This window comes from Anopheles marshallii, chromosome X (assembly GCF_943734725.1).
Source record: "Anopheles marshallii chromosome X, idAnoMarsDA_429_01, whole genome shotgun sequence".
NCBI classification, from domain to species: domain Eukaryota; kingdom Metazoa; phylum Arthropoda; class Insecta; order Diptera; family Culicidae; genus Anopheles; species Anopheles marshallii.
Genome location: NC_071325.1, coordinates 334,555 through 388,667, shown reverse-complemented (window position 1 = coordinate 388,667; position 54,113 = coordinate 334,555). Strand labels below are relative to the sequence as shown.

The following is a 54,113-nucleotide window of genomic DNA, read 5'->3' as shown; positions in this document are numbered from 1 at the left end:
GATCACCCAGAAAAGCTGCTCAGTTTTCCAGTGGAAAATGAGGTTTTCATCAAGCACTAGTGTTCTTAACATTCACAAACAACCGACACCAATTGTCCCGGACACGATCGGCACACACCGTATGATTGGATTTCGCTTTCGTTTCAATTACGAATCGAAGAAAAAGGAACTGGACAAGCGAATAAATAAGAAAAATACAACAAAATATTTAACGCGAAACAAAAAATTCCAAAAGGCGAAACAAACCGCATAAAGTAAATACAACTTTCCCCCGCGCGTTATTTGCTATCACATATTCTCTACTCTTTTATTTATTTCCTTCCGTCTCTCGCTCTCTCTCTCTCTCTCTCTCTCTCTCTCTCTCTCTCCTTCCTTTCTGTCCTTTTCTTTTTCTCTTCCCGTTTTCGTCTTTTCCCATTACTTATCTATCGATCGTTCGCATCCCCCTGTTGCAGAAGCGTCTTAAATCGAAAGCGATTCGAAGAAAGTTGCAGTCGTTCAACCACGAACCGTAAATCTTCACAAGCTCCAGCTCCTGCCCTGCACATCTATAGCCGTTGTCATTCCTCCTGTATTGTCACTCCACAAATCACCTTCCCTCCCAATGCAATCCCTTCATCATATCAATAGATCTTGCGAACGTTCGACCGGGTTCGACGCCTTGTCTAGTTGGTTGCGAATTCCTTTCCCGCAGGTGATTTGATTCGTTTCGGTCAAGCTGGGTGGATTCGACATCATCATAATATGCTATAATACCGAAATGCTGTTCCGAATGCATCAGGTATCTTAGCACCGATATCACTAACAAATAAAATGCTTTAATCGAACTCCATAAAAAAACTGTCACAAAGTTGACAATTTTGAAGTAATACCAAGTGAGTGGTGTGCTGTAACAGTTCCCAGGTTCGTTCATACGTTGAAAATGAAAGTAGGCTTTTTTTGTTATTATTAAAAGAAACATGCATGTGTATATGTGCTTTTTTTGGCATCCCTTCTTCTCCATCTTTTTACATAAAACCAAAACCTTCCGTTCGCAACCGTTCCTTCCCGAGGTGGACAGAGGAGGTCACACTTGCCTGAATGTTTGGGTCGCTTGGGGCCCCTAAGATACGGTGGATAAAGGCAATCCGCGTACAACAACAACGAGAGAGAGAAAAAAACGCGTTAACCGGTTATCGCAATCGTGCTGCGGTCAACCGTCACCAGCGTACAGTCCGACGTCTTTTACGTAAATAGCACTGCAGACTCCGTCTTTGTAATAAAATGGAAAGGAATTAAATAATAATACCTCCAGCACGCACTCACTCTCGGACGGGTGCGAAAAAGAGATGGAGGGAGGCCCAATTTACCTGTTAGGATTTTTTTTACTTTCCTTTAGTTTTACCACATCGTGAGCTGACAAAAAAAAGGTTCATGATCTCTGACTGCGACACAGAACAGGTGAAACGATACGCTCGATTCCCAAATCTGATGGAGACTAGAACGAAACACATCCACAGATTCGTGATCAAGCTATTAGTTAATCCGACATGTCACAACAAGAGACACTACTGGTGCTACTACTACTAGTGAAGTCGGCATCGGTCTAGCTATTTGAAGACATTCTTGTTATCCCGGAGCAATTTAATACAACCATGAGATCATTGCGCCAGATGATAATTTTAGCAAGGAATTAGTCAAATCTCAAAAGATTCATGTATCCTCCAAGATTCATAAATCCCCAAGATTCTAGAATCCTCGAAGATCAACCAAATTGTAGCAAAATGTTGTTAAGGATCTGACGAATCTTTTATCTTTATGTCTTATTTCTTTAAGAACTTCAACTCTTCTCTCAATAATTTTGAGAAATAATTAACAGTTAAGTAACTCTTCAGATAATTTACGGTGTCTGTCCCCAAAAACGCCAAATATTTGTTATTGTTGTAGACAAGTCTGCTTGTAAATAACTGAGGTTCCTATATAAAGTAAAACTTCTTCAGGAAACTTTTACACATTATGACCACAGGTAATAAAGATGTGTATACTTAATTTCTATTTCCTTGGAATCAACTAAAGAGTTATTGGTAGTCTAACATTATAGTGTCCAGACAAACCCAGCTATTACTAAGAAAAATCTTAGTGACGTTTGTACCTGAAGCACCTCTTTAATGTCATGTGTGGAGTTGTCTAATCTCCAATAACATCAACAAGTTAGTATAGCTAACAAGTATTTATTGAGCTGCTTTCTCGTGAGTACGAAATGTCTTGAAGATTCTTGCTTAAGAGAGGTCTGCTAGAAATATTCAGATACTTTCAAATATAAACGATACGAATAGTAAGACAGTCGAACCTCAAATTCTTAACCATCCTACGGACACAACAAACATTTCCGAACCACTTTGCCACACCACATCAAAACCTGCCAGGTGCGCGTAGGTCGCTTGGACTTACTCCACAGCGCATTCAGAGCAACTTGGAAGCTATTGGTAAGGCATTTGGGGCGTAGTGTTGCGTAGACATAGGCACGCACCGGTACCGATTTCACCCAAGTTGCCTAAGATAGACCTAGCAGGCACGATCGCAGATAAACAAACGATTTTAATGGCGGAAGGGGTATATATAGTCAAAATGCGAGATATGAAACTAATTGAACTCAAAAGGGCGAGTTATAAAAAGCTACAGTCCAACTCGTAACACTTACCACGAGCTATGTGCGTGTGTGGTTATGTTTGGCACATTCCTAAGTGAAACTAATCACGGCACGTGTGGCAATTAATCGGACTCTCACAATCAACCACCTCGCACAAACCTATTGCACCTTCCATCTTGGCGTAATATTCTGGCAAGTGGCCACAAATCGATTTCTCCTCTCTTTCGCCTTTCGTGCGCCATTCTTACTCCAACGTATGGTGCGCTCCCTCCAATTGACCTTCTTCGCCCGAAGAGGGGGGAGATGCCGCCTGCAAGGCACGTAGCGTTGGCGTACTTAGAAGTGAAATCCGTCGCTGCGCTGTAGACTTTGTGGGCCAGGTTTACTAATCTGTCTGGTTTTGTGCGTTGCGATATAGGTTTTCCATTTCCAAAGGGGCACAGGGTTCCTTCCCGCCCCCTTCCACCCCGGGTGGGTGTTTTATAAAAAGCAAACGAAGAAAATAATAACAAAACAGTAACGCCAAATCGACCAGAACGCAACCATGAATGGTGATGAACTGGTGGTATGCACCGATGCACTTAGCTTTTCAAGGGTTGGGCACTTTCACGTGGGGATAGCGCGACAGGGACGATGCATTGTTGCTCACAAAAAAGGGCCACCCACAAAAAAACAACATACTGAAGGGCGGGTTTTCCCTTGCACGCACACACACATACGCACCGGATGGGAATCGGGTGGAATGACACATTTCAGTCGAAACCACCTCAAATGACACACTCGAGGCCGAGATGTCGAAAGATGACTTTTGGGGTGAGGGTGCTACCGTTTTCTATCATTTCCACTTTCCAACCGCTGCCTGCTGTACGGTGGATGTGCTTGCACACAACCGGTGGTATGGAATGAGGTGAAGTGATTTGTTTTTCTCCCTTTCCCTTTTTGTTTGTTGCGGGCGTCCCAATTCCGGTGCGGCACGGGAAAACAAAATAACAACAAATCCACCAGCGGCGGCGTGATTTTGGTAGTGGCAAAACCTCCCCGGTAAAAAAACCTCAAATAAACGGAACGAAAAGTCGTAGCTTTCCCAACTTTCCTTTACGTTGCTGCGTTAATTTTTGGATTTTTATATATCGATTCTTCATCCCTCTCGGTTTATCTCTCTCTCCTGCATCACATCACTAGTATCGCACCATTGACGAACCACAATGTCGAATGACTAGACACTGGTGAGCTTTGGACCACAAAACGCCTGCTCCTCAACCTGTATGGAGAAAATCCGTACGCGGAAGTAGAAATTCGACCAACGGTCAAACGGTGAGGGAAATGGTCTTGCATCTTCGAGCTTAAAAACGATGATCATCTTCCGAATAGATCGGCATTGACGTATCTCGCTCCGATTGATAATAGAGAAGCGTTACGCAATGGCCACCCCGTTACCGGTTTTCGTGATGCGCTACCCGGGGGTAAGGGTAGAAAATCATGTAACGTGCAGCGGATTCGATTCGATACGAAGGGAGGGGGGAGGGGCAGCGTACCGGACGATTGGGGAAGTTCCAAATAAAGTTGTTACGGTGCCTACCACCCGCAGGGAAGGGGAAAAGAAATTCGATCCCTTTTTTCTCCACCAAACACCATGAAGCGATTTGAGTAGCGAAGATCGCAATGAAGGCTTTAATCGAGAAGATTTTTTAACTGTTTTTTTTTTCTTTTTCTTGAACTATGAAGATACCGTTTACCACTAGGTGGTGAATTGAGTGTGACCAGCCCATTTTAACGTCATCGCTTTTCCATCCATCGTGCAAGAGTTTTCATACCAGATTTGCGGTGCGTACAACGTGATGAAGTTTGTGCTATTGATTTGATTCGGTTTGAAGATTATTTCAGGAGAGCTACCATTGAGATAGATTCCGTAAGGTATATTCATGCTGCCGCGATGCTATTGCTTCGCATGTGAAATGTTTGAGTTGCATTTAGGATTCGGATCAATGCCCTCTTCCGAATGAGCGACTTCAAAGGTACAGAAATACTCAAAGATTTATGAATCTTCCAAAAGTTATGACCCCTAGCAGCTTTACATGCAAGCCCCTCTAGACTCTTATTGGATCTACGGATCTCTTATAGATCCGTAGACTCTTATTGAAAACAAGCAAAAAGAGTTGCAAGTTTTCTAAACCTTTTTTGTATTTTTTTTATTTTTGACATTGCTATTCTTGAAGGAAATTGGTGGAGAATTAGAGTACATTAACACTTTACCCTCATTCATCTGGTAATGGTCACTCTTAAAAGCCTGATATTTTTGGTCGTGATTAGTGGGAAATTAGAGTAAATTAACACTTTACAGACACACAGCAAAATATTTCAACCCTTCAGGCATGTTACCTTATGTCGCTCTCTAGTGCGTATGTCACGCTGTAACTATTTTAGAAGCCTCAACAATGCTGACTCAGAAACTGCCGAAATAACAAACTCTTTCTTTGTCTGCTTTAATTCCAGGCTCAGTTTGAAACACCTACCGTTGCTAATTACATTCTCAACATTCATGGTCGTCAGTTGGCGTGTGGAGAAATCACCACCGTCACACACCGATTAAACTGAAACGCTTAGAGCACTCTGGATCGTGCAGCATGGAGCAGTTAGAGCGAGAGATCCGTAAGGAGATAGACGAGATGAACACCAGCGTGTCGCTGGTGGACCGGCTCGAGGCGGGTGACACAATGGACGATGACCGGCGGGACGAGCTGCTGTCCTCCACGCGGGCCGTCTTCGAGAACGTTAATCCCAACAATGTGAAGAACAGTCTCACCGACTCACAGATATCGATCATCTCCAAGCACGACGGGTATCCGGAGTCGGGCCACTTTTACAGCACACCGTTAACCAGTGCTAAGGATCCGACCAACGTTATTGGTGACGGTGGCGATCAGATATTGAAGACGCGTGAAGAAAATTCCTCACCGAACGTGGCGAATCAAACAGAGGGTAAGGTTGGAAAGGTACCGCCGGATGCCACGGGACGTTCTGGACGCACCGGTTCCAAACTGGACAAGCAGACGAAATGCAGACAGAGCCAGCGGGAGCAGAAAGCACCGACACTGTCACCACAGGACTTAACTACCAAAAATTCCCAACAGCCGAGTGCCTCCCTGGCGAATCTGCTCTACCCAACGGGGTATGGCGTACCGAAACGCAAACGACTCCCGTCGACGGTAATACTTGGGCTAATTCAGCTGCTGCTGAGTGTAACGCTCGCAGCACTCGGTGGACTCGTCATTGCCCGGAACGCATCACTAGCGATGGCCGGCACCGGGTTGTGGTGCGGTGCAATTGCCGGCATTGCCGGATCACTCGGTTTAATGAACGTAAAGATGGCCAAAACTGGTTTCCTGGCGGTGAATCTAATCTGCGTCGCGTCTAGTACGCTCGGGCTCGCCCTCACCGGCATCGGTGCGGTACGGGACGCGAACCTGGCCCAGCAGGATGAGGTAATTAGCAGTGTGCAAGACAAAAAATATCCACACTACAAAAAAAAACATGACACACATTAGTCAAAAGAGATCTCATTTTAGTGTTAGCAGGGAAAAGTAAGCGAATAACATATGATAACTGATCTGGTCTCTATTTCTTTCACTTTTACATAACTCATGTCCTTCGCTACCGTCGCCTCACGTACATCTCACATACCATCACATCTACTACGGGAATGCTGCAGCTTATCTGGGGTGCTGTCACAGCCGGAACTGGGCTACTGGTGGCGCTTGCGGTACACTTCCTAATCAGCGTCTTTTCCGTCTATTACTCAGCGCTTAAACTCTGTTCAAGGTAGGTGAAATTCGCTCCCATTAGCCATATCTCACTGAAACGATTATTTCCCTAACCGGGTGTACCGATGCGTACATTTGTTCCCAAATATGCCAGGACAGTGTGACGATAGTTTGGTTCTACTCGGGATGCAGGTCATACTACTACAGCCTAACTATTGCCGCATACCTAGCGTATGATTTAGTTAATTACTTCCTTTGATAAACTCCTTTCATGTAGTACAATCAAAACTTTTACACTTTTCCCTAACCGAGACAACTTACCGCTTACGTATTCAATACTTGAGTAATGCTTTAAATATGCTACACAATTCACGCTCGTGTCCTTTTTCCGCATAGATATTTCGATAAGATAAGTTTCTTTTTTGTTTCTTGCTGACGCTAGTATCTAGCAAAGTGGAATTTTACACTTTCTGCTATTATTCTCTCATTCGTAATTATTATTGTATTCCTTTTTGAGCGCACCTGCTTCACAACCCTTTCACCGGGGTTTAGCGAACATAGTGAGTTGTTTTAGACGGAGTGCATTTTAGTAAAAACTACACCTGCAAAGCGCATACAGATCCGACTAACAAAGAAAAAACAAGATTTGCAGTAAATGTGATTCTGTGTGACCCACATATACATGCACAATCAATATCTAACAATCTGTTCCAGTGTCTCCGCTCCTTGTGGAGAGAAGAAGCTGCGAGCTTATTTTGCGGGAAGCGCGTCGGCAAGACCCATTGGTACGATTTTCCCACCTGCCGGCGGTAGATTGATCGTATGGAGATTGTTTTCAGCTTCTTGCCCTTCCTCGGGCGGTTCCGATTCGGACGAGGAGCTCATTTCGTTTGTGGTCGTACGCGGTTCCTGGGCGAGTTCTGCTTCGGCAACCGAGGCGACTACGTTCGCGTTCGCGGTTCGCATCTGGTTTCGTGCCGCAACCGTTTGCGTCCATTCGCGATACTCCTGGTAGTATTGGTACACCGGTATAACGATCACGGAGATGTCATCCACTGTTGCGGCGGCACGCGAATCCGACAGCCGCCAGTGGCCGGATTCATTCGCACGGCCACGCGATCGAGCCACCAGCTCCTGAGCGACCATTGTGTACCGGTGCCGTTCCGCTGGGAATCGTTTGAGTGTTCCAAAAACCGTATTAGCTACCTGTAGCGATTCGCTCACATCCCACAGGCCATCGGTTGCCATCACCAGCAGTCCGTACTCGCCGTCACTGTTATCGTCCTCCGGATCACTTCGCACCTGGCATAGATCGAAACACACCACGTCCGGGTGTGCGCTTAGGAATGGTTTGATCGGCAGGTTACTACCGAGCGCCTTCAGATCGTGATCACCGAACCCGCGAGTTACACCAATCGTACCGAGCAGTCGGCTCCGTTTGCCGACACCGGTTATCAGCGGTATCTTCAAATCGGTTGCTGTGAGCGTCTTGTACGTCCAGCCCTTCATTGCACCTTGTCGGTATAAAATACGCGCCCCAAGATCCTTCGTCGTCGGTTTCTTTGCGTACTCCATCGCGATGTACTCACCACCGAGCAGGGCCGGATTGTGTTTGCCGACCGTCAGCAACCGGGGCCGCTCCGTGTCCGGAGTGTGATCAAACGAGCATGGTTCCGCTACCACCTCGAACTCGTCCTCCTCCCGTTCCGGTTCTGCTTCAACAATTGCACCGGCCACAACTCCATTACACTCAATCCGCTGGAGTGGCAACTTGCGGCGCTTTACCCGTTTACACAGCACACCCCGAGAATCGCCCGCATTCGCCACGAACAGCTTGCCGAGTACGAACAGTGCGACCAGCGCGGTACACCCGCCCGCATTTCGATACTTGTCCCGATCCTCCGCCAGTACCGCATCCATATCGGCGAAGGCCGCCTCCAGTGCGCCCACAATCAATTCATCCTTCGACACCTGCTTGTGAAACAGGCTCGGATGGGGCAGGGTCGCGTGCAGTGGCATCGCGAACCCATTCTCACTCTCAACCCGCGGCATCAGCAGATCGATTATGTCCACCAGCTTCTCGTGCAGTATGTAATGAAACTGGTTCGCCGCCGCTAGGGCCGCCCCATACCCGGCATGACCATCGTAGATGCCGAAGTACGTGTACGGTAGGTCGTGATACTGTTTGGACGGGTGCGACAGTACCTGCCGGTGGAATGCCGCCTGGTCCTCATTCCATTTTGATTTGCCCGAATTGACACACTCCGCATAACCGGTGCTCCATGGTAGCAGCGTTATGTCACGCGGCACTATGATCGGCCGCACGTTGTGGTCGGCGCTTGCCTTCAGCTCGTCATACGTCAGCAACTGCAGAAAGGGGGGCCTTGCGTACTGGAACTTCTTCGGCAAACGTTTGCCACTCGAGTCGTAGTCCTTGTTGCTGGTGCCACGACCACTGCCAGAACTCGCACCACCGTACGCTTGCTGGGTCGAGCCACCAGACGGAAGCGCCGGTTGGTCAAGGGCCACTGCCGTGAGCACCTTGTTCTTAATACGATTAAACATCTCCAGCGCGACTAGCTTTGGATGGCGGTGATGTGTAACACACCACCGTACGCGTTTATGTATTCAATAGATAATGGGTCCGCTGCCGCAGGAAGTTCACCCCAAACGCTCCACTTAGCAGGCCTTGGAATCTAGAATACGGAAAAAATGAGGAAAACATGACACAATGTAGTACAGAAAATTGCTAGCAACACGAAATGCTTACCGTAGATGCAGTTTAAACTCCAAAACACTGCTGGCTACCCTTATCACAACACTTTCGATGCGGTACTTACTACACCAATCTGCCAGCTTTTCTGCTGCCACCGATCGAAACCATAAGGGAACGGGAATTCAAACACAGGGCCTGCTGATTTGTACCCAATCGAATCACTGCACTTAATCCGCATACATCCTTCTCTCCATTGTTCTGCACCGTCTACGACAAGTGTTGTTCACGGGTTACACCTAATTATCACCTTCAAAAACGAATATTTTCCAGCAATTCCTTGCAGTGTTGCAGATAAATTAGCTGTGCATGTTTTTGTTCGGCTATATGTGTTTTTTTTCTCTCTTTCATCGCTGCTCTCTGGCACCACTGGTTTCTCTTTCGCCCGCTCGTTAACAAGCCGTACTGTCAAATGCTTGGTGAGTCGGTGAGTTTTCCGCGTTGCTCACCGATAGCGAACAAACGGACAGGTGAGAATGTGAGATGATGTGAGCTTTCTCACAGGTGAAGAAAGTGGCTTTGGGGATATTTTATTGCTTAGATATTCTTATAATTGTTATATTCGTTTTCAACAGCGCTTGCTGCATTCAGTAGATAAATGAGTGGCATGGAAGCAAATTTTTTGTCACAATGTATAACATATGTTGTATGTATGCAATATGAACATCGCTATTTCACTCAGCACATACAGCACAGCGCCGCTGTCACGCAGGGTGTAACGACATTTAGCGCGCGTAAGCGCCATCTGTTGGTCGTGTTTCTAAAGCAAATTAAAATTAAATCAAATCAAAATCAATTTAAATTTGCATGTTTGTTCGATGTATGGAAATTCAAACTTCTTACTACTTTCTTCTTTATTCTCCCTCGTTCTAGACCAACACAAAAGCTACAAATGATCGATAATGTGATGCACAGCAACTCACAAGCGTTTATGACTCAGCAAAAGGTAGAGGACTACATTAACTCGCTGCACGTGGAACCGGGCGTTAAGGATATAATGTATCAGACAATGCTGAAACGAAGCTACGGATCGATGTACGGAGAAAAGCATCGTGGAGACAACTACAGTACTGGAACCTCACAGCGTGTGATGCTGGTACCGGCGGGAGCAGGCAATGGGGTAACTACAAACATTCCAACTTGCATTCTCATACTCTATTTTAAACACTCTTCAAAGATTAATTAATCCGTTGAAGATTCGGGAGTACTCAAAAGATTCTAAATCGTTTTCAGACGATTCATTCATTTTAATCTTCAGTTAGAAGTCATTTTAACAATGCGTCGACTTTCAACAGATTCAAAAATATTCAATGATTATTCGTCAGAAATTGATAGATCCTAAAATAAAATCTTAAATGTTATTGTACTCCAGAAGGATTATTGTCATGCATATAAATGACTTATTTGATAAACTCCATTAGATATAGCACTAATTCCATCGGTACGTTCAATTTCTCTATAATGGCCAGCTCCCACCGATGATGCCGATGTACCCAACGGTTCAGACGTCGCCCGGTAATTCACCAATGATGTATCCACCGAACCTAATGCCACCCGGTGTTCCACAGTACCAACCGTACCCGGAGAGCGCACTTATGGAGGCCCAAATTAGTCGCGCCAACCGCAAACGGTCGACAATGCGCATGAACAACGAACGCAACAGTGCCGAAATGGAGCGACCCCGGCGAAAGTCCGATTCCGACCTGGAGAAAACATTCACCTACACCGGACTGGACCGGGACATTGCGGACAGCTATCTGGCGAAGGAGGAAGAAAAGCTGACCGGTAGCCTCGTCAGCAACAGTGGGATGCAAGTGACGCCTCCTCACACGTACCATCACGACCTGATGCTGATAGATCATCGTACGCATTTCGAGCGATACAACGACATCCACATGTGAGAGGCGTCGTCGGCCGGGCAACAAAACCAATTTCATTTTCTACCAATTAATGGGGGGGAGGGGAGAAGTTTACGTACTCCACTGCTCAAGAAGAACGTAGTCGTTAGAACATTGTTATACATGTTGTAAATGTGTTTTGTATAGTATTTGTATAAACTATGTTTTACTGTTTTCAGTGCATGTTTTTAAGAGAGAAGAACTTTGAACGATGCGAAATATGCAAAACGAAATAAAACATTATAAAAAAATAATCGAGAGGATTCCTCGCTCTTAGAAATCCTCATCGCTTAGATCTACTTTTGCTCCTCGGTTGATCGTGGAACTTTCTCTCGGCATTTTAGCGAGACTCTCATCTTCATCGTCATCCGTTCGCAAACTTCCATCGATTACTGGAAAGAAGATGATTAACAATGATTTTAAAAGTAATAAGGAAACAGAGCTAGGTTTGTAAAGTACTTACATCGATTGCCTCCCATTTCGAGCTCACTCTCCGATTCTTCCGAGCTCATCGAACTATCCAACGGGCCGAGCTCATCCTCAATGCTTCCTATCATTTTCGACCGATCTTTACCACTCGGTGAAGCTCCATCGATCCGGGATCTGAATCTGGTGGAACCCCGATCTCGGTTTAGCAGCTCGCTTCGCAAGATACGTCGATCTGTCTTCAGCTTCACATCATCACGCTCGTCGAAATCATCATCCTCTTCGTTTTCGTCCTCAGACTCTATCAACCCTTCCGGTAGTATTGTCATGCTGCTGTCGGTGATTCTAGCAACTGGTGACGTCGGAGTTGGCGTTCGGTTTTTGCTGATCAACTGCGATCTGAGCGCATCCACACATCTTATGCGTACGATGTACTGCTCGTAGAGACCCTTCAGCTCAAGTTCCAACTTTTCAAACTCCTCCAAATAAGCCGGACGTACTTTCTGCAATGCTTGAAGACGTTGTCGGGAACGTTCCAGCTCGGACGCTTTGCGCGAAATTTTCGCCGCAAGGTTAGTGTTGTCTGCCTTTAAACTTTCCAGCATTGCCTTTGAGTTGGTTAACTTCGATTGTAGAGACGCGATTGCATTTTTGATTATCTTTTCCGTGGTCACGAGCTCCAGTGAACGGGTGGACTGTACATTACGTACCTCCCGGTTGATCAATTCCTTCTTTAGTAAATCGTACAGGGCAGCACCACGGTTGGTAAGCTCGGACGATAGGCCACGCACCTTCTTCAGGTCGTCGATTTTATCAGACAGATCGATTTCGACATGCGATTTGATCAATTCTTCTTCGTGACCGGTTACTTTCGGCGAAGAGATTAGTAAGGTCGTTACCTTGAGCAGCTCTTTTGCGGCCGCAACCGAACTGGCATATAATTTGCGTGGATTGATTTTGATGCTTGACTTGGTAACCAAAAACTCGGTTGCCGACCGGACGAACTGAATCCGCTCCTGTTCGGTGCGGGTTCCACCGTTGAGCACCATATTCGGTTCCAACCGATTGATGAGCCATTGCAAAATGTCCGAGTACGCTTTGAAGCTCTCCGGACCGCCGTAAGGCGTGTTGAGTACGGAGATCGGTATGTTATTTGGATATCCAAGAAGTTTCAATTGCTCCGCAAGGTCTAGATGAATTACCAAAAATGCATAAGCAAAGTAATAAGAAGCCGATTATTGACTACAAGAAATACAAACCTCGTACATCCTTGAACGCCATAATGGATTATGAACCCTTCGGCAATGCTATTTGTGTACGATTTCCAGGTAACCATGGTGATTTCCAATGCAAAACTTAACTGCGTAGATAATACTTGCTACATCTATACCGCACAGTTTTTTTGAAGCTCCACAAGCAAACGATAATATTTATGCAAACAATAATAATAATAACGACGAATATGCCGTCAAATGAAATTAATAAAGAAAATATTCTGTTTGGAAAAAAAATCAAACAATTTAAACCGGTTGAATTCTACAGATAAGAACCGCGCTGCATTTTTACTGTAGTTCTTGCAATTGTCTAACCAAAAGGAAAACTGTGTGCCAGAATGTGAACAATGGGTTTTAATTACAACTTAACTAATCATTGAGCAGCTTATTATTTACAAATTATTTCGAAATCCTTTTCTGGTTGAATTCCCAGCAAAAAAAACAATAAAGAGCAGCCATATCTATTGCTTAGCTTCGTCCACCAACTGTCAGACGCGTTGTTGACAGGTGGCAAAAATGTGCGTACCCGGCACACAGCCACTTTCGTAGCTAAAAGCAAGCAGCTTGGCATTTTGGCCAGTGTTTTTTTGTTTTTTTCATATCGGTGCATTAAACAACACTTTTATCAGCAATCAACCCAACAAAGTGCAGCTCTGTGTAAAACCCACCTGAAATCAAAGGTATAGAATCACCGTGGAAGTGCATTTAAAACACTTGGCAAGCATAATCGGGGCATAAATTCCATTCACCGTCAGTACCTACAATACCGTACAGTACCTAAATCAAGTTTCATGTGTGTGGCTAAGGTTGGGTAGCATATGTGAAGGTGGAACGGATAGAAGGAGCAGAGAAAATCTATCGAAACACGTTCCTCGGTTGCAGTTTCGCCTTCGCCTATACCTGGAAGTGAAACAACGCGAGCTTATTGTGATTGGATTGAGGTGGAATAAACATGGAGACCTTTTTCGATAGATATCTTATTTCGATGCTATTACAGGGAAAATGTGTGACAGAACATCTTACGAAAGTTATGACTAATATTGCAATAGGGTAATTGCAATCCACATGCAAGCGCTGCACATTTATATTAAACAAGTGTTTGTGGTTATTGGCATCAAACTCGAAAAAAACAGCAATCTTTTTTGCTTTCTGGTGTAGGTTTATATTTCCCACCCGATCCAGGTCTTGTGAAAGTCAGCTTCAAACTTTTCAGGAACTGGTTTTGTTTTATAACTTATCCAAGTCCCATTGCATTCGCTGTCTGTCAAATCGTTTGTCAACGTCACAGTGTTGATAGTTTATATTTTTAAAACTATTGCGGTATTTAAGGATCTATTACGATTTACCGCTAAATTAAATTGCTTGCTAAATATATCTATCTACTAAGCAGTTAAGCCTTTTGATGGGTCGCGTCACGGAACTCGCCCATTAATGGGGAAGCAGTTGGTTCAGATGTTCACGTTTTTTTGCTGTACGGAATTAGTAAAACAGTCCTCTTGGGACCGGTCGTTGCACACGAACACGAACCAGCCGAGAAGTATGTTTCTTCCCTGGAAGAGTGCGAGCAACCCATGAGGGAATATTACGTTGGGAATTACCTCCAAATTCTAGCTTTAGTTCTACTTGGCAGTTAGAACTATATTCCTCGCAACTTTCATTCCTCTGCTTGTATGCGTGTGCAATTCGTGCTTACCGAACACTTCCGGTTCGTTATGGTGCAGGTGGTGTAGGTTCTGCTGGTAGTACCGATGACTAACCATAGCGGCTGCAAACGTTAACTTAAACAAAAACACCGTTGGTTCATGGCCATAAATGTACGTACGAGTTTGTTGGAGTCAACGTGACTCATAGGTACTTTACGTTTACCTTTGGCATAAAGCTGAATTAAAATTGCTTGTTAACGTTGACATCAACGATGATACCGATTGATGATGTATCCCACACCTAACCCCCTCAATCGCTAGAAGGGAACTATAATTTATCATTGGGATACTGTGAATATTTAAAATATATGTTAGTTTAATCCGTTAGCAATGAATTAAAGAAATGTCTATTAGTTTTAAATTATAGAAGAGCTGACGTACAACATAATAGGGTTGTATAAATTTCATCATATGATAAGTTCGATTATGGCCTGATATAGAATATCAGAGTTCATTGTGTGTGCTCGATGGGTCATATACTGTTCCTCAATTATCATTAAAAAGCAGGATATTGTATAAATATTACAGAGATATTCTGTCATCAATTGGCTTAAAATCAAAATCTCGGAATCATATAGTCATCAATTCAGTAACCAGTAACTGTCAGTAACCTCCCAGTGCATGGTGTGAGGAATTATACTTAATTTTTAATTATTATATATTCTTCATCTGACTTTTGATCCTTTGTAGCACTTGGCATCAGTTTGACCCGTCCCGAACCGAAATAAATTCAACGATCGAAGTGAACAGTGACAGTTCACGATTTATCCAATCACTCCTTCCTGCAGCAGAATTTGGATACGGTATCAGCAAAACAAAACAACTCGTAGCAAAGATGCCAGAAAGTGGACCAGTTTATCAGCCGACGACGGTTTCGTTTGAGGCCCGTCCCAGTGCCGGTGGTTTGCTGGCCCAAACTACTGCCGTGTCGTCGATGAAGATGCTCCGTAAACCGGCCATCCAGGTGTCGATACTTGTGTTCGGTTTGATCATGTTCGCCACAGGTGTGTTTTGCAGCCCATATTGCGCCATGGTTTAATCAATTACAATCAAATAACCTTGTTATTCTGCATCATACAGGTATAGCACTAGTTGCCAGCGGTTCTGCAGACTACTCCGATGCCGAGCAGCATCCGGAGATCAACACGGAAGGCAAAGTACAGGAAGAGCAGATTGATGTGGGATTGATCGTAACCGGTGCGATCATTACACTGTTCGGGATCATATTCTTAGGTAGCACACCTCAAAAAGCACATTGTCTTCGCGATATTATTTATCACACTGTTTCGTACCAATGTTTGCAGGTTTGTACGTGAAGGTAGCAGATTGGCGCCGTAGCTGCGTTTGTCCCTGTGTGCTGTCGAAAAAGCAAGGCCTGGCCCGGCAGTTGCAGGGCAACGGAGGCGGCCAGATTCTTGCCCTAAATCCGAGCACGGATCCGCTGGTGTCACATACGCAGTATGCACCAGTGTCGGAAATTCCCACGCGTCAGGAGGATGAAGAACGGCGAAATCTGATGCCGGACAGCAAGGATTCGTGTATGAGCAGTGCGGAAGAATCGGACCGGATGTTGGATACGGATCCGAGAATTGTGCTCCGGCCGATCGGGGGTACCTTGGAGGATGCTTAAATGTATGTACACACACACAGACGCATACAGAAACACGCAACACACACCGATAATAGAAAAATGCAAATGAGCAGACGATATCGTATGTCACAAGGAAAAGACATACTAGTGAAGGAAGGTTAATATGGGAGGTTGAGAGGAAAACTGTGTTAAAATTTGACCCGGTTTCCTTCCATTATTCGTTCATTCCTTTCCTTACAAATTCACCCGATATGAGTTGAGAATTCACACATACGGGGTTGCTTTTTAATTATTACACTCACGGGATGAAACATTTCACATAACAGGCATAATACATTATCATGTGCAAACACATAAAAAGATACACACACAGCATCACTTTAGTCGAGTTCAGTACATTCGTAACAAGAAAAGGGATAGCATTCATTAATGTGCATTTGTTTTATGCATTCGAATAAGTATTGATTTATCAAGTAATCTTCGGCGCTATTTTGGAACTGACAGTGAGCTTAGAGTATTTCGTTTTTTTCTTTTTGGAAATAATATTTATACCCGATTCAAACTAATGTGCTAAAACTACTATTTTGTTATATTGTGATTTAGGTTGTGCTTTTGTTGTGGACAAGCTATCTCTCACAAATGGTTGACAAAAGTACCTTTACCGTTTCATGCTAAGATTAATGTTTGTGAAACAGTCCAATGTTAATGGTTAGTAACTTTTTCTTCTCTATTATTTTTACCATTATGCACTGAACTATATGTGTAAGACAGCTAGAATGCAAATACCTTTATTAATCATGATTTATTTTCGTGTTGTTATTGCGTCGTACTTAATTTACAGTGGAAGAAGGGGGTAACCTAGTGAAGAATTGATTAGCTTTTTTGTCTCTCTAAACTGTAATGGTCAGAATTTATGTAAGAAAACGGGAAGGAAAACCGTCCAGAGCATCAGGCACAGGCTGTTGTTTTTTGTGTAGGGTTCGCTATTGCACGCAGTATACACGCTTGAATTTAGTTCAGTAACATCCACACATCCCAACACGAGAATGTGAGATTTTTTGCAAGATATTTAAGTAGAAGGCGAAGAAAAGCGTAATGCGAAACCGCTAACCGTCATTAATGCGTTTTTCTTCACCGAGGCGTTGGACAAAAACGCGCACGGAGCAAAACAGCAATAAGCCAAGATAGTGAAAAGATGGCCTAAACACATGTGTAACGAGAACGCGGTTTACTTAAAGTTTTTTTTTCTTGTTTTCGGCTACGTTGGCAGTTACGCTAACATACCACAAGGTGCAAGGCGGGTGCCACTTAAGCAAGGATTCAGTATTCAAGTAATGTAACAACGCGTCCGTTGTTTCGCCGTGAAACATACACATAGACAAAACAGTAACAAAATTCATATGCATTGTCGAAAAACTGAGTATATTAATTCCATCAGAAGGGAGAAGAATGATCGCAGTACACATTTTTAAATAAATCTCTTAATAGTAGGTTAGTTTACGATGATATACGGCTTCTGGATAAGTTCTGTGTTTGTGGAAGTGATGACGAAACGGTGAAGCGAAGTAAGAAAAAATAACCAATAGTTTTGTGTGAAGATAAGCAACTGATTCGATTTATTTAAAAACTCATTTCTGAAACGGTCAGTACTTTATTGAACGCATCTTCAAACGTCACTGCATCTATCTGGTAAAATGGTTGAAGAAAGTGAAATGTGCCCCATCTTATTTAAATTCCTGTGCCCACAGCAGATCGATATCACGCACACCGTGTTTCGAACACAGCTGCGTTGTGAAGAGGGATCGGTGTCTGATCGTGATATTCATTCAAGCGCTTAATGAATGCAGCAACAAACAAAAAATGTCTAAACGTGTATCAGCATTCAATCGAAACACTTATCACACGTAGCATATTTATGCAAAACCATACTTCCAGTTCGTTTGCACACGCACGCACTCCCATTTCAAAAACATTCATTGAGTTTGGTGAAGGAAAGGCATATATTTTATTTGTTCGAAAAGGTGGCTAATTATTAAGAATGTTTTTCGATTTATTTTTAATTGTTATTTAGTAATTTAGAACTAGCTTCAACCTGTAAAGGCCGTGTTTTCACAACTGTACCACGGAAACAAAGTCTAGTTCTAGATCGGGTTTCAAGGCTGAGTGTCAGAATCAGGAGATAACAAGGAACATAGTTTCGTTTCCCTCCAGGGCACTCGACCAACTGCTATGATTCAAACGTTTTATTTCACATAACAAGATATAGTGATATAAATGTCGAAAAGGCATTTGTTGGATGCCACGGAGATCTTGTACACAAACTGGTTGAATTTGATCTTCCCGCCTATCTGCCCTCGGTGGTTTTGCATTTTGTTTCGTGCTGCTACTGTCCCTAGTGGATATTCCCGCAGGATGGTTTAGGAGTTTCCTAAGGTACTTCCAGGCCGTGGAGATTTCCTCATCGTCTGAGAAGAATTTGTCCGATAATTTCGAGAGTTGTCGTGGTTGGCACAATAGTTCCTTATTCGTCTTCGGGAAAAATATGCAGTACTAGGACAAACAAATTTGATGTAATGCAGCTTGTCGCCGATCGATCGTAGACCGCGAAAAGAGATCTTGTACTTGATTGGTAAGTATCATGCGCAAGACTTCATATTACTCTAATTTAATTGTTACGCATAATAACTTACTGGCCCCTCTGAACGATATCCTTGGAAATCAAAGCAAAGTCAATTCTACATCTAATATTTATGTTCAGCCTCTCCAGGATCACGATTAGGTTCGATCTGATGGATCATCATAACTTCAATGGTGAAACACTCCCTACACAGTAGCATTCTAAGAGATCGAACCGATTCTTCAACCAGAAGTTGATTCTGGCTCATCCAAGGTGTGGTGATTCGCTTCTTGTAGACCCCCTTCTCCCAGTGCAAAGACTCATCAACGTTCCTTTGGTCGTGCTGAGAATTTCTCTAGCCATGTAACAGCCACTTTTTACAACCCATTGTTGTGTACGTTGCAGTCGGTACGTTGCAGATTGAGCGCTTCGCGAGACGCGTTCGCGCGGTTACTGTTGTGTGGAGCTTGTTTGTTTGTTGTTTTTTTGCTCTCCCCCTTTTACAGACAGATATGCTTCGCGTCCCTCGTGCAATGCGCGGCTCGCGCCACGTCTTCCACCATCCACCTTGCCACATTCCCACGTACACACACTTGAGACACTATCTGTCTCGCGATTAAACGATTCCGACTTTCCCGAGGACACGCCGCTGCCGTAGCCCAAAGGTTTTTTTCCCTTCCACCTTGTATACTCACCTCCCCGACCTCGCGCTCTATCCAGAGGTTGGTGGGGTAGAAAGTGGTGCGGCGGCGGCTTGCGGCGGTGGTGTTGGTGGGGAGGGGAGGAGGCATCTCTGGAGCCGAGCGGCCTCACCACACTGCGCGCAACTGTTGGAGTCTACCCCAAACGGCGGGAAGAAGGCGTATCTCTGCATTTAAGCCCACAAGCGCAACAACAACACAACAGGGTGCGTCGTCGTCGTCGCCATCGTTTGTGCGCTCTCCCTTCAGTGCAAACTAAAAGCTTGCTCGCGACGGTCGTAGTTCGGTACCGGTGCCGACTCTCGGGAACGCTCGGACCGCCATAGGTGAAGAAGGACAAGCGTACGCGGAAAGGAACACAACAAAAAAGCTTCACATGTCGGAGGCGATACCCTCGGCGCATTATTCATTTCTCGTTTCCGTGCCTTTTGAACTAGTGGGTGCGTTTGTGTATATGTGTCTTTGAATGTAGAGAATAATAGGGAGGTGACCCATCGCTCTGTAGCAAGGCAAATCACATCAATCAACGTGCCAGTAGCGGATACAAGTGTAGTTCTGCTATACAACAGTGTGTTCTCCTGTGTGTCGTGTTTGTGTTGCTGTACGTATTTTTTATGTACTAAACGGAAGTTTGGTTTTATTAAACATATCCAAGTGTTGTTAAATCTGTTATGTGTGAGTGTTCGGTGTTGCAGTTCACGACGGTACAGAACCATCAATCAACCGCATAGAGAGAGGGTGTACGTTTCACCTTCACCGCTGCAAACCATTCAACCCGCCACAAACAACCGACACCGGTGACGGCCGGTGGTCTCGTACAGCGAACCAGAAATGGAAAGTGACGAGAAGGATCAAGTGAAAGAACCGGCACCGTTCTCCTACATGCGGGTAAGTAGCCGCTTGTGTGCTTCCCGCGTTGACGACAGCTAGAACTTCCCGGATGTGCGCTGAGAATTGAAAAGCAGCGAGCTTATTTCCATTGCCACAACCGGTGGCCGTTGTTGTTCCGCAGAAGCGTTCGTATTGAGTGTACAAGAACTAAACAGATAAGCGGGAACACAACCCCCATGGCACCACTACGGGTTTGAAGCAAAACAACACACGACCCTTGTTTAGCAGGTTGTTCTATTTGGATATCACTACGCATGAGACGAGCTACGGCGCTACATGCGTAACCTAGTGACTCAGCTCGGGTATTAGGTATCGGCTTTTCTATTTCCTTCTCTCTCTCTCTCTCTCTCTCTCTCTCTCTCTGTCGCACCACCTATGCCATCAGGCTTGTGGTGTACGTGTCTATTTAAAACCACGGCGAAGCCTTGCACAGCACCATATTCGGTAGAATTAGCTATGGATTTTGGAATCCACAGGTTGTCCTCAGGTCAATTGCGGCAGTCTATCAGGGTGCGCGTACGCAATCACGTGGCACACAACACTACTAGTCTTACCTTTCCTGTTAGCCTTGCTACGCAGTTGTGCACCGTTGTTGTAGCTGATGCTTATCGCCATATATATTCCCAACATCTCCCCGATGTTTCAGACCCCTCCCGCATCTAAACCGCCTTTGCAAATAAGATGTGTATTTACCGAAAAACCAAACGTGCACAATTTTGTCATGTAATCACGGGGGGATCAAATTCCTATATCTTTCCTCCTATATCTCCATCCCGATTCTGCTATTTCATCCAACCGGTGATTTCACGTACAATGCGATATCCAAGACTAGTGCTTTATCTTATCTGCGATTACTTGTCAGGGATGATGGCAGAAGGTTATGCGCCGTGCTGGAAGGTTGTGGAAGCAGTGTTTCTAGCACATTCTTCTAGCGTGGCCTTAGTCATCAGCTTACTCGAGATGATTTATGCGTCTGTTTGCTAGATGCTAAATGAGACATTAGGTACGATGATGTAAACCTTTGTCCAACTATGCCCTTGCGCAGGTTACAACACAAGCAGTAACAGTGTACGCTAGTGAGCTCACTGGCTCTCGTATCCGGCATATGTCTTCATCTTTGATTAATAATTCCCAACCATACCACACAGGGGCCCTATCTGGCAATCGATTCTTTAAGTTCTGTGTGTTAGATGACTCATTAAAGAAAACTAGAAACGAGCTTTTTCTTTAAATATAACTAAAACACAGATGGGTGAGGAAAGAGTCTATCATAAATGGATTTTTTACAAAACCTTCTTGGCCGCGTTCGAGAAGAAGATACTCAGAAGGATTTTTGACCTCGTACAATGGAAGAATCGCTACAATGACGAATTCTGCGAGGTGTAAGATGACTTTACTATCTTACAGCGAATAAGTCTTGACTGAGCGTCACCGATCATTGGATGCTGTGGTTTAAAGTAACGTGAACGAGAAGCTTCTGCATAACCACCACCGTATCCGGATGTTGAGGGTAGCAAAAAGAAGGGGAAGTAAGAAGAATAACCGATCCGATATGTAAATGAATCAGATCCAACTCCCGGCGTGTCCGCGCATGGGGAGCCGTAACCTCCCTCTAAGTAGCAACAGGTAACAATTCATCTTGCCTCCCGTGATTATCTGCCTTTTTGTTTTGTTTTAGTTATCGTTCACCTTCTATCCCGAGCCGTGTTAAGGTGGTACGCGCATAGGGCAATATACTCACTGCAGGCGGCGTTGAGACAATTATCTCAGAAAGTAGCTAATTGCCGCGATGCGGACGTTGCTCCTTGGGGTTGGTAGTATGATACGTAGGCCCTTCCTTGTTTCTGGCATGATACTTTCCAGCGGGAAACCAACGGAGCCCTTCGGAGATGGGGTTAAAGGCACTATAACCTGCAAAGGTATCTGTGCTGTAATAATCGTTATTACCCATTGATTAATGATGCTTTCGTTGCGGAACCGCAAGGAAAACCTTGATGATTTGAAAAGTAGGGGTAAAAAGACTGTTTTACTAGAATGGTATCAGTAACTCTAGAGTCTCGATGATGTATATACGAACGGAACACGTGTCACTACATCGATCAGCTCCATTGGAACAAATGAATTTCGATAAATACTTCAGCGGATTAGCATTCCAACGGAACAGATCGGTATAATCGGTGTATCATTTGTGTTTGTCTTTTGGATCTTATCTGCTATGTTTGTCTACAGTTCCGTACCCTAATCTCTTCAATGTCTTTCCTGTTCGCTGCTTAAAAACTTCTCGAGTGGGAATCAAGTAGTCTTTTAAACCAGCTTTTAAAGGGGCAAATAAGCCAATCGCACAGTTAAGCGTCCGCCCGGAGAGTGGGAGCACAAAACCGTAGGAACAGTGGTGCAATAACCCATGCCGTCCAAATCTGTAGCACCGCGTTGCGAGTGGAGATAGCATTTAAAGCACAACAATCTCTACACCTTGGTGCCTGGTTCTGCTTTACATCTTGGAACCCGCGTGTAACCCCGGGGTGGATTGTTAGGGATGCAAAAGGGATTTATGTCTCTGGTTTTTTTTCTGGAGAAACTTCAAAACACCCAGGCTAACTACACCCATTGTTACGTCGATACACACCCCACCTGAGGCACGCGCGTAAAGTTTCCACAAACAATGGACACGCCGAAACAACAAACGGCACCAACAAAAAAAAAAAACAATATGATGGTGGCAGTTTTTCTGCTTGAACACGCAAAACGCGCAGATGAAAACGTTTTGCGTTTTGCTGTTCACACATTCGTTTTTGCCAACCATCTCCGCCCCGGGTGTCCCATGCAAAGCCCGTACGGAGGTACCGCAAATGAGAAATGGAAATAAATTTGGGTGGAACTAAGTGTCTTGTCTAAGGCGGCTGGTGATGGTAGAGTACACGGAGGGTAAAACGATGGTCGCGTTTTAGGGACATAACAGCGCCACGGACATCAACAATGGTACAAATTTTATATCAATATTAAAAATACTGTTATAGTCATCTGTTGAACGGCTTCTGTTGAGCCAAATGATGTTAATCATGATTACAATTGAATTAATTGTCTAGATATAGATGTTACCCTTTATCAGTTCATCATGCTTATGATATTCATACGTCTGTCTTCAGGCGTAGTTTCAGTTGTGGTCAGATGTTGCTTATTTCCTTCCAAAAGCAATCCTCAATAGACGATTTTAAATGTCTTTGTTGAGAACTTAGCATTCTGATTATGGCACAAGTATATCTTCTAAGGTATAGGTATAGGATCTTTCAACTTCAGTTTCAAAAGTTTAGTCCAGGAATCCTCAGATATTCTACTGCCTTTTTATCCAACAAATATCATTCTTATTCGTTCGCTTTTATGCATTTGCATGGACATCTGTTGGACAGTTAGGTTGGTATTCTAAACAATGTATTCTAATTATCGGCCGGTTCAAAATTCTCTCCGGACCATACGCAGGGCTGACTGTGCAGCTACGGGTAAAAAAGGTCAAAGTAACTCAGCAATGGTAATAGGCCTGCTGGAGGTAGTTGTCCCCCTGATGAAGAAGATGCTTTTAAATATTGAACCATTTATTTAGAAGATATAGTATTATAATGCTATTTCTGATATTTCATGTTAGGTTTTCTTCTATTGCTAACAGATGTTAGTAAAACAAAATTCATAAAGCACATTCCACTTCCAGAGTGCTGAATTGAAGATTTCCGTACCGGCCGAAACATGCAGCTGCTGACTTAATGGTAGCTTTTCACGAATGGTGTATATCCCCATGTAGATTTCCTTCGAAAGCGAACGGCGCATTTACAACACAGTCGATGAGGGATGGGATTTTTTGTATGCAAGGGAGACCACGACGAAAGGGCGGATGCCATTACAGAAGCACGGGAATAGAGAAGGGAAATTGTTGAATGTTGTCCCGTTAGATCATGTGATGTGCATTGTTCAATTTTAGTATCGCTCTGTGTGTTTCTGTGTGTTTTCTAGAACGCAACAAACGGCATTCGCTCCTTGGTACGAATGTGTGCGAGTTGTGGTTAGCCGCAACCGACCATATCTAAAGCCAACAGAAAACAACCAGAAGTTGAGGTGCAGAGCGTGGATTACGAGGTAGCTGACGGTGGACGGTGCTATTTCGACACAGATTTTCCCATCCGTTATCGTTTGCACTACCTGGGGTCTTGGTTCCGCGGAGGGTGCTATAACTTATTATGGAATAGTTAGAGGAATTCTCTAGCACTTTACAAACGAGATTGTTTAGATAGATACCTGCATAAGATACACCTCTCTAATGAGATAGGAGGTCAAACCATGTCAAGCCATGACTTGGAGCTGATTAAGGAGAACACTTTAAGCGAAACGGTGTTTAAATGTGCTGACTAAATACGCAAACAAACCGAAACAATTAAGAACGTCCAACGTTTTGCGCCACCCTTACCCTTCTGATTGCCAGTCTGGGCATCTAATTTGAAATTGAAACAAATTTTCATCATCAGTGGAGAGCATCAACAATGAAAAGCGTTTTATGTTTTTCTCATGAAATCACCTCACAAACGCTACGCAAGAAATTCTGCTGCTAGTCTCGTTGAGGGGTTTGCTCAACACCAAGACGCACGTCATCTGACGGAGGGCATTGCGTATTCTCGAGATCTAGAAGTGAATAGTTTTCCCACGACAGTTTGGTTAGTTTTTCGCAACAGATATTGGTATATTTTATAACCTCTTGCATTATATGTGATATTGTTTACATCACACACATATAGCCCGGCATTTAACATATCCAAAACCTGATCTGAAGACCTTGGAATGTAAATGTCTGGTTTAAAGGTTTAGTTGAAAAGCACTTTTCCTTCTTTATGATATGACTCATCGTCCTGTCAACGCGTCCGGGAAACTCTGTTACTGCATCGCGCACAAAAGTATATGACCTTTTCAGAAGCAAAAAAAAAAAAAAACAGGTGCAGGCTGATGGCGTAACACACCAGCAACATAGGAAAACCTGCACCGAGCATCCTGGATACGATCGACCCGCCCTTCCCAGATGGGTTGGGTGCATAATTATTTGGTTCCCCGTACCTTCCCAGACCACCGTGCTTTTCAATATAATTTCCAACATTTCCATCTCCAGACACCACAAAGGACCACGATGTGGTCTCCCGATGCCGAGTCTTGTAACCCGTTACAATACCCGCAAAAGCTCATCTCGCGCAATAGTGCGCGGTTGTTTTTCTATTCTACAAGAGGTTCGGTTTTCATTTTATTCACTCCCCGGGAGTTTCAGGGGCAAAACGGCAAACCCACGGGAAATAAGGGGTAGCAATCGCTCGCCATCGGTGCAGTGATCGAGCGCACTGTAGCTGGGCGAGCGTGTTGGAGCGGAACCGACCGTGCAAATGGTGATGAAAATGGTGGAAAGCCGCGCCCGGCACGTATCGCTTCCGATTGTTTATGATGAGAGCGTTCCCGCGGGTACGATGTGTAAGGGATTGAAACATTGTGCGAGCAACAGATCCAGCAAATTGCTTTCTGGCATACATACGCTACAGTTTGGCCAATACAGAACATCACGGAATCGGTGATCAAGATTAGATAATTTACAACGGCCGCAGCAAAATAAAGCGGAGCTTCTTATGATGTAAATTTTCGTAACGTGTTCATTTTCATTCTGTCAGCAAACGTGTTTCTCACCGGTACTGAACCTGCCAAGGCCATGGTGGAGGTGTGAGATGGGTAAGGGCACAAAAGGTCGGCAGCCCACGATGTATGGTGAAATAAAGGAACATGCGCAGCCTGGCAGACTGGTTGCAGTGTGCGATAAACATCACCAACAGCAGGTGAGGTGTTGTTATCGAATGGTCAAGAACCGTCTGTCTGATAATGGACAAGATATCGAATATTAAACATGTAATGGGAAATGGAGTAGGCGTCAGTGAGGACATATCTCATCACTTAACTACAAAGTAGTATTTTTCCCACAATCAAATGTATGTTTAAATTGATGAAAATTACTTTTAAATGACTTTTTATTTATGCATGGCTAAAAAAGATGTGTGGGGCTAGGAATTTAGTAGGTAAACAGTTGCTAATTTTGCAAAGATGTTTCAGACATCCTATTCCATTGCTACCAAAGTCGTTCTACAGTCATGTGTCCATCGAGATAGGTTTAACAACATCTGGACATACAACTGAGGAAATTGTTACTAAAGACGTTACTATTATATTAAGTCACAAATATGATGCAGAAGATTAACCAGGTGACGGAGAATCGTGACCATGTCGTCCAAAAGCAGATTATCCAATAACTTCACTTCAATAATATATTGAGATTTAGTCCTCGATCATCGGTGCTTTAGACTTAATTCCAAAGATACTGTGGGAACCCCTTTCGAGATAGATTAGTATTTTTTCTTGTACACATTCTGTGCAACTAGAATTGATTCGCAATTTTTTATTAACTTATTGTACACTATATCTGTATGCTTTTTTCTTATTTAGAGCACGTTGATACTTGGACTGTTTTATTGTTAACCACACGTACTGTACTGTATTTTTACGGTTAACTTTATCAAGTCGATACTATCCATTGCCGATGTCTACAGCTTATACATCTTCACGATTACAGAGTTTCCTCTCCAAAATAATCGGATGTCTCGGCAAATTTACCAGCGTATTTTCGACCTACTAACCTCGTACACTACCGGAGCAAACCCGATGCAAATGCCATCTCGCTGCCAGCTACGCGTCTTCATCTTGCCATCGAATAATGAGCAGCACCCAGACTGTTCCAACATCACCCACCGGCACAACGTCAAGCAGTGCAGCCGTTGGTGTGCAAAAGGCAAACGGAAACGGCATGGAATCAATTGGACGGGAAATTGGGAACAATGTTATGGTGTACGATTGTTTTGCTTGCCTTGTTGGTGGTGTTTGCCTTCTTATTCGTGTAATGACCACTACGGTTGCTACTCGCCCGGAAATGCGGAAAAGATCGAAATGACCTTCTTTTTGCTCTGCTGGGTTGTTGGTTAGGATGATTCCCCTGAAGGGGTAGAAGGCGAAGGGCGTAAATGCTTCTTACTAGCAATACGCCCTCGGCCGGACACAGATGAGTCGAAAGGTACGTAGCATTAGGGAAAATACCAGAAAATACAAAAAAAAAACGAAATACATTCACTTCATTCGCTCTTCCTTCTTGACTTTGACTTTGGAGAGTGTCGAGTGGGTAATTGAAGAAGCGACTTTTCGAACCGTTCACCCTCTATGCAAAAGTAACTGACTACCGCGGAGTAGCTTTATAAATACTAGTGATGATCGTTATGCTATTTATTTGTCTTTCCACTTCATCTGCGCTCGTCTTCAGGACTCCCTCGCAAGCTTTGTCTAAAGTTTATGACCGATTCCCTTGCTGCTTTGCTTAGGCTTGGAGCTTTCTCCTCTGTACTGTCCACTTAAGAAGATGATTGACCGTTCGCTTTGTAGGTGAAGAATGGAAAGGAACTAGTGGTTCATATACACGCATGTGTTCCTCTTCAGTTCAGTAGCGCCCTCCGGTACATTGAGGTGGAATGCAATCTAAATAATTCCATCTTTAGCTTTCAAAATGCAGGGTTTTCATGTTCATTAGAGCTGATGATGGGAACATGTTACAAATTTGGTGACTGGTCCTAAACAACTTTAAAAATTGAAGACACCTCCATGTTGTCCATGATATTGATATGTTCTTACAAGAGTTGAAACGGAAAACCCTGCACAATAGGAAAAAAATTGCATGATGTACAACAAGCGAAAGTTAAAGCGTGTGCTTTATCCGCACGAAGAAAGCACGTCCTATCTATATTGATTTATTAAATCAACCATTTTGTGTTCGAGCTCTTTCCGATCTCGAGGGTCGGGCCTGGTGTTGGCTGGCAACCCTGCAAACCACTACGGTTATGCGTTATAAAACTTTGGCCGCGCATAGTGATCTACTTCGAAGCCCGAAGATCGTAACCAACGCGCTCGTGCGCCCTCCCTTACCATCCACAACTCCCTTTTTCTAGCGCGGTACACTTTCTTTCGCTCTCCTTCTATACCCTCGTTTTGTGTTTCCCCTCCGGTAACCGGAACGATGAACCGGGAGTCCATTCGATGAGCGAGACTCTCTCGCGCACACGCCATCTACACCAGTTTGTGTGCACCGGGTGTATGGCATCGTCCACTTGGTTGGCCGTGCGGTCTCCACATTTCACCGCACGACGTTATGCAAGACGGTTCAGTTTTCGGTGGGTTCCGTACCGTGATCTCACATTCTCAATCCGTGGTTCGGTTTTTTTTGTTTGCGTGCTCTGGGGCGTTATCGTGTAGTGTGTTGTTCGGTGGTTTTGCTCCGTAGTTTCTCTGGAATACTACACCATTCGGTTCCGCTTCACATTGACTTTGAAAATTTCAAAGCCAAAAACGTTACGATCTTGTTGCAATCATCCCCCCATGTGTTTTACGCTTGATGTACTCGCATGTGATCCGGCATTGTGTGTGTGATTTGTGCGTTGAGTGAATAACGTTGTTACTAAAATATAAAAAAAAACCCGAATAAACTATTTTAGAACGACGAAAGACGGAAAGACGTTAAATTCTAAACTACCACACAACAGATACCCAAGCAATCATAACCTCAAAACCTCAATCAACCACAGGAACAATCACCAAGAAATCTAGTTTTTTTTTCCAGTTGCGTTCCACTCGCTCAAATGTTTTGTTTTTGTGAACCAATTGCTGGAGGCTCATATCTCATACTTTTCTCATACTTTTTACTCATACTCATACTAAAACTCCCATTAAACGTACAAGACTTTGACAGTGGTTTGTACAGGACAATGTCTGAGTGTGCTATAAACTGTTTGGTGCTGCCAAACCAGTCAACCGCGGCTCTAAACCGTTCGCGCATCGGAATAAAGTGTCGATCAGCTACACCGGAAATGGTCTTTTGTCTTCTTTCTTTAATCACGTTCGTTCTTCGACTGCTGGTGATGATGGTCATCGCGGGTACCGTTGGGCTGTAACTGATCATGCTCACCGTGCCATGGACAGACAATCAAAGCCACTTCGTGTGCTGCTCGAGACAGCAGTGGTATCTCGGTGTCCATTTCCTTTTACTTGCAAGAACTTATAAATAAAAGTATCTTGGTTTTTGTGGTGTGTGTGTGTGTTTTAGTGTATTTTTTTAACCAACACCTTAGGAACGTGTGACCGACGGTGTGAGGTAGAGAATTTGTTGAAACGCACTACAATTTATTATTGCTTTTGAAAACAGTGTCAACAGCGTGAAGGGAAATGATTCAATTGTGTTGGCATTTCGATGGTTGGGAACATTTTTGCAACAAAACAACGGGATGAAAAGTGTGCAAACTGAGTTCAAATTACAGCCGCTGTTAACGATGTTACACTAAAGTGGCATCTCATTCTTCACGATCAAACGTTTTACTTACGCTGGAGCCATAAAACAATCAACCAAAAACGAAAGGAATATCCGATTGAAACAGTTCGATTTCAGTCCAGACGTTCTCTTTTGTGATGCAGAATGGAAAAAGGGAAACTAAGAACAACAGTAGTGTAGCAAAAAGACGTAACAAATGGAAAGCAACTTCACGAAAAGCGCTAAACAGCAATTACACTATAGAAGAAAAATAAAACGAATATAAAACGACCTTGCAATACCCAAAAAGAAACAAAGATTTTGGTAGAAGATTGTAAAAGAAAAGTTGAAAAGTTGTCTTTTTATAGATATCTCAATAGATATATGTCTTCCCGTTCGATGATATTGGCAGTCAAAAACAAACTGTATACAATCAGAATGACATACCCAAAGTACAGAGAAATCTTAATATCCTCTACTTCATGTTGTCCATTTTTGGGGAGGGGTTTGTTATTTCCCGTATTTAAATTAAAATGGCTAAACGCTTCTGGAGGTTAGATGATCACCATTTCAGCATCCCGAGTTACATCGTCTACCGTACTCCGGAAATTAGTTTTTGTAGCCAGAAAGAAAAACGAAAAACGAAGGAAAGAGAGTTCCGTTTGAACGGCTTCAGATTGGATAGATACAGGAAATAGAAAGAATGTGAGTTCTTGAGCATTCAAGCTGAGATTTTTGGTGATCTGAGATGTTTGCTTCTAGCAAGAGAATGGAGTTCTAGTGCTCGTACTCGAGTACTGCAGGATACAATATGATATGAGTTACACATCTTCCGCCATATTCCTCGACTAATGACGTCTAAGTTTACCGTTTTTAATAGTGTTGGATACTTCCTTTTACGGCTCACCCAAAAATACTTAACCTCAAATTCCGTTCTAGCGTTTTGTTTTGAAGCTATGTTTACTTTTAACATTTTTGAGTCGCCTGCCATAACCAAACTCCAAAAGCGAGTGTACGTGTAAGGGAAGCTTGCGACTACGGGAAGGAAAAACAAAAATCCTCCGTTACGGGAACCGTTGAGCAACCGCCTAGGTTAAAATGCTTTTAAAGCCCTTAAACATTCCGGACATGCATGTCGATTTAGCCATACCGAAGGAATCGCTTTGTGGAGGAGGTGTTGGAGAAAGTGTTGAAGAGGAGGGTTGATGGGTAGTAAAACCTCCACGCGGGGTGTGAAGGGCCCGAGAGAGCTTTGGCGGACGGGAACTATCACACCTGCAGCGGCACTCGAAGCTGTGTTGTTGGGGAGCATATTAGGCATTGCTACATAACACCGCTCGCGGTGTCTGCAGTTGAAAGTGTTTCCTGAAATAAAGTATAATAAATTAACTACCTCACTAGTGTTTCCTGCCGGGTAACGAAGAAGAACAAAAGAATTGTGTTTTAGTGCGATAGTGAAGCGTTTTGTGTTGCGGTTGGAAAGTAGAAATAGTAGTTTGCGACTACTCAGTAACTGTTCACGGATGTTATATATTATTATATTGTTACATGCTCTTTTATGTGTAGCTTAATCTTTTAAATCAACTAGAACATTGTTAGTGTTACTGTGTGCAATTCGTTCGAAGAATCAGTGTTGGTTCTAAAAGTTCAGAGAGTTTTAGGCAGCTGCAACGCAAGTCTGCAAGTCTGCACGAGCCGTCCACCATCATGGGTTTTTTGCAAGATTTACAACTAAAGGTATTGTATGAGAAAGTATTACAGCTATACGACTTCCGTATTCCGTACTATTTAACACGGTGCTCTACATTCTGGTACTTCCCACCTAGTTAGATTAATTCATTGTATAAATTAAGTAAGAGTATTTCAGTTTTCCGACTATCTTCCCAAAACGTTGTGCTAGTTTTAATCAATTAAGTAAATATTAAAAAAAAAACCAAGAAATTCACCTCGATTGATATGACGTGGAGCAACTCTATTCGTATCTATGTGTAATACTAATAAATTAAGTAAAACATAAAAAAAACTTAATGAAATTGACCTTGAGTTAGATGACGTGGAGCTTGCTCTGCTCGTATCGCGTTTCACGTACATTCCGAACCGAACGATCGTCCATTGGCCTCATTTGCTGACCCAGCTGGATCTTACGTGGGCGTAGGCCAAGGTTCCTCCTCAGAGATCATTGACGTAATCGATCGTCGACAGGCGATTCGTCTAGTGTTGGATGAATCTGATTCAAATTTATGAATCAGAATGTAGTTTTGAACTGAATGAATGAATCTGATTATTTACTTCAAGAATCATGCATCATCCAAGTTTTATGACCTTCACCTATGAGCCGAACTAATATTTCGCTTTAGGTCCTCAAGGGGAATGAATTTACACTGTACTGAGAGTTTATCAATCTTTGGAGAGTTAATTCCAGATATGAATGACTCCTCGCTAATGATTCATATTAATTAACCCTTTTCAAAAGATTTATTAGGTTGACAACTAGATTCATCTTCTTCTTCAATTCTTCGAAAAGCAGAAGTTTGTAGTTTCATGAGCTACCATTTCACTGTGAACAAGTTTTGTTTAGGTACTACTTGTTGTGGTATTATTTCTACGACTAGAAATATTTTCAAGGTGGTTGAAAACTAAAACCTGGAGTTATCAGTCAAACCCTAACACCTTTAACAGTACCTTTAAACGATAATTTGTCACAATTCTTCACTTCGTACAATGTCGATGAACTCAGTGTCTAATCTAACGCGCGTCTTAAAACCGGCACCAACTGCTTGTTTTAATGCAAATTTATAATAACTCAACCGTTGCAAAATGCCTCTTTTTTCATTCGTCGCGGCTTTGATTTCTTTGCGTCGTCAAAGGCGTTAATGTTACGCCTCTCCTATCCAAGGTTATCATCATCACGGTGTGCCGGCCTCTCATCCCTAGTTGGGGATCGTTATAAGTTGTATCTTGTGGTGTTGTTGTAGTTTTTTTTTTCTCATTCGCATCCGCCAATGCCAAACTTTCATTTCATTTCGAGTAAAACTCTCGTTTGTGCGCAAGGGAAGTCTAATTGATGGGGTTTTTCGCTTTTTTCGCGTGTGTGTGTGTGTGAAGGGTGGTACATTTTTGTTGTTTTGCGAACGCAACGTGCTTCAGTTCCTTCTAGTCAATTTCGTACCTGTTGGAGCGTAAATCATTATCATCTACCAAGATTCCCCCCACCGAAGCGGCAAACGAGCATGGCGGCAGTGAGTGCAACAATGCGCAATGTGCCGTGGTGGCATGAAAGTAAACAGTGCGTACTTTTACTCTATTTTCACTTGTGTATGGATGTATCGTTTTGCGCCTGTGCTAATTGGAAAGCTCATATTTAGTTGCTATTATCGGACGATATTAGTGCGCATGTAAACCGTATTGTTATCGAGATCTTGGTTGCGAAGTTTTAGCCGTTCCGCCATCTTTTTGTGGAGATACGTAAAAGGGGCTTACTAGAGATAATTGACCGTTTGCAACCTGGGCTGGAACGGCAATACAACAATACATTTATATCTAAGGCAGTGGAAGTCATCGCAAATCTCAGTAGATGAATTGAGCTTCAATTGCTCAACATTACTATAATTCCATCACAAATCCCAGTGTTACAACAGACGCTAAACTTTCTTATGTCAGCATATGATATAAGAAGCATAGCAAGTAAAAGATTGAGATATTTTCTACGACCTGCTGATGTTTAGATTCTGATCAAGATTTTTTAAAGACATCAACTCACATTTCTATCCATCTCTGTGACAAAATTAAATTTACTCTGGTCACTTTTTTATTCATCTGGCCCAATAAAGTCCACACACTTGACACAATTTTGCCATCTAGTAATAGATCGTAATTGAGTTGAGTTGTTGGTTACCTGCTTATCGCAATCGTACAGCCTCCAAGTCCCTCCACATTTGCAGAACGGAACAGCTAAAGCCCATGTTCAACGCAAACATGGGCAAAGTGGGCAGGAATGGATGTTACACATTGCGCACTGCTAAATTCAGGCTAATGTGGCGCAATGGAAGCAAAGAAGTGGACGCCACAGGAAAACAAAGATTTTCGTTCGCAAAGAATAGAAACAACAGTGGAAAAGAGAAAGCGAAAAGATGGAAGAGTACCGGGGGTTGCGTTGTCAGAAGTGAATGGGAAAAAAAACCAGTTAACCACTCCAGAAAAGCGGGATGCAAGTCGGCTGAAGCACTAGCTGTGCTTACCGCCACGTTGTTCGACGGTTTTCGAAGCGGCGCCGGAATTGGGTCAAGAAATGATTGGGCAGGATTTATATTGCTGCCGCAGTGCTCACTGAGTTGTTCCAATTCTTGGAAGCGGCTTAGCGAAGGGAAAGAAGACCTCTTCTATACACTCCCCGCTAAGAAGATCTCGGAGATGTCCACCTTTAGCACCGTGCCTAAAAACATTACCTTTCGCAACACCCTAACCCATTGTAGCGACCACGGTTCGCGTTGAGGTGCGGAATGTTATATATCCTGAAGACGTGTCTTGGTCCCATGTCCAGCGCAAGAAAACTCCCTTTTTCGCCATTATTATCTTTCATCATCATCAGTGCTTCCCGGCTTATTACGCAGCGCGCCCATAATGCTTGCGATTACACACTCAACACACAACATCCCCCATCCTCCATACGTAATGCGCGGCGTATCCAAAACCACCATTATTCTTGGCCGCTGCCAAAGTGTGCCAACGTTCCCGTTTCTTCCGCTTTGATTTTTTTTCTCCTGCACCACCAGGAATCTTGCCTCGAGATGACGAGCTAGTGACCCATTTAATCGGTCCACTTCCAGGAACTCCAGCCTCCAGGCTGTGGGGTGTTTCGGGCATAGCGAGGGCATTAGTTGGGTTTCATTCCGTATAATAGCTCTCGTCCCCGTCTCTTCTGCTAACGGTTTTTTTTTCTACTTGCCACCTTGCGGAAGATCTTCGGCATCGGTGTCATGCGCGCGTATATTACGAAATAGGACGCGCTAGATGGCGTAACTATGCCATCAGACCATTTCTGGGGAAGGGAATTGTGTCTCGGTGGTGAGGACCCATCGGTACCGTATCTAATCGTAAGGCAAAATCGTCTCTTGTTCCCGCTCATCTCCAGAGCTTTGATTGTCCGCGGGCGACAGGTTATTGGGCGGTTCTCCCCCCTCCACATATGGGTAGATTCCATCTCTAATCGCATCTCAGCTACTTTATATGCGGATCAGATACGCATTAAAGCTAAAACATTAGTGGAGACATTTTTGTATCCGGATGCGCAATCTCGTATGTTAAGCGCGTTGGGCAATGAATATTCCCTCCAAAAATTTATCAACAAAAAACAAACAAATACACACATACAGGCAATAAACTACAGGACGCAACATGGGTGTTTCCTCCTTATGTCTTGATTCCAACCGCGAGCATTAAAGGTGCTTTCTCTCCACGAGCAAAAACAACACCAAAATCCCAGTAGATTGGGCCGGCACAACGTTGTGGACATTATGTTTTAAGCTTCCTGCGTAGTTTCTCAACGATCGTGCGTTAACGCATGGGAAACCTGCACTGGGGGGGACTTAATATCATTGTGGTCTCTTCTTCTCCCGATCTGGGAGATGTTGGTTCGTTATTGTCGGATAGACGAATGTGTTTCTCGATAAGGGAATGTTGTTTTTTCTTTCGAGCTTTGGCTGTCATTCACCACAACGGTGTGCTATTTAAGCGAACCGGTAAGAAACCTGCCGACATTTTTGTTGTTGTCTTACGTGAGACAAAGCATACCCGTGCGCACGACAGATCGTTAGCTGAGATAAAGGTGATGCCACCCGGTCTTGCGTAACGTCCCGTTCCCAAGCGGTTTGTGTGATAGTGTGATGTAGTGTACACCAAGAAGATGACACCTTGCCGTGCCATTTCAGCGCGTTGTTAGTATGCAAAACAAAAGCAGAAGTCACTTATAGCGGTTTTCCAAATGAATTCTACCAATGCGTTAAAGTTGGTGAAGAAGCAGCTAATTTGATTAGTCGATTTGACAAAAAAGTACCTAAATAACAGATTACGCAAAAGGTGTTCCCCGGACATGTGGTTTTTATTTGACTTTTACATCCACTCACGTCTTCTGGGACTGAAATCGAATATCGCATTACCCACACAACATGTCGCACAATGCACACTAAGACGACAACTTTTCCAACAAAACACACTGCGGGTCCTTCCAGTTCTGACAGCTTATCATGCCACCGCTGTTACAGAAGGCACTAATATTTTTTTTTATATTTGACTCCCTTTCACGTTGCAGGGATCGGATCCACGGGTGGCTACTTGTCGCGGTAAGCTGCAAAGCAAACGGTGCAAGTTAAACCAGGAAATCAACAAGGAGCTACGCCTCCGAGCTGGTGCAGAAAACCTTTTCAAGGCCACCACAAACAAGAAGCTCAAGGACACGGTAGCGCTAGAGCTGAGCTTCGTCAACTCTAACCTGCAATTGCTGAAAGAACAACTATCAGAGCTGAACTCCTCCGTCGAGATCTACCAGAGTGAAGGGTAAGAGTGACCATCGCTCCCAGTACGCAACCGGATCCGTTTACTGCTCGCATAATACCATAATAAAAAACCCACATTTATAACCTTTACTTTCAGTCTCGACTACGTTATACCGATGATACCGTTGGGGCTGAAGGAAACGAAGGAGGTCAACTTTATGGAACCATTCTCAGACTTTATCCTGGAGCACTACAGCGAACCGTCACACATCTATGAGGATGCAATTGCGGACATTACCGATACAAGACAGGTATGCAAACTTCAACCACGTTTTCCTCCCTTTTGCCACTCTGTTTTCTTTTTTGTCGCACTCTTCTCTGGTTACGATTGAATGAACAGCGAAAGACACTGGACTAACTTTCGAATCGCATTTTAGGCCGCAAAAACACCAACCCGAGATGCGCAAGGTGTATCGCTACTGTTCCGCTACTACAACCTGCTGTACTATGTCGAGCGACGCTTCTTTCCGCCGGATCGTAGCTTGGGTGTGTATTTCGAATGGTACGATTCACTGACAGGTAGGTGGAATCTTGGTGCCGGTAGAATAGGAACCGTGCGGAGGAAGGTGACGCGCGCTAGCAATAGGTAATTTTTACGCTACGTTACAGGTGTGCCATCGTGCCAGCGGACGGTTGCGTTTGAGAAGGCGTGCATTCTGTTCAACCTGGCCGCGATCTACACGCAGATCGGTGCCAGGCAGGACCGGTCGTCGGAGAAGGGTCTGGATGCGGCTGTAGATAACTTTCTGCGAGCGGCCGGCGTTTTTCGACACATCTTTGATACGTTCACGAACGCACCCTCGATGGATTTGAAACCTCAGGTATGTATATTAACACACCGAGCTGGTTGTAGATGTCTTAATAGGTAAAGTTATGGCCGCATTTCTAGGTTTTGGAGGTGCTAGTCGCGCTAATGCTCGCCCAAGCTCGCGAGTGTCTGTTTGAGAAGTTGCTGCTACAAGTGGAAAATCTACCAGCCGGTAGAGACTGCATGCAGGTGGGTAGGACTGTTCAGCGCCAAAAACTTTGAACGAAGTTTGATACGTGTACTTAACCATTCTTGCTAATTTTAGAATCATCGTGATTTATCCGGTGAAGCGACTCAACTGGCACTGGAATATAGGGAAATTCATCAGATAATTCACAGCAACGATGCCCATACTTATCTGCCCGAATGTTGGGCCGGTCTGGTACCGCTCAAGTCCGAATACTATAAAGGTAAGATAATCCTTACCAACAGGCAAGGTGAAAGCAAGCAGTAACATTTTCATTACTTTCCAATCATCAGCACTGGCACACTATCACGCTGCAAAGACGAAAACTGGAACCGGCAGCACGAGTGACGAAGGTACGCTTATCAGCAACACCAGTACCAACAATCGCTGCAAGCAACGTTACGGTCGTGGTCTCGAGCCAAAGGACACGTTCATCTTCGACGAAACATCGTTCGAATCAGACCTGGACCCGACCGCCCTCAGGCGGGCTCACCTGCGTGAGTCATTGTCTAGTCACGAGGAAGCACAACGGCTGCAGCGTATGTGCCGCGAGCTGAAGAACAAAATTGCCTTGTCGAAGGTGCTGAACTACGCGCACGAGCGCACGAGTGAGGAGCTGGAGGAGATGGACCTGGACCGTAGTTGTACCGTTAGCTCGAACCTATCGTCCGCACTGGACGAACCGGACCTGGACGTGCTGGACGTGACACTGAATGCAACGTCCAAGTTTACGATCTCGCTGACCGGGCCCGACTTTACCATGCACAAAATCGAGGATCCGTTCCGGAAGCTCGGTCCGATTGCGATCTTCTCTGCCCGGCGCCACTGGACGGCACCGCGCAGCGTCCGGCTGCAGAAGGGTGGACCATCGTTTATGCTCGGCGGTGGCACGCTGGATCGCCGACAGCCGTACCGGGATAAGGTCAGTATTGGGAATAGTAGCAGCAGCCGAAGCAGCAGCAATCAGCCGCAACGTAACCAGTCCGGCCGGTGCTGTGGCGAGTGTGCCAACAAGACAAACTACTACAACGATAGCCGGGCGTGTGAGGTTTGCCTAAAGGATGTGTGCAACGTGTCCGAGCGCGAGTTCCGGGAGCTGAAGCTGCAGGACAGTGAGCAACAGGCGCACAGTGCAGACAGTGAAGATGGTAGGGATATTAGCAGCTTCGGGTTTAACGTACGGGGCGATGCACCTGTCATGATATCGACGGTGGAAATCAATTCCCTGGCAGATGTGAGTTTTCCAATTAGTTCACCTGACCTTGTTTTATTGACCTAATTTAAATCCTGTTTCTTTTAAACTGCAATTTTCCATTTCCTTCAACTTTAAAGCTTGGTGGCATTAAGGAAGGTGACTTTATCGTGGAGCTGTGCGGTGTCGACGTTAAATGGTACACACTGCAGCAAGTACTGAAACTCATTCGCAACTGTGAAAACAGTCTTGAACTGAAAGTCATCACACCGATGGATCGAAACTATCTAAAGGTACAAGTAACTCTTTACCATACACTCTCAAGTACACCAAACTAACGGAATGTTCTTATCCTTGCAACATGTTGCAGCCCATGGCGATGAGTCACAGCAGCAAGGGTTCCATCTCGACGCTGTCCGGCAGCTCGTCCGGTATCTCATCCGGAGCACCGTCCCCAACCGGCACCACGACGAAATCAACCAAGACCCGCTCGAAGCTGGGCAAAACGCGCCTTAGTAGCTTTACCTCGGGCAACTGGAACCCGTTCCGGCGAACGCAAAGCTTGGGCAAGATATTCTAAATTGCTCTTTTTAATTTAGGTTTTACAACACGCTGTTCTACAATTTTACAGTCGCATTCGTGTACGAATGTCTACATGCCATTTCAAACAAAACAGTGTATAGTATGTGAGAAAGAATGATAGTGTAAGGACATGCGCCAGCATGCGAAAAGTATTTACAGTAATTGCTCCAGAGGAAATAGTGCATACATTCAGTGGTGCAGATCGAGACTAGTATGCGATTATTCTATCGTCCATCGTTAATATTGCTAAACCAGGACAAACCATAATTATAAAAAATACGAAACAATAGCGACATATCTGTACTGTAGACTTAAGTTCAGACAATACAATTTTACATTTAATAAACGTATGTAATGAAACGGAAAATAGCAATAATCAAAATTCATCACACCTTGTTACTAGTTAGTCTACCACTATTGAGAAAGACAAACACCTGAAACGGGTTTAACTATCTTAACTAAAAAAATCGTACAATGCGAACGATTTTCAAATATCGAGAACAAGGACATTGCAACATTGACCCTATAAGTAGATGATTCTGCTGTGATGATCACTCCGGTGGGCATCCTCATCATCAGAGCATGGACTACGTTCGTCGTGTTTAAATGTGCCGGATGTGTGCTTTAGTTTCGTTCTAGATGCATCGCTAGAACTTTATGAATAGTGTACGATAATGCATTGTGATGTGGAACATTGTAGTGAAATAAAAAAAAGTGTATAAAAATACAACTAGTTTTATTAACATTTATGAACCTTGAGAAATAATAGTTATTATGAACCATGGGTGAAGCATCACCCCGTGCATCTACACCTAGCGGTCTTCCCAGGTACGATACCTGGCCAACGTACCTTTCATATACCATGGGACTAGGTACGCTACCAGGTACGCTGGGAGTTTCCCATGATTTGTGGAAGATTTATGATTTATTTCATGATTAAGCTACACTTATAAGACTGTACTGTTAAAAATTCTTCATAATAATGTGATATTTAATCTATAGGATATCTATTAGCTCATAGGTTAATGTGATATTACCTTATAATAGATGAGAGCGTGGTGCATGAAATTGGGACTGTAGTTGTAATGACCGACATCGAAGTCCAACTTAAAAAAATATAAAATAGTATACGCATTGATAAAAAAGTAATATTACATCTACAACAGAGAACACTATTTCTTTCCAGTATTCGATGTAACACTAGTGTAGCCCTGTTTGTTTCATTATTAACATAATTCTTTTTATGTTGTATCGCGTACAACCGTTAGGGTCTCTGTTGTAAGACGACGCACGGCACGGTTTTGCAAGTACACATTGTTTTACCGATATTAAGAGACAGCGAAGAGAGAAAGAGAGTACAAATTCTTCCAATCACATTTACTAGTCACTGTATGGCATGGTACCGGGTAGTGTTGTGTTTAATATGAGGAATTTATATCAATCTTTAGTGCAAAGTCATTCAAATCAAGAATCGATTCTCATAAGATTCATGAATCGCCAGGGTAATTATGCTCCTGAGATACATCAAGCGGAATGGCAGTTGGACCAATTGTTGGGAACTGATGAACGGGAGAGTAAGAGGGGGGGCTATTTACACAACAGACTGTCTGGATCTAACAAATCTTGGATGATTCATTAAGCTTAGATAATACATTTCTAAGGATTTCAGTTTAAACTCAGAGGACTCATGAATCTTTTAAATGCAAACTCGGATCCATTGATTACGTTCAAAGATTCATGAATCTGACTCAAATTCACGCAACACTAGTACTGGGATCCTGCCAAACAGTTTCTGTTATATATTTCATGCTGCTATTCTCTTTGTCTGTCTTTGATTCGCGGTTTGTGTAGGGAGAAGGGGAGCGTGTTTAGGGGGAAGGGGCTTTGAGTTGATGTGTGTATGTGGTTGTAAATAGACAACTATATTCAGATTATTATTAAAATAATTACTAATTGGTAAGCAATCTAACAAAAGAGCCCAACAACAATTGGAAGGACAAATTCAATCTCCAATAACTACCGTCGCCGTGTAACTTGTGATGAAATGTTTTGTGTGTGTTTTTACACGTATGTATCATCCTTTTAGCTTCTAATTTACGTCTTACTTTTTGTTTTACTTCAGAGGGCTGTTTATGAACTCATGTTTTTTTTCTTTTGGTTTGGTTTACAGGTTTGTTGTAAAATTAGCTTTGCCGTTTTATATTTCCTTTTTTTGTATTTGGTCGATACTTTTTCTTTATCTGCCTTCCATTTTTTCCATCCATTTCATCCATCCAGGCCCAGGTATTTTAACACCTAGCCGGCTGAAAAGAATATAGTCACATTCTTTTTTTGCTTTTTTATCCTAACGTTTCCATTCTCTGTTATTACGTTTCCGTTTCTGTCGTGTGTGTGTATGTGTGTATTTAGCAGTTTAGCTTTTTGTGTTTGATTTCGTTCATTATATGCGTTACACTACTGCCTACTAATTGCTGATTATACCATCTTAAAACAAACCTTAAGGCATCTATGATTTACTTTCATGTTGTTTTGTTTTGTTTTGTTTCGTTTTACTTTCCTTCAGCTCACACATTTCACTCACATTCCAATCGCACTTTCGCTCATTTTAATCATTCACCTCCCAATCACTCGCCTCATTATGCGCACTTCCTCGCAAAAAATCCTCGCATACACACTATTTTTATACAGAAAACTCTAGCTAACAAAGTAAAATCTAGGGAAGCGAAAAAGAAAACCGTTTTGATCGTTGCTTTGTAATAGAAAAATTTCGAACAACCATCTTTCGAACGTCACTATTTTGTCTCATTTCTTCGGAAAACGTTCGATTAACAAAAGGCCAACCGGTTCTCTAAACTTTCAGTCACTTCTCACCGCTACTGCCCCTCCCTAGAGTTATGTTCGTTCAAATGACAGGTGGTACATTTTTGTTTGTTTTTTGTTGATGTATTTGATTTTTCAAACTACCGAGACATGCCCAGAAGGGACCGTTTACAAAACAAAACTGAAAGCAGCCATTTTCCCATTACATCCCAAAGGGTACACAAAAAACTCAATCCAAACCTGCTTGAAAATATCTGTCCCTGTCTAGAAATGTCTCCAAAAACTGGGAGAGCATTGTTTTAATTTTCGCTATTTTCGGAAATCGAGATATCTAATGAATAAAATTCCATTTTTCCAAACACAACATTTCTACGTTTTCGTTTTTTTGATTTGAATTTTGTGCAAACATCTTATTTTCTTTTTTTCAGTTGTCTAGTTTAATAGTTTCGGTACATTAAAACAATATAAAATCGTTAAAAACGAAATGTTTGAAAAAAAAAAAAACAAAAATCTTGACACCATTTTACCCTTACATACTTTGCACACTACAAAAATCGACCAAATTAACCAATCGAGCATTATTGGCACTAAAGGCACTCTTACATTAATCATCTGATATATGGTGCAAACTGGACATTATAGTAGGTAAATACAGGCTGGGATGTAATGGATTAATGGTTGGATTTGAAAGTCTCGCATAGGTTTCACACCATAGTAACGTTAAACTGATTCACGTTTGTTATTGTTTTTCCCGTTTTGAAAAGTTCGCTTCCGTTCTACATGAATAAAAAAAAATAGATGTATTCATCCGCAGGCATTAACTTAATTCTAATTGAAGTTAGCTTAGTTACTAACGCAGATACTGTATGATTAAACGCGAGGGTGTATGAATGGGGCAAACTGGAAACTTAAATCAAACGTAACAACACGTATAACAAAGTTTGATAATTGTTTTTTTTTCGATTTAAACTTGAACTTGCAGCGATAGTCAAACAAAGCGATATTTTCACAGTTTTGTCCTTCCATGTGCCATGGTTATAGGTGTTTCCTGTTTTTCCCTCACGTATTTCCTTTTTCGGTTGTTTATCACTTGGTTTTAACCCTCCCCCCCCTTGCCCTCACTGCTCCCCTTCCACCCTCTCGTCACCTGTAACTCACAAACGCCGTTTGTATAAAAGCTATAGGAGAAACAATAGATCGTATCACAAAAATCAAGTAATTCGTGAGTATATACTAGTTAGTATTATTCCATATTTTAATTTCTATTGGGTGAGAGCGCAACCCCCAATGGCTAAATGTGCTTCCGTTTCATGTTAACGTTTAACTCGAACATTCGATCATGAGCTTATTCTTTTACAACCCGGGTTCGTGACCTAAAAGTTTATATAATGATAATCAGCCAGCGATATTATTCCCAATCTGTTTTGGCTCTCTACAACCATCTATCGGTATTGGGTCTAGGGTTCGTGACTTATCGTCTGTACAATTTGACCTGGCCAGCGACCGAGTTTACAGTAAGATATTGTGTTTTCCCCGTTTTCCTCAAACCATTTCAGTTGAATCCTATGTTTTGTTCATTTGTGTTGACCAAATTTTCATTCCAAATTAAGTTCAAGAATATAAAACGACCCAAACAAAAACGAAAATATGAATATCACTAAAGGATCTCAGTGACACAGCGCGCCTAATTAATAAATATGTTCGGTAGCCCTTGTTTCTGTAGGAGGTCCAAATGTGTTGGATTTGAGAAAAAAAAACATTATAATTGCTACGAAAGGGCTTATCAAGAACACGAGCAGCAAAGCTCACAAATAATTTCAATAACAGTAATATGAAAACTTAAGAATTTTATCCTTACACGATGTTGGACTATTCGAGGGTTTTTGCAACTGCAACATTTATCTTTTTCCTTCATCTCTCCCCTCTCCGGGAAATACACTTTTACAACAGGGGAAAAGCAGTACCGGAGTAGAGTTCGCTTGAATGGGCATTCTATGTAGGGTTGGTTTAAGAAATCTGTCTGTTGCTATTTTGGATGTTTTTCATTCTTTACAAAATCTCTGTCGTAGAATAGTAAGAGGTAAGCGTTTAGATAAAGAATAAGGGCCAATCTCTGTTTTAAGATAAAAAGAACTAAACAAACTTAGCAATCGCGTTTTGTTGTATCTCTCTCTTTTTATCTATTTCCTCACCCAACAGCTCACCCTCACTTAAATTTTTTTAACTCTGTAGAATGCTTATAAATGGCAAAACTGCATTAGTACGGCGAACCTATTCCCATTCTCTAAGTGTTAATAGTTAATCATAGTTAATCGAACCCAAAAAAAGCCTCGAATCCATTACATAGCAAACTTCGCGGTATCTGGCCCTCATTTGCGGCGACTGTGCTGGTGGTAAAGGTATTTGAGTTCGGTGAGGTAGATTGATTTGGATTTTACAGGAAGGATCGAATAATGTTTCGAGAAAGTCACGCATTCTGCAAATGGGGAGGCTTATATTTTCTTTTGACTTTTTTTTATATTCCTAGCCTAGCGGGTGTGTATGCGTACTCGCCTATTCTGGCCACTTGTTGCATTTGAGTACGCGTTGAGAGGCTTTTGCATTGATTTAGCGGCATTACAGAGAAAGGTCGGGAAAACTTTTGTAGCTTCGCTTAGTAGAGCGCACCCGATTTAACATAATTCGGTTTGGAATGCTGTACTGCTTCGTGTTCGTGCGTGAATTAAATTTGACGGTTAAATGAGCATGAAAGGCGGCGGCTGCTGAGACTGTTTTTCTTGGGCTTTTTGAGCGTTGTTTAGGTGGTGTAGAAACGTTTGTTATAATATCAATACAGCTTATTCCTGCTCTGCCGTTTCGAAAGTTCAATTAATTCGCTTCTGTCTATTTTTTTATAATCTGTTTACGAATAATATGAGCTAATGATAGTAAGGATCGGCACACACTTAATTTGTATAATCTTGGAAAGGACGACCGATTACTCTGTTGTACTTTGCCGTCATTTCGTGCGTGCACCTATGTTTTCTCTGTATATGTGTGTGATTTTGCTTTGGCTCTCTTGCATCTTTCGCGGTTCGCTCCTAATGCTTTGATGGCGATCACCTTAGGCTGAACATATAATCGTTCTCGTAGTCGGAGGAATCGGACGGGTAGTAACCACCCCGGCCAGAAAAGATCTCCAAATCGTCTTCCGATTCGTCCAGCTCGGAGAACAATGACGTCATATACTCCTCCAGTACCCAGCTGCTGGGCAGCAGACTCGCAAAGATCTCCTGCAGCTGCAGCGCATCAGCATGGTCCATATCACGGTCCCGGCCCCGGTGCGGGTTGCGCCTGCGGGACGGTGCACCGAGATCGACCAGCTCGCCGGATGGTAGCGCGTGCCTGTAGAAACATTTGTTACCGAACGGGCAGTTGGCGGCACCCTTCTTGAAGTGCATACAGTCCGTATTGTTGCACGCTTGTTTGTAATTTTTTATTAGGCGTTCCTTCTCCTCACCACACTCCACCCACACAAAGCTCGGACAGACAAAGTCAGACGGTATGCGGCAGGTAGGGCAACTCCTAAAAAACACAAAAATCATAAACAAACCGTGAGCAAACACGCTTCTACATATATGGGTATGCGATGCTACACATAAGCTTTCCAACCGAAGTATGGAAAGCATCTATACCTATACCTTTTAATTTTGTTAGCAAAGTTGGTTGCCTTGCGCCATGTGCGGATGCAGATGAGACAGAATGTGTGTTTACAGTTCGGTAATATGCCAAACCGCTGCTCTCGAGCCCGTTTCTCCATTACCACCTCCAGACAGATGCCACAGGTTTTGTCGCGCGAGCGCTGCACCGCAAAGGCATGCTCCATCTCAAGCTCATGCTCCCGGATACAATCGGCATTATGGCGACGCTGCTGCTCCTTATCGAGCGGATCGAGGCAATACCTCTGGCACAGTTCACACAGCTCACCGTGCACATACGTACAGCCGCTCACCAAACACATGCCGAACTTTTCATATTGAAGGCAAAACTCCCGCTGGCCGGGCGTTCGTTTCGTATCCTTGCCGTTGTGATTGTTGTTCATTGTCACGACGTTAGCGTAGGATAGCAGTGACGATGTGGCGTACCCAACAGCACCATCCTCATGTTCCTCCTCCTCGTTGTCCGCTTCATTGTCAGCCTCATTTTTTCGCTCGTCATCATCTAACTCTGGTTCCTTATCCTCGGCTTCCTCTTCTTTCTCCTCGGACACCACCTTCACGTCCGCGGTCTTACGCTGTTGCTTACGTGGCGGTTTTACGGACAACTGTGACTTGGGCACAAACACGGGTGCATCGATCCAGCGCGACAAATCGGACGTTGATGACTTTAGCTTGGTATCTTTAACTGATTCGTCCTTTTTGCCCGCCAGCGCCTTACCACCATCGATCGGACTGCTTTCGGTCGCTGTTACGAAGCTGCTGTTGCTGCTACTGCTGCTACTGCTACAGCTGCTACCGTGCGTACCAAGTACAGACGGTTCAGGTGCGGGATGAATAAACCGACAGGAACTACCGAACCGGCAGGTACCGTACTGATAGAACCGACAAATTATCTGTGCAGCAGCCGCATTATCTAATGGTGCCACCACTGGCATCATCCCATCCTTGCCCTTCTCCATCACGGGCAGGATCTGTGGCGCGTGGGTGCCTATTTTGTTACGCTGCCCGTCACCGGTGGGCGTCGTGATGAGGTGATGTTCCGCACTATGCAACCCGGTATTGGGCACCAGGTTAATGTTTTAATCCGCAGAGCGATACTCCCTCCCCACCTCCTCAATGTACCAATACGAACTCTATTATTTCTTCCTGAACACTCTTTTGAGTTGATTTTTGCTTCTGAAATAGAATAAAAAGAGTTTGGCATTAAAAGTTTGCTATTGTTCAAAAATGTTTGTAAGTTTTATTAATATAAGCCGTATTTACAACCAACATGTACAGGTTTAGTGCAATAATTGTCGAGAATGTGAATGGAATGAAATGAAATTGTTCTTAGCTTCACGTAGCTATATATTCAGTCCAGCTACGGAATAATGTTCGGGTTGGAGTTTTAGAAACTTGTCGTTGCCTTCTACCAAATCACTTACACCTGGTTATAGTATAATCCTGCAAATGTTGTAAAAGACTGTATACGGGAATTAAAAGGTGGGAATTTTCGAGTCTTTCAAATGTAGGGTAGATTTTTCAACCGGCGCCTTTGCTAAATTCACCACCAGGACCAATTACAATCTTAATTTTGACAAATTTGTAACTTGCTTTAAAAGCAACACGTATAAAAAACAACAAATTCATTATTTATATTATTATGACAATTGTGTGATCTTCACAAAAAATAATATTTACTTATAACAAAAAAGCACATTACTCTACTTATTATAAAACACCTGTTCCTCATACCATATCAAAATTTGACAACAAAAGGGTAATTGATTATGTTAAATATGGCCGGGCTTCTAGCTCGTTGTTTGTAGGCTGATTTACATCTAGCAACAGGTTTTCTAAATCGTGTCTTTCAACCAAGTACATTTAGTACATACATATAAGTTCTAACATTCCAAGATAATGTCCTCCGATTTTTACAGATTCTGATTTTGCAATAATGTCTGCTCTGATCAAACCGTTTTTTTAAAGCGAAAGCAATTTTTTCCCCTTGGATATAATATAAATCGACTCATGGATATCATCGCACTGAAGGTGTATCACGCTGCAAGCGCATTACAATTACAACACGGTTCTTTTGCGCAAAAAAAGACAACATCAAATTAAGAAGCGATAGAATTTTAACATTTTATCATTTCATTTTGAATTTTTTAACATTCCTTACTAACATTCTCAATCAGGAATCAACACAGCGCACATATACACGCAACCATTCGTCGGACAATAAGTGCATTGCTATCTGTTTCGCTCTTTCGAGAGAGCGCAGCATTTGTGCAGAGTATTGCTGAAACCGTACTGCACACTTGGATGGACGCGGAATTATAGAAGACACATTTCTTTGTATTTTATGCGTGTGCGTTGATTTCAATGTCTCATTGCTTTCTTTCTATAGTTTTTAGTTGACGTTGTATTGGCGTTTCGATTTGTTTTGATAGAAGCTTTGATTTCGGAAAATAAAACGGAAACCCCGACCAGAGTTTTGCAAAAAATGTGGAGTAAAAGCAGTGAAAAACACAGTCCATTGAACACTCTCACTCACACAAAAATCGTACTTGCTGTCAGATGAATGCACGGCCATTAAACGCAGCTGGTGGTTGATTGAAACATCGCTAAGCGAATGTCGGAAAGAGACAGCTCCGGAGTGTGCAAAGGAACGCGCGCGCCCGATGAATAAGCGAAAGAAATGTGATGGTTTTTTTTGCTAATCTCAAAACGGAAGCAAGGCAGAAAACATTTCTAACTCTTTGATTTGCATCGATGGTCCTTTATATTTGCGCACATTATTTTGAGTTACTGGCAAATTGAATAGAAATGGATCCCTTTATACATTTCGTCTTAATGATACACTAGGAATTACTCTACGAGACTTTCATTCTGTTGTGCTTGTGTGTGTTTGTGTGTGCGTCCATGTATTTTCCTTTCATGATTTGGATACTGCGTTCTGTTAAAATGTTGCAAAAGGCAACACAGCATAAACGGCGGGCCAAGCAGAGAAATTCACAGCCAAATAATGCACAGATTAAATGGAGTATTAAAGAACAAAATGAAAATGACTGCAAAACTACAGCAAAAGCGCCACTAATGCACAAACATCACATCACTGAATATAAAACAAGACGTGACGACGTAGGGCAACAGGGGGAAAAGGAAGCGCTTTGGGTACGGATTGCGCTGTTCAACAGGAAAGGGATGAAATTACCCTTCTTCCCAAAACATGGCGGCACCAATACGGGGAAAGCTCTGGAAGCTGTCACGAAAATTTGCACCTATAACAACCGTTGCGCGTCCTGCTCAGCTAACCTCAAATACCGAACAAAATCCTTCGAAATTTTCCATGGAATTGCGAAGCGAACAACATGAATAAAGATGGCGCGCATAGGAATGGGTAAAAATGGTTGAAGGGAAATATGCAGTAGGTACCTTTTTTTTTCTTTTTCTGCAAACGTTGCTTATGAGTTGCCGCTGTCACTGGTTCACTTTGCAATCAATCTCGCTAATGCACGCCCCAGATGAGCTGTTACTGATCTTTGCGGAGGACGGTGTTGCTAAACGGAAGTACCGAAGATACTTTGCAAATAGTTTCACACGAAGAAAACGAACGCACGGAATTACACGCAGACAGATACTTTTCACAACCGACCGACTAACTAGCCTATTGCAGCGCTATGACAAAACTGAAAATGCCTCGCACTGGAAGGTGATGGCAGTTGCCGACACGATGACAGCGGATGTCATAATGACAACAGACACTATTGACAATCCGACACGTTCTCATCATGGCGTATGACAGCATTTGGTATCCATACTGAGAAGGCTTTGTTGTGAGAAAGTTTGGTGAGATTTTGTTTTATTATTCACCACCAAGGTCTATCGATAGTGCAGGTCGGTTCGTCCAGAGTGATTTGACAGGAGGAAGAAGACCGTTTGGTTGCGAATATAAATATTATTAGATCCATGCATTTCTTGCGCCCTCTCATTCTCTCACGTAAAAAATATTTAAGGCACTTATTTACTTTATATACCATCGGAAATTTTTGTCGGGTGATCCCTTAGATAAATGCAACAAAGTTGATCCAACATGTACAAGCAATAACGGCTTCCATCAGCCAACGCGTTAAACAAAACTAACACAACAATTCCAGTGTCATTCCCAATCAGCCAGCTTCGATCATTAATCGATGGATCAGTAGGATCCCAAAAAGCAGAACAACATGCTTTCTCACTCTGTCTATCAAAAAAACAAATCTATCAAAGCGTGAAAGCACATTGGTTGGGGTCTTTTCCCAACAGAATCCCAATCAGATCCAATCCCAAAAGACTCCCAATCACTTCAAATCCTAATCGTATCCAATCCCTTTAGAATCCCTACCGGATTGAATCCTTAAAACATGGATCAAAACCTTCAAGGGATCGATCTTCTGAATCCCAATCTTCCCATCACTCGTTTGCTTGTGTTCTATTCATTCCGTCAACTGAAGTGAAAGTGAATGCGTGCATCAGACTCAAGCCTATACTTTTTATCCGAACTTATATTTCAACTGCATACTCCCAACAAAAAGTCCTGCTGTGCAACACATTATATATTTAGATATATGGTTTATCTGGGGGAATAGTTCTTTATTAGCAGAATCAATTGAACTAATAAATCGAGCAAGAAAGAAACATTACTTTTTTTATAAATGCTTATAAATGTTTCACCATATCCCTAAGCTCCCTAACAATGTATGACGTAAATTCCGGAAATATTGTTGCATTGTGATCCGATACTATAATAGTATAGCTTCCTGTTCATGATCCAGCACTGGAAAATATACCTCAAAGATCGGGAAACCACCTTGTAATGCATGACATTTACACAATCTAAGCACTTGCACAGTATGGAATGATTAACTGCTTCCTAGGCTTTATTGCTTAGGCACTGGGTGATTGAATTATGAAAAGCTTACTCCCAGCACGGAATTGTCTAGGTACTCGCACTGTAATGTACTTCAACTTTGACCTATAACCCGACCGGCGCCGGGCATATCACGTGCCAGTGGTTTATTACTCTAGTCCTGGGAGGCGTGATAATGTTCTGTTGGAACAGTTTGGTCACGTTTGCGTGGCAACTCTCCTGGAGGCCACTGGTTCCTGGTTCGTTACATTGGCGATCTACGTATGGCACGCGCTCATTGATACCTTCGTGCTGATTATGCTTGATTATTTCATGATCGTTTGTTGGATGATCGACAAAAAGGGAAAAAATCAATGCGAATGAAGGGTCACTATCAGTTAGATACGCTCGGGTGAGGTTGGTAGGTAGGACGCTCCGCTTGGAACTACATATTAACAGCGGGCAATTAAAGCGAGATATACCCAAATGATCACAGAACAGATGTAATGCATGAGGAAGATGACGCTTCGTTCATCATCCCTAATCAGCCAATTCTTCCGTTTTACAGCTTAAAGCGTAAGTAATACGTTGATACCTGTTGCGGAATTAAAATTGGAAAGGAACGCGTCTTGATGGCACGTCACGTAGACCACCGGTTCGTATATAAGCACCGTCCTGCCGGGATGCTCGCACAGATTAGTTCCCAATCGGTTGTCGTACGCTGGGAAGTGTCTGCGAAAAGAGACCCTGCACGAGGTGGATGCCGGGTGCTTATCCTACTAGAATTCCTTCGAAGCGGCGACTCATCAAGCAAGTTTACCTAGTTCTACGCATCTCGAAAAATAACAATAACAAAGGAAAACAGTGCTATGTACGGTAAGTAAGCAAAAAGTGATATGGAAAACGGTAGAGGAAGACGAAGCTCTTGTTAAAAGGTCTTAGATTGCAGTGAGAGTTATGGAAGGAATTTATATGATTCAGCAATCGTTTAGTGTGATCGGTGTTGATGGCGTTGATATTTTATTGTTTGCCGGTCATGATGTAAACATTACACCAGTATGGCGCAAACCACCCAACGGCAAAAAGTGAAGGGCTACTGAACATCTACCGATCAACCGGCAACGTTCTCAACGGGGTGGTCCCCACGTCCGGAAGCTAGCTGGGGAAGATGATGAATGATTCGACAGATTTGCGTTGCGTTACGGTACTAGCCATGAGTGGACTCTCCTACCATTGCTCTTCGTAGACGCCTTCTGAACGCGATGTCGTTATGAGTTTCTGTTGGCAATTCATATTTTACCGCTATCAATTTCGAATTAGGATTTCGCAATGCCTACATTACGTTGCTGGTGGGATGCATATTGGACAAGGTCGCTGTAGGCACGTCAGACACTACGGCGTACGATACGGCAACGGCAGGTATCGATGAGTATAGTACAGAGCCATCCACGGACTCACCGTTCAGCGAGGGCTTGAGCACAACTCCTTGGACGGAGTCCACGGAGCGCTCACTCGAAACGGAATACGGCGACGCCATTGAGTGGGCCGATACGAGCGCGTACGATGTCTACTGCAAACCGGAATTATGTCTGCGCTACAATCGCTTTGGAGAACTGGAGCCCAAGAAGCATGTAGCCTGTGGGTTCAATGGTTCGTTCGCGGCCGAGTGTCCACCGGGTCGGATGATACTTAAGATCGATACGCTGCTACGTAACTACATCATACATCTCCACAACGAGGCACGTGATCGGCTGGCACGGGGTGACGAGCCAGAATTTGCTCCCGCCTCTAGAATGCCAACAGTGGTAAGTAGTAACGTAAGTATTCATAAATCTTCTTATACAAACGATTCGGAACTTGATCACAGACTTGGGACGATGAGCTGGCGAATTTGGCGGAGATTAATGTGCGCAGCTGTAAGTTCGAGCATGACGAGTGCCGCAGTACGTATCAGTTTCTACACGCAGGACAAAATTTAGCCGTTGGCTCCTATTACCTTGAGACGGATATCTTCGAGATCATCAGCAACTTGACCAAGCTCTGGTACAACGAGCGTGTCGACACTGCACAGGAAGTGTTGGATAAGTACACCACCGACTACAAGTAAGTGGGTGTGGAGTTTGATCGCCCCAGCGCAAAGCAGATGCTAATTGTGATTTGATATCGCTTCCAGTGCCACCATCGGACACTACACGCAGATGATCTCGGATCGGACAACCGCGATCGGTTGCGGTGTAGTGATCTACCCACAGAAGATGGAGGACTTTGTGTTCAAGATGGTACTTTACGCCTGCAACTACGCGATTACGAGCATCGTACATCAGCCAGTTTATTTGAAAGGTGAGTCGGCGAGCCGATGTGTAACGGGCACCAACCCTGATTATACCGGTCTTTGTAACTTGGAGGAAAATCAACTGATTAAAGCTATTCCTGCATACGTTTGAAGCGTTAAGGTCGATAGCGTCCTCTCGTTTTTTATTGCAATATCACCCACGCTAGATGTGACAGTACTCGCAGAGGGCGGGATATTTATTGTTCTTTTTGCATGTCTTCTCGTACCGATTAATATTGCAGATTGGGCGATTGACTATATTGATGTAAGAATAGTTGCAGCACAAGATGTACGTATCGCACACTAAGTGTTTACGATGCTCCCGGTATGATATTAATGAACAGCCCATACGACACACATTGCAGTTGATTAGCTGTAGGAAGTGTCCGATCTGGATCTTACGGGAACTGCAATGAATGCAAAAAAAATCAAAAAAATGAGTTGCGAAAAATGATGCCGCTATCCAAGAAGACTACTCTATATTAATTTGCTAACACTTACGACGAATGTTGAGAGTAATGTTTGACATCCGATGGTTTGGTTACTTCGTGTTCCAAGTACCAACGGTCGATCAGATGCAGGAGAACATGCGGGAGTACGCGTATTTTAAGGTCGTTCGTGTTCGTCGGCGTTACGCACTTGGTAAGTTTACCTAGCGTTTGACCACTGTACGGGAAGCGTAGCGTACCGCGACACTTGTCGTGGGCAAAGTTGCACGAGTTGAGATTCATACGACAAAGATCAGCCATTTCCGGATCCCAGGTGACGGAATGCATCGGACCGTATGTGTCGTTGAAACCGGGCAGATGACCCATCGCGAACCTTTGCCGCATACCATTCACACGATCTAGTATAGGGAGTTGATAATGCGTGAGGATAGTTAGGTTAACGTTAACGTAATTGGAACAATCGCCATGAACTGCATCAATGTTTCCACATGCTACGTGATCCCTACAGATGCTGCAATACTCTTCGTCCTTGTACGCCAGACTGTATTGCACCAGAACTAACAGGCAACCGAAAGATTGCAATAAAATTGCTAGCACCATGTTGAAATGGCAAACAGCACACGGTAGTTGGTGGACTAATGCTTTTGTTCTATACATTGTGTATATTTACGCTTTGAAGCAAAGGCATTAAAATACGACTCATGCACGACTTCCTCATAAAGCGTTGCATTTATTTGTTTAATCAACGGACTATTGTGCTCTGTGCATAGTTTTAGGCATTAAATGAGTACATAGCAAACTAATGTAACTCATTTTAAGTGAAATAAGTCAAATATTTGTTAAATTTTTTTCCGATGTTGTTTGAAATTGATGCAGATGATCATTAATATGTTTAGCAGTGAGAGAGGGTTTGTGTTTCCCTCACTGAGGTAGGAAAATTATGTATTGTTACAT

The 54,113-nt window shown here is 43.3% G+C and overlaps 8 protein-coding genes across 8 annotated transcripts; 4 read left to right on the top strand and 4 right to left on the bottom strand.

The window, feature by feature from the left end:
* The first annotated feature begins 5,253 nt into the window (after nt 1–5,253).
* Nucleotides 5,254–11,064, top strand: LOC128706911 (uncharacterized). The gene is made up of 4 exons (XM_053801857.1): nt 5,254–6,111; nt 6,339–6,448; nt 10,037–10,283; nt 10,633–11,064. The coding sequence occupies exons 1-4, from the start codon at nt 5,254–5,256 to the stop codon at nt 11,062–11,064; spliced, it is 1,647 nt and encodes a 548-aa protein (XP_053657832.1).
* LOC128706900 (protein phosphatase 1H) lies at nt 7,141–8,955 on the bottom strand. The gene has a single exon (XM_053801846.1). It carries the CDS (start codon nt 8,953–8,955, stop codon nt 7,141–7,143), a length of 1,815 nt encoding a protein of 604 aa, XP_053657821.1.
* A 270-nt stretch (nt 11,065–11,334) lies between the features above and the next one.
* Nucleotides 11,335–12,768, bottom strand: LOC128709813 (clusterin-associated protein 1). Its single transcript, XM_053804835.1, has 3 exons — nt 12,747–12,768; nt 11,525–12,676; nt 11,335–11,453 (listed from the first exon to the last, which is right to left on the bottom strand). The coding sequence occupies exons 1-3, from the start codon at nt 12,766–12,768 to the stop codon at nt 11,335–11,337; spliced, it is 1,293 nt and encodes a 430-aa protein (XP_053660810.1).
* A 2,531-nt stretch (nt 12,769–15,299) lies between these two features.
* Nucleotides 15,300–16,094, top strand: LOC128712622 (uncharacterized). The gene is made up of 3 exons (XM_053807515.1): nt 15,300–15,468; nt 15,545–15,697; nt 15,769–16,094. The coding sequence occupies exons 1-3, from the start codon at nt 15,300–15,302 to the stop codon at nt 16,092–16,094; spliced, it is 648 nt and encodes a 215-aa protein (XP_053663490.1).
* Nucleotides 16,095–20,204: 4,110 nt separating this feature from the next.
* LOC128707762 (rhophilin-2) lies at nt 20,205–38,988 on the top strand. Its single transcript, XM_053802724.1, has 10 exons — nt 20,205–20,261; nt 35,978–36,222; nt 36,319–36,472; nt 36,599–36,740; nt 36,831–37,042; nt 37,111–37,218; nt 37,295–37,439; nt 37,510–38,450; nt 38,549–38,701; nt 38,779–38,988. Exons 1-10 carry the CDS (start codon nt 20,205–20,207, stop codon nt 38,986–38,988), a joined length of 2,367 nt encoding a protein of 788 aa, XP_053658699.1.
* A 5,920-nt stretch (nt 38,989–44,908) lies between these two features.
* On the bottom strand, nt 44,909–46,467 carry LOC128708639 (E3 ubiquitin-protein ligase makorin-2-like). The gene is made up of 2 exons (XM_053803655.1): nt 45,491–46,467; nt 44,909–45,374 (listed from the first exon to the last, which is right to left on the bottom strand). Exons 1-2 carry the CDS (start codon nt 46,465–46,467, stop codon nt 44,909–44,911), a joined length of 1,443 nt encoding a protein of 480 aa, XP_053659630.1.
* Nucleotides 46,468–51,247: 4,780 nt separating this feature from the next.
* On the top strand, nt 51,248–52,822 carry LOC128708530 (antigen 5 like allergen Cul n 1-like). Its single transcript, XM_053803545.1, has 4 exons — nt 51,248–51,254; nt 51,699–52,183; nt 52,246–52,481; nt 52,552–52,822. Exons 1-4 carry the CDS (start codon nt 51,248–51,250, stop codon nt 52,820–52,822), a joined length of 999 nt encoding a protein of 332 aa, XP_053659520.1.
* Nucleotides 52,823–52,873: 51 nt separating this feature from the next.
* On the bottom strand, nt 52,874–53,759 carry LOC128708419 (antigen 5 like allergen Cul n 1-like). Its single transcript, XM_053803434.1, has 2 exons — nt 53,212–53,759; nt 52,874–53,117 (listed from the first exon to the last, which is right to left on the bottom strand). Exons 1-2 carry the CDS (start codon nt 53,757–53,759, stop codon nt 52,874–52,876), a joined length of 792 nt encoding a protein of 263 aa, XP_053659409.1.
* Between the last annotated feature and the right edge of the window lie 354 nt (nt 53,760–54,113).

Excerpts from the sequence above, each read along its gene's own strand:
- LOC128707762 (XM_053802724.1), top strand. The coding sequence starts at position 20,205 with ATGGAAAGTGACGAGAAGGATCAAGTGAAAGAACCGGCACCGTTCTCC. Across the intron at positions 36,473-36,598 it reads ACATTACCGATACAAGACAG|GCCGCAAAAACACCAACCCG; the intron begins GTATGCAAACTT and ends ATCGCATTTTAG. Across the intron at positions 38,451-38,548 it reads AAATCAATTCCCTGGCAGAT|CTTGGTGGCATTAAGGAAGG; the intron begins GTGAGTTTTCCA and ends TCAACTTTAAAG.
- LOC128708639 (XM_053803655.1), bottom strand. The coding sequence starts at position 46,467 with ATGGAGAAGGGCAAGGATGGGATGATGCCAGTGGTGGCACCATTAGAT. Across the intron at positions 45,375-45,490 it reads TTTGCTAACAAAATTAAAAG|GAGTTGCCCTACCTGCCGCA; the intron begins GTATAGGTATAG and ends TGTGTTTTTTAG.
- LOC128706900 (XM_053801846.1), bottom strand. The coding sequence starts at position 8,955 with ATGTTTAATCGTATTAAGAACAAGGTGCTCACGGCAGTGGCCCTTGAC.
- LOC128708419 (XM_053803434.1), bottom strand. The coding sequence starts at position 53,759 with ATGGTGCTAGCAATTTTATTGCAATCTTTCGGTTGCCTGTTAGTTCTG. Across the intron at positions 53,118-53,211 it reads CATTACTCTCAACATTCGTC|TTCCCGTAAGATCCAGATCG; the intron begins GTAAGTGTTAGC and ends CATTCATTGCAG.
- LOC128712622 (XM_053807515.1), top strand. The coding sequence starts at position 15,300 with ATGCCAGAAAGTGGACCAGTTTATCAGCCGACGACGGTTTCGTTTGAG. Across the intron at positions 15,469-15,544 it reads TTTGATCATGTTCGCCACAG|GTATAGCACTAGTTGCCAGC; the intron begins GTGTGTTTTGCA and ends TGCATCATACAG. Across the intron at positions 15,698-15,768 it reads GTTCGGGATCATATTCTTAG|GTTTGTACGTGAAGGTAGCA; the intron begins GTAGCACACCTC and ends CAATGTTTGCAG.
- LOC128706911 (XM_053801857.1), top strand. The coding sequence starts at position 5,254 with ATGGAGCAGTTAGAGCGAGAGATCCGTAAGGAGATAGACGAGATGAAC. Across the intron at positions 6,449-10,036 it reads GCGCTTAAACTCTGTTCAAG|ACCAACACAAAAGCTACAAA; the intron begins GTAGGTGAAATT and ends CCCTCGTTCTAG. Across the intron at positions 10,284-10,632 it reads CGGCGGGAGCAGGCAATGGG|CTCCCACCGATGATGCCGAT; the intron begins GTAACTACAAAC and ends TATAATGGCCAG.
- LOC128708530 (XM_053803545.1), top strand. Across the intron at positions 52,184-52,245 it reads CCTCTAGAATGCCAACAGTG|ACTTGGGACGATGAGCTGGC; the intron begins GTAAGTAGTAAC and ends ACTTGATCACAG. Across the intron at positions 52,482-52,551 it reads AAGTACACCACCGACTACAA|TGCCACCATCGGACACTACA; the intron begins GTAAGTGGGTGT and ends TATCGCTTCCAG.
- LOC128709813 (XM_053804835.1), bottom strand. The coding sequence starts at position 12,768 with ATGGCGTTCAAGGATGTACGAG. Across the intron at positions 12,677-12,746 it reads GGCGTTCAAGGATGTACGAG|ACCTTGCGGAGCAATTGAAA; the intron begins GTTTGTATTTCT and ends TAATTCATCTAG. Across the intron at positions 11,454-11,524 it reads CGAAATGGGAGGCAATCGAT|TAATCGATGGAAGTTTGCGA; the intron begins GTAAGTACTTTA and ends TCTTCTTTCCAG.